The 72,089-nt window shown below is 37.1% G+C and overlaps 1 long non-coding RNA gene across 1 annotated transcript; it reads left to right on the top strand.

Moving 5' to 3' along the window:
- The first annotated feature begins 22,825 nt into the window (after nucleotides 1-22,825).
- On the top strand, nucleotides 22,826-41,489 carry LOC115946728 (uncharacterized). The gene is made up of 4 exons (XR_004080770.2): nucleotides 22,826-23,439; nucleotides 28,891-28,979; nucleotides 30,598-30,829; nucleotides 39,362-41,489. It is a non-coding gene; the product is annotated as an uncharacterized lncRNA (long non-coding RNA).
- Nucleotides 41,490-72,089: the final 30,600 nt, after the last annotated feature.

A 72,089-nucleotide genomic window follows, 5' to 3' on the forward strand; every position in this document is an offset into this window, starting at 1 on the left:
TCACAGCTATAGGAATGATTGCTTTTATATACTAGAAAATAACACTAATGTAAAACTTAACCTTGAAGAAATATATAGAAGATTCTCGTGATAGGACCAACATACAGAGCATGGGGGGACTGAACTCAGTAATGGAATTTTTGCATGGTCATTGACAAATTCTCATCCTTCAAGTACATTTGTGGCCACTTCAGGCTGGGATCCTGAATCCTTTGGAATACCACACCTCTAGGCAGTGCCATTCTCCCTTCAGCTGAAATGAAAGTGATGGTCCCTCTCTGTCACTTTTAATCTCCTTTTTGCCTATTTGCACTGTGAATCTTCAGGGAACAGTCTGGTTTAGATTTGGTGTTTGAAGAGCTCACAGCACCAGAGAGCCCTGTTCTTAGCTGTAAAATTCAGGTCTACTGGAATGCAGACAAACAGCTGGCTGCTTAAGTATGCAGATGAGTCAAATCCCTGTGGTCTCTACAGGTGTCCCTATGAGGCAGATGAATCCATCTAAAGATACAGTAACAGAAAAATCAGAAAGCTAGAGTAAATGCAAGAGATTTTTATTTGTTTTGCCAAGATTTACTTAAATTATAAGTTGCAGTGCTTTGAAAGCATGCTGAGATGGAGCAAGGTGATATTTTAAGTGCTGCAGGGCATTCTTCCATTCGTTTCAGGAGAAAGCACTACATTTTCTAAAGAGAAGTATCCATTCTTGTAATGCAGGTTCATTAGGCATCAGATTGATTTATTGTATTGTTTCCTTTATAAATTATTTTCATTATGTTTTATCACAGTACATGACTACTGCCCTAAGGGACTATGCAGGAATGAACTGAATGGCAAGCCTAATAGACTGCTTTAATTAAAATAGTGTAATGCATATTTCAGTGCTATTAACAAAAACAAAATTGATTTTGTTTTCTGGGTAACTGAATATATGAAAGCCCAGGTGATGTTCTTCTATTGTTTAACCCTCTGAGTTCTGCTTCATTTGATGCTTTGAGCAGGAAGTTAATTTGTTACCAAGAATTTCAGAAGGGAAATTTTCTTCTTTGCCAGTGACATTTCCTTCTTTCTTTCTTTCCCTTCATCAAGTCCCCAAGTGCATGTGTGAACTATTACTGAGGAAAGGCAAAGCATAAACATTAATTTCAATAGTGAAAACCCCTTGATTCTTTTCAGTGTCTTTGAGTGAGCTCCAGCAAAGAGGATACTGATCCATGCTAAAGAAAAGCCATTAGTCCTCTGCACTTTTTAACCTGGTGTTTTGTGGAGACAGCAGTAGTCTGCCACCATAATTCCATTAGTTAATGAACACTCAGGAATTTGTCCATCATAAGAAAGACTCTTGAAAATTACAGTAAATCAATGACACCTGCTCTTCTAAGTGGCTTCCTTTTCTCCTTTTTCTCTTGATTTATATTGGCTATGAGTCTTTTTTATTTCCTTTACCCTCCAGATACTGAAAGTTTACCTTTTATCAAGAAGGTGCATTATGCTAGTGACATAACAGACATGGGCAAAATCCGGTTAATGAATTCTGAGCAGAGCAGTCGAATAAAACCAACAAACATACATAGTGAACAGTGTCAGAGAGCTGAAATACATGACTCATCTTTCAGCGAACAAGAAATCATTTTGCATAGTGGCTGTTGTCTACCATACCCTTGACACCAGAGCCTCCTTCACATTCTTAAGTGGGGTTTTCACCAGAAACTACTACTTTGCAATAAATATTGTAAAGAGCAGCGTGTTTCTGGTATAGCTATCACAGTTCTCTGGCTTTTTATCGCTCATTACGATGACATGTTGTCCTGGGTTCAGCTGTGACAGTTAGTTTTTTTTTTTTCCTTTTCAGTCACTGCTGCAATGCTGTGTTTTGGCTTAAGTCTGGGAACAGTGCTGATAACACATCAATGTTTTAATTGTTGCTCAGTAATGCTTATCCTGATCAAAGACTTTTCAGTCTCTTGTGCTCTGCCACCGAGGAAGGGCACAAAAAGTCAGGAGGAAGCAGAGACAGGACACCAGACCCAAACTAGCCAAAGGGGTATTCCATACCACAGCACATCATGCCCAGTATATAAACTGGAGGGAGTCACCCAGAAGACCCAGGAGAAGGTGAGAAATTTTGTTGTGTTTATTATCACTTGTGTTTATTGGTTTTTTTTTCCCCTTTTTAGTTTTATATTCTCTGCTCTTGCTATTTTCCTTATCATTATTAGTAGTAGTAGTTTTGTATTATACTTTAGTTATTGAACTGTTCTTTTTTCAACCCATGGAGTTTACGTTCTTTTGATTCTGATCCCCATCCTGCCGGGAGCTGGTTAGAGGGGGGAGAGTGAGCAAGCAGCTGTGTGGTTCTGAGTTATTTGCTAGGCTTAAACCATGGCACATGTCATGCCTTGAATAAAATGGGTTCCTAAATATCTAGGCCCCGAGTCTCGCCCATTTTCACCATTGGTCTATATTTCAAGAAAAAGCACATCCATTCTCAGAGATCTTGCTGTTGCAGTTGCAGCTGGTAGAAGAAAAAAAGGAATATTAATAGAGACACATGTTTTATGTCTCCACAAAGCCAATTGGAGAAAGGTCACAGGAAGTGGACAATGTTAGCAGGACTGACATAGCATTACATTCCTAAGAGGATCCCTAAGGAATAGTTGCTGTTTGTTGGAGCGTATGGTATTGGGATTTAAAACTGAAAAGATACTCCTCTGCAGCTCACATCAGATCTGAGATATATATTACTTATAGCAGAGATGCCTTGGCTAAGGAAGATATTATTTCCCATTTATGGGATGAAAGATTGTGGTTTTCCAAGTAAATAGTAAAATTCCCACTGACAGCCACAGGAAGTAGTTCACCATTTTATAAAGCCTGCCCTATTTCTCAAGCATATGCAACTTGCTAAAGGTGAATGGTATTGTGAAACTAAGATATATTAACTGTAATTTTATTAATTTATTTTTATAAAAAAAAGAAAACAAACACAAAACCACTCCAACCCTACTGAAGCAGCATGAACTATAGTAATATCTATCTGGGATATATATAATTTAGGAATAAATCAAATGGCTGAACTGAAAAATAAATCAGAAATTCAAAAAAAAAAAAAAAAGGAACAGCCAGGCTGCACAAAAGCAGTTACTGCTGATCCATCCAGTTACTCTGGGGATACTCAGACAACACTAATCATTGTGGTATTCTGAAGACATTCTCTAGAAATCCTACACTCTTTAAAATAAAATATGGATATCTTCTTTTTCCTATCATAGATTTTCTGTTAAAACCCATTTACCCAACAAGAGTCTTTTACAAATGATTTTCCTGCTTTTATAACAGAAGAGTAGGCTATAATTAAACTAGTGAGTCATCAGTCCACCAGGTTTCATAGGAAATCCCTTATTACTTTAAGGCACCTGCTGTAGCTCTTTGACTCATTTCCCATAGAAGAGTTGCAGATACAGATTGATTCCAAATAGTTCCCATAAAAGAATAGACCAGTGAACTGGTTTTACATAAATTTCAGTCTTTATAGTTTCTAGTCTTATGCAATTAATGAGATTTGGCTGAATCCCCAGTTACTTCTGGGTTGTGAATTATAAAGCACAAGTCTAGATTCAGGCTTCTTAAAAATTATTTCCCAGATTTTAATGTTATTAGCTCATTTCTAACAGTGCATCTCCCCATGTTTCTTCTTGAAACTGGTCACCTTCAGTCAGTTACAAAATGAGTTTAATTATTAACAGGAATTTGCTGAACTGTACTTAAAAGTATTTAAAAATTACAACACAACAAAATGACTTGTGTCATCAGGAAAAAGAGAACTTTGAAATATGCTCAAGTATAACAAATATGTTAGCATTTTCAAAAACTGTTGTTAGATACTGCCCTAAATAAGATGTTGTGATCAAATAATCCTAAACAAACTGTGATAGTTTAAGTAGATTAAAAATATTTCAGAGTAATTAAAATGATATTTTCATAGGTAAGAATATTATAGAGCCAGGATGAAGATTGTTTAGCTTTGGCAGAAGAAACAGGTCTTCAGTCTTCATGATGAAACACAGTGTATCCTCATTCAGACTGTGATATTTGGGTTCAGTACATACAATTTGTAATAAACGTATAAGGCCCGAATTTCAAAGCAATTGCTTAGAAAATATGTGTTAGTACTCAAACAGCATGCAACTTGAAAAGACATCAAGAGAGCTGCATGGAAAGAGGTAATTTTAGAATTAATAAAAATCTAAGGAGTGAGCAACTACCAGGCGTAACACATTACATTTGAAAACCACAGGGTTAAAGACAGTAAGTTTTTGTTTAGAGTTTAATATTTCACTGCAGTTTGGAAGTAAAATACAAGCGCCTCTTTAAAGGCATAACATAAACTAGTTTCACTCAAAGATGTGGTCTGGGAGCTAAACTTTTGCATTTTTGTAAGAGACCCATGTCTGAGAAGCACAAAAGATAATTCAGTTTGTTCAGAAAAACACTCAAACCTTTCTGGGTCAAATCTTCACCTTTGTCAGGGAACATTCCCATTGAAGTCAACCTTTAATGCTTCCTCTTCTCAGCCATCCAGCTCCTGTGTATTCTGTAAGGAAAAACGTCTTCAGATGTCTGTCTGTGGTGTGTTCTGTGAATAACAAGGCATAAAAAAGAAAGCAAATATACTGAGCATCCCAGGTTGCTTTAGCAGGCTCATAGGTTCTATCACCACTGAAAACCAGTTAGAATTTGCTCACAAATAGCCAGCCTTTAATCCTATGCTTTACCAGAAACATCATATAATAAAACTGCCTATTTACCTCAGATTTTCTGATTGAAATGCTATGCTCTTGTCATTCACCTTTTGTTTGTGCTTTTTAGGTGTCGTCAGTCTTGGAAAAACTTGTCCTTTTGCAAAGTTCATGTAGGAGTAATCATGCTAGTGACACAGTCACTGAGGAATAATGTGAGCAGTGGCCAGTAGATGATATACACTATTAGGTATATGTTCAAATCTTTGCAGTCTCTTTAGACAGTAAAGTCTTCAAGATTCAGATATTTTTATATTTTTTAGTTTGTATTTTTTAAACTTGTACTTGCACAGGTTTCTCAGTGCCCAGTGTAATGTGCACTGATCCTTTTGCAACCATTTAACTGTTATAACAATACATTATGTTTTCATTGCAGAGACCTGTAGTCAAGGATTAATAATGTGACCATTAAGGTTTCTCTTACTAGATAAGACATATTTTCTACTATGCTGTGCCATTACCGAATCTTGGCCTTCTTTTCTTTCTGTCCTTAAAAGTCAGCCAGCCTTGCTTCTCTCAAGTCAAAATGAACTGGCAAACAGAAAGTGTCTGCAGCTCTCAGACAAGCCACTAATGTAACTTAATTTTCCATCAATAATGCCTGCATCATCCAAGTTCAGCTATTTCAAGCTGCTAATAAGTTCAGTTGTGCATACTGACTTGTTCATATATAGCTTTTTTGAGGTCAAATCCAGTCCAGTGAAATATGATTTTGAAAGTTGATCTTTATGAAGTAGTTTTGGCTCTAAGCCAGAGCTGGAACTGGACAGCTGGAACAAGAACTGATCTTGCAATATATTCAGATATAAATTCTGTGAAAGCCTGTAAGATTTTTCTATATCAAATGCACACAGAACTGAAAAATAATCATAATAAACCATCTTTCAGAGAACTGAATGAAAAATACTGATATTTTTATTAGCCTTCTCAGTCAGTCAAGGACAAAAGTTCTTCCCCTCCCTATCTTTTTAAGGAGAGTGAATTCCAGTCTTGTTTATACCATTATGGTATTAGAAATTATATGAAATATAATGAATATGTATATGAAATTAGAGCATTAAAACAAATTTACCTAATATTCTGGTAATCCAATAAACCTGTGGTCCTTACTGTAGTGGTACTTCTGAAGGAAAGTAGGCCACAGTTAGATCCTAAGTTCTCATGCTGCATTTTACTGTTAAAATCAATTTAATATCTTAAGTTATGAGTCTAGAAAAGACCTGCAGATTTTATTCAGTTCATCTCTAGGCTAAAGTCAGGATCCAACCTATGAATGCCTGACATTCTGAGTATTTATAACACATTTGCCTCACCTGCTCTTAAAGTGGCCGTGGTCCCACAACATTTTTAATGTACTTGAATGTCTTTTCAGATTTCAGATTAAATACCTTCCCACACTAGTCTGCATCTTCTATATTGAAGTGTTCTCTGTTATTTTTTATCCCATTCCCAGTGCAGAGAATAACAGAATAACATATCATCTCCACTGAAGCAAACTGCTATATATGTATGTGAACTGTTATGACTGGCCCTTCTTTTAGACAAGCCAAATTCTTTCACTCATGCATCTGTTCATATTTTTTACTTTGCTTTGAAATCTCCCTACTTGATTCACATTTCCTCTCACTACTTTGATGAAACATCTTGTGCTCCCTCTCAAGAAATCAAAAATCAGTCCAGCTCTTTTATCACAACACCTTTGCAACCACCCATTTAATATCTGTAAATATCTAAAAGCAAAAGATGCAAAGCTGAATGAAAGCAAAAGTAATAAGAAATAAAATTCTTTCTTTTTCTTCCTCAAACAATTCAAGGTTCATCATTTACTTATTAATTAGTGTGAAAAATAATTCTGATTATCTCTTAATCTCTTTTGCTCTGCTTTTATATTTATTTTCAGCACTACTATTTCAAGCTTTTTATCAAATAAAAAGGCCTGCAGCAGTATAGAGCATTCCTAAATGCCCTGATGAAACCAGTAAACAAAAAGTACTTTGGAGAAACAAAATTGCAGACAGCTATATGACACAGGTCTCCTTCTAGTCACATCAGGAAACCTGAGAGATTCAGCCTACCTTCTGAGTGATCTGAATGGTGGTGTGACAGATACTTCCCTGAAGGGCAAAGTAGTCAGGGAAGAAAGGCTTTGTAAATCTGTCCACTCTTATCTTGGCTATTAGTTGTCTCACTGCTTTTAAGAAATAGAGTCAAACATTTCAGCAAGGGTATTCTAATACATAGACAAAAAAAAAAAAAAAAAAAGAATTATTCAGCTTCAGGAATATGAACCATAAGGCTGATTCCCCATCCAGTCTAGCAATCCATATGGAAATACATCATTAATTTAACTAATATATTAGTTGATTAAATTGAATTCTTAGTACCATAAGGTGCAGAAAGAATGATTTATTTGCTCATACATTTAGAATAATTCTGTTTTATCTGATTCTGTTCTTACAAAATGCAATTTGCACTGTCCCTATTTAAAAAAGTAATGAAAATTAATTTCTAAAAGAAGTTTTTTCCTTCTTTTTTCTTTGGTTTTGTACACTGCATATGTTTTTTGTAGTGTGGTGAAAGAAGCAACCGTACCACAATAGCAGAAGGTATTTAAAAATTGAAAGGTATGTCTTAGTAATGTATTATCTAGAGGGACAGAAAATGGATTCAATTTAAATGAAATGACAGAAAGCAAATCTGTCAACGTATCTGCGCTCTACTGCTTCTCTGAGTCATGAAACTCCCAAGCCATAAAGAAAAGTTACAAATGAGACACAGAGAAAAGAAAAAAAAGACACAAATTCAAGTTTTACTTCTTTCTTTATAAAATATGATTCATTGCAAGCAAATTACTACCCATCATAATAAATCATTATTATCTATATTGTGGCCAATCATAGGGAAGTTACACAGGGAGAGAGTTGTGCTTCAGACTCACTCCTTCTGTATTTAATGTACAAATATACAAAAACAGTTACAAACTAGTAACTTACAGAATATTAAATTGAACCCAATGATACATAATCCAAGATAAAATACCAGACATGTGAAGGAATCTGATGAACTGGTAAGTACCTATATCTGCAGCTAATGCCCATTTATCTGTGAGCCTAACATGACGTGACATGATTCCTAAGAGCACTTGCTTTGTTATATCAGTTTTCTCAGTTTGACCTTCAGCAGATTACCATGGCATCACTCTAAAAAACCTGAAAGAATGTAGAGAGGTGTTGCATCTGTACATTAGAGAAAAATAATATATTGTACATGGATTAAAAGCAATAGATGGTCCTCAAGTATATATTACATGATATTTTATCAGTTTCCAGGGCTGGAACACACACTTCTTTTGCTTTGGACCATATCATTACAAACTATGCTTTTAATCTGAGATTAACCAGGTCTGTGCTAATTCATCTTCAGTTAGAAATCATTAGGAGTCCCACTGTTAGATCATCTCACCCACATTCAAAAACAGGTCCTCCTTAGCAGGGAGAAAAGCACAGTGGGAATAACTCTGTAAACTGTGACGTTCCTTCTTGTTCCAGGTGCAAGGAGTTTCGTACCCATACAAGTACAAATGCCCCAGAATGCAAGGGATGGATGAGCCTCACACTGGGAAAACCACCTACCTAATCATGGTGCCTCCATTACCAGTTAAATCTCTGGTTCTCACCTCACCCACATCTTTCTGTGACTTTAAACTGTAAATCTGTCTTATGGTTATGTACCAGATAAATCACGTAAAATATAGTCTTCATAGAAATGGCATAAACCAAAAGGAAAGGAGTCTCTTTCCAACTTTATTTCCATCCACTAATCCTGTATGCTCAAGACTGACATAGATTATTCCCTAGCATTCATTTTACCTCTTGTAAAGTAGTTTGAGTACATGCAGGTGCTTCACATGTATGGGACTGTAATGGGATTTAAAGAACCCAACAAACCAGCACTCTCTATTGGAGGCAGGACAGAAAACCTCAAACTCTCTGAAAACCCTGTGCCTTTAGGGAGAAATATTAACAGACCAAACATGGTGAGACAGACTGGTAAGGACAGATTTCTTACCCTATTTGCAAAATGTGTTGCTTTGATTAAGATCCATGTATAAACTTACCACCACAAATATGGATCTTGCTTAATACCCTATCAATATGTGTAATACACTGTTCTTTAATTAGAGAGGGATGGTTTTCTCTTGTATCTCAATGACTATCAGCTGTCTTTTTTTTGATAAACAGTCCAGAAATAACTCTTATGGAGGACTGCACCCAGGCAGTCCTTAACTGGCACAGAAAAACTGGGAAAAGCCTCAGCTTTTTCCACTGGGACAGGGATGCAATGTGTAAAGGAGAGAAGCATGGATGTAAGCACTAGTTTTCAGTACTGCTCTGAACCCCATTGGGTGATACTAAGTTTGTTGAAATTAGATGACAGTATAGCTTGGTCCTGAAGCTTAAGGCCAACTTTGTTTTGATTAGTTTGTGAAAGATAAGAATGTTAGGACTCAGGACTTGAAACACTCTAAGCTGAAAACAGAGGATAGTGGAATAACTAGAATTTCCTTCTATGGAACTCTTTGTATAAATTCTCTTCCATAAAATGTTTCTTTGATAAGAACTTGCATCCTTTAAGCCTGCTCTTACTGCTCTCTTGTAATGCTTTCTGTCAGATATTGGAGATGGGAGGGTGTTAGAATTAAAACAATGTATTCAAAGAAACCCTAATGAGAATCTTTTATTTAGCAATACCTTTGTCAGATAGGGCTTATTTCCCTAATCTTTCTGAAGCAGTTGCTTGCTAAATGAGTCACCATAACCCTGCATCCCTCAGATTACTGCACGTTGTTTAGACAGTATGTGTCTTTCTACAAATCTAATATAAATTACATAAATTGCATAAATGGAAAAAAATAAAAAATATTTTATAGTGAACTCATGCAGTTACAAGGAGATCCCAAAGTGAAAAATGTGACCTTGGATCTGAAGTTTTTCTTGGGGTCTTTCTTTAATTTTGTTCACAATACTTAACAAGCTAATTGCTCCATGGATCTCTTCAGTTATTAGAAATTTTCTTTGACCTTCAGGGGAGGCGTGAACAGTGAGATTAAAGTAAATGATTATCAACATGATGCACATGAAACATCTTGCCTAAAAAGACAGAGAAAAAGATCATCTGAGTTCAGAAATTCATGTCTGCACAAAATTAACAATGAATTTCCCACATAATTTGCTAGGGTGACATCCACAGCTTACCCTTTAAAATTAACACTTAAGTCCCTCTTTCCATCAAATGATTCATAATTAATTTTTGTCACATAACATTTATTCTCATAACTTTAAGAAGGTATAGTCAGAAGGGAGGAAAACTCTTAATAACTTTTAAGATGTGTCTTTTAATTGCAAAACTTTTGAGCACATTTGCAGCTTCTGTGAAAGTGTGATCGTGTGTTCACTTGTCAACAAACCCTGTCAGGAAGGGCTGCTGACAGGAACAAGCCTTTCTGGTTTCTTTATGATTTCAGAAGTCGCTCTTGAGAATGCTTGTTGGCATGGTTATCACCTGAGCAGTTTGTTCTATGCAGCATCATGAATCAATTAACCTTCTTGGTTTTCAACCAAGGAAAGATCCAGATGAAGTAATTTGTTGGTACATGTGGTCACAGCTGTAATTTTTGAGTGTCATCTGTCTTGTGTAGAATTTCTTCATGTATCAAACATTCTTAAGCAGCACAGGATAGATTATGATTGGGTGGATTTTTCCAAGTGGAATGTAACATTTTGGGGTTGAACAGAGAGGGTGTCATTCATCTAAATTATTGTTTGAATGACAAAACCAGTGAGAAATATTGAAACTGTCACTGGCAGCCAACACGTGTTTATAATAAACAAACAATTCTAGTGATGCCAGGATGGTAAAAGAGCCAAGATCCTGAAAAAATAAATGTGATTATTTCAACATTTATAACTAAAATTTGAATGCTCCCACATTTAGTTATTTCAGAATAGACTTGAGTATCAGCCTAGACTTGAACGAGATGTTTGATAAGCACATACTGTTTGGGAAGCCTAAGTCATTTACCTGTTTAAGAGAAGACACAGGAAATTTCAAAATACAGATGATGAGACACTAGGGAGGGAACAAGTGTTGGGACAATGCATGACATGATGGAAAATACAAGCGAGGGCAACACTGAAAGTGGGGAGTACCAAATGATAAATATTTTCTTAAGTGATGAGGATCAGACCTAGGCTTTCAAAATTTCCAAGATTTTCAAGATTTTTAAGGTGTAGGTGAAAGGTTCTTGGGAGGTCTTGCTGGGAGGCATCTTAAAGCTCAAGGTCAGCGCTGAAACCCTGGTATCAGAATTGGGGATGCCTGAGGATAAGGACTGCACAGTACTCAGAAAACCAGAATACAAAGCAAAATAGCATATGTTTTTTAACTGGATCCTATTAAAAAAAATAGAACTCAGAAGAGAAACTTCTTATTTCTTATTTGAAATACATGTGCTTTGTCATAACTGAGAAATTTTGAAAAATCAATGCAGAGAACCTACATCCTAAACCAGACAGCATTGCTATATAAAAGTGATCATGTATGTTCTGACCTTGAAAAGTTCTAAGTATCCACAACTGATTTCACTACAGTACAGCTATAATTCCTCTAAAGGCTTTTACTTAATGAATTAGAATACAGTTCTCACTTAATGGTGTTTCAATATCATCTTTATGCTTGATGTGCAATTCCAAATCCTGGATACTCTAGGCTAACTCTGAGTAACTTTGTTACAGAGAACAAATTTTTTCCAAAATGTATTGTGAATTTGCTTTCTTATGAAGACACAATGAATGCATATTGATTTTTTCCGTGTACGCTTACCATCTTTTCACCCTTTAAAAAAATCCCCTTTTTTTAAAGAATAAAGTTAATGAATAAAGATTATTTAATACAACAAGCAATTAAAAATACTGTGTGGGTTGGGGTTTTTTTTGTTTGTTTTGGGGGTGATTTTTTTTCCAAGATGCCCAGGATAATCTTTCTGAAAAACAGAAAAAATCACAAGCAAAAAAAATCACTGCCTAAATTCTGAATCTTTTTCAGGAGCACAGTTGGCCAAAGCTCTCTCTAAAGTCAGTGGAGAGAAAAAGTGATACCTCCAGAGAGCTGTTCATCTTGCTGCAGATGAGTATCTCATTCTACTTATTATGGAGACACACTGATAAACATACGTGCCTGATAAATGTTTTTCAATTGAGGGTTTAAGTTGCCTAACAGACATCTAAGCCATCTGAGTTGCTACAGGGCACCTCATCTGCCCCACTACTGCTGATACAGCTGCCTAGATCTCCTGTATTCTCTGTATTGTATCTGCCAGCCCATTGCAGATATCTTTGCTACCCACTGATATCTCAAATGGCATACTATATCTGTGTTTAGGGAAATGACTCAAAGGCTAGTTATCTAAAGATAGATGAGGTTAATTTTTGTTTTGGATATCATGTTTAGAAAATTTCATCCTTAATGTGTGGGGTTGATATAAAAAAGTTTGGTGTCATTTTCACACATCCTTAATTGTTACCTCTGCTTAGGCTAAATTGCTAAGTCTGCAGGAAAGACTGTGTGTATCTATGTTTTGGCCTCACCTACATGCGGTGGAGACTACATAACTACCTTCCTCTCTCTCTCGTTCTACATCGCTTGTTTTGATAGTAAACTTTTTGGAGCAAGGATGGTCTATAAGTTTCCACATGGTACTCAACTAGGTGAAGGTCCTACTCTGCTTAAAATAATGAGTTAATACTGAGTAAATACTGAGTAAATACTGAGTAAAATAATGAGTAAAATACTGTTAGAACTGTTAATATAAAACTGAAAAAAAAAACCCAAAACCTAAATATTTAAGTAACTTGAATAGAAAAATTTGTTTTTTTTTTTTGTTTTTTTTTTCTTTTTGTTTTTCCTAGGCTAACCAGACTTTGTTCCACATCTTCATTATGTTTACATCATGTTGATGAATACGAATATTTAATGTTCTTCCCAAATTATTAACATTCTTCCCCACATAGCTTTATAGAAGCAGTCAGTTGGTGGTTTTGACAAGCCTAGTTCTAATTATCCTGGTTTAATTACAGAAAAATATTTACAGGAAAATTGTGCTTAAATGCTATCTATCTTATTATTGTCTGGATGGGAAGAAAATCATGTTCTTTCTGTTGCTAAGTATGTAACATATCTTTAATAATAGCCTGCTCCACAATATTTCTTAAGAATGTGAACAGAAATAAAAGGACTGACAGGTACCTAACTACTTAAGTTTAGCGTTTTTAGGAGAAATGTAGGTATCTTCACATCAGCCTGAAATGGCTGATATCACACATATACACTTGTATCATTTCAGTTCAGTCTTAAGATATTTCATCTGTTTATTCTCACACAGCTTTCTTGGGTATGATGGAAAATATTTGTGGCAAAATTTATTTTGTGCTCACAAGGGGAAAAAAAAACAGAACCCAAATCAAAAACTACAGCATTCAAAAATAAAAAAAAAACAAACTTCTAAAAGGTAGGGTTTTTTTCAAACTTCCCACCCCTTTCATTTTGAAAAGAACCTCAACAGAGTAAGATAAGCAAACTAAGAAAATGAAAATCATGACCTGTACCTGTGCCCACTTGAGCAACAGCAGCTATCAGATATAATATCTAGCAACTGTATAGTCATTAAAAAATTATGCCACTGAAATATCTTTCCCAGAAAAGCTGCCTTATTCAGCTTTCCCTTGACTTTCAAACACTTCTTTGCCTTGTGCTTCTACCACACAAATACTCCGAAGCAAACTGTTATGGACTGATGAACAGAATGGAGCCTAATTCTGTTAGAGTACAAGATGAATCTTGCAAACTTGTGTTCATAATTATAACAGTACCTGTCTATGACAGCACAACCTTCACACTCCATGTATCCTGCACATGTGCATCCCATATCCAGAGGTGCACACGGATTCACAATTTTGAGTCCTGAGACGTCTATCTGAATATTTATGCATCTTTTACTTTGTTTCAAAAAATCTGGGCCTTTCTAGTCTAAGTGTTGTAGGGTGTCTTTAAGACTCAAATACCCAGGGAACACTGAAATAGTATCTATTCTCCTAAACCATGCAGGTGGGTCTGCAAATGTTCACTTCTTGCTTCTTTCACTGGGGTGAAGGTTAGGCCTGGTTAGGCAACTCAGATTGGTTCAGGTCCCACAGCATTCTGCCATCTCCCACTTCTTGCTGCCCAGATCCTTACTAATAATTTTACCTGGTGAGCTCAGCACCATTTTCTGATTTTTCTGTATAAGCCCCTGCATTTTGATCATGCTTGGTGTTTGATAACTAATTTGCTGCATAGCACAAGCCTCATTGACTATTGTAACACAAGCATGACATTTAAGTAAATTAATTGATAATTATTTCTAATGTGCAGCAAAGTGTTTACAGGAAATGTGAATTATTTTCTTTATTGTTGCTAAAATGTTATTCAAGAAAACTAGCAGGCACTAATTTTAATTAGGAGGATATTATTCAGGACTAATAAAATACATGAATAATAATATTTTTCTGTCATTAATAAAATGTACAAATTTTTGCTTTTGATCTTTGAACAGCTTTTCTCCTTCCGTGTGTGCTCTTAAGCTATGATTTGGTGCCACCTATTAATTTGATTAAGAACTCAGTATGTTCATTTTACTTAATTTCTCCATTTTGGCACAGAATAGTCAGCGCACTTATTCAGAAAAATGAGTTAATTTGAAAAAGCAAGAACTAATTTCAGACAAATGCTTCCACAAGATCATTTCATAGACTTGTGAATGCCTTATTTCCAATGACCTAACAACTGCATTAAATTTTTGCTGGCTCCATTGCATTGCTGGACAGGCTGATAGGGTGATATAGAGATGTTGTTCATCTAAACCATAGTCCAGCAAAGCAGTTGAGCATATGAATACCTTAAAAATATCTATACTTCACTAAAATCAATTCAGCTGCTCACAAGTTCACTTTTATGTATGCTTTGTTGGACTGAAGCCACAATTACCTATCTGCTAGAGTGGAGCTTAGTAAAATATATTGAAAGGTACCATCTCTGTGAATAAAACTAACAGTTTGGGAAATGTGATAACTATAAAATGACCAAAGTTTAATTTTCTCTATCATCACAGGGAAAGGTATTAAAAAGTCTTTCCACAATAGGCTGAGTAGTAATTCTTGGCTGACTTTTGAGGATACTTAACACATAACTCACCTCCATGGCCTTTCTAGTGATGGTTCTTCTCAGCCTTTTGCTCTTTCTTCATTTTAACATTACTCCCTCTGTCTGTCTTGACATCACTCTTTACAATGTAGTGTGACCTCTCTCTGAGACCTCTTAAAAAGTCTGTTGCTATTCAGTCTCTCAGAAATGAATTTAAAATCTTGATGCTTTCATTCACGAGAGTCATTTAAGAACACAGCTTTTTTTACTTGCTTACCTTGAGGAGGGACATGGCAAACCAGGATCTGCTAGTGCTTTATGGACCTTTTACCATAGCATATCTTCTTTGCCCTGCTTTTACAGACCTCCCTTTACTCTTGCTGATATCTCAGATATTAATGAGGATTCACAGAATTCTCCTGAACTTCCAATCTATCACGCACAGAACCAGTGCACTGAAACAAAGAGCTGGCTTAGTAGCAGCTATCCAATGTTACTACTTTATCATGAACTATTGTGAAGGTGGGAGCTCTATGAAGAAGACTGACATATAAACTTGATTGTAAATTACTTGTTTGAAATTATTATAATTTGGGTTAAATTCCAGTATTCTGGGTGAGATTCATTTTACATATTTTTAAGTGACCTGCTGATTCCTAGTGCTCTGTATGCCTTGAACATCTACTGTTTTTCTTCTCCTGTTTCTATTCCTCTCTGAGCTGACTTGTAATTTAAACAGGCCTCCTGAATTTCACACAAGTATGTAGTAATACAAAGTATGCAAGTCAAGCAGCTTTAAAATGTATGGGAAAATAAAAATTATTTTCACTACACAGGAGATGAACACTGTTGAGTCTCCTGTTGTGCTCCTTCACTGGACACAAAGGAGAACCCTGAAATCTGTACTGAATCATATATTAAATATTGTGTTTTCTCACAGAGAAGCACCCATCATATTACTGCTGCTCTCCAGCACAGAAACTGTAATGAGATTATTTGACTTTAGTAAGTCTTAGGTTTATATACAGCTTTTTAAGTAGGCAATTACATTCTCCAACCAATGGTATCTGTACTTGAGAAAGCATCATAATGACTCCAAGACTGATGGGGTCATTATATTACTCTCTATTACAATTCTCAATGAAACTACAGCTTAATTTTTGTTTGGTTTAGATGTTTAGGTAAGAATTAGAAATAATGAGAACTGGCATGCCTCAGAAATAAGTATGTAGTTTCTTTTGTAAGAAAGAGTTAGCTGGACCACCATGCCTCTGAAGGTCATCTGTTTTCTCTCATCTGTTGATGTTCATTCCTCATTGGGCAAACTCACTTGAGTTAGAATAGTATCATCAGTTTAGGTCACCTTTTGAGTTTGGGCAAGTGGAGGCAGTTATGCTCATGCTTCATGCTACAGTAGTTAGAGAGATGTTGACAAAGTTCAACATATAGATGTCACTGAAATGTGTGGCTCCTGTCTTCTGCATGCATGGTCAGACTGAAGCCTCTGGAGGTCTGACTGCAGAGGCAAACTGGAGTTTTGCTCCATAGAGCCCCAAAAGATGTAACACTGTCAAGAAGATGTTATTTACAGACAGGGTAAAACTGAAGAAATAGAAGTGCCTTTTATGAACAGAAATCAACTTCTCATTCACTACATGTATTTTATAATAAAGCTATCAGGTTTACAGATAAATCTTTTCTTCATAGAGAAGCCTGGAAAATTCTGTTAGCAGAAGAGTGACCTCCCTTAAAGTTTATGTGATTGAAAAGTTTTAAATAAACTGCACTTCACTTCACTATAGCTCATTAAATTTCCATTTTATTTAATTTAAATCAGTGTGGTCTATAATCAATTAAGTTCCTTTGCTGGAGAGAAGGAGCTTTAGCTTTAGAACAAATACACATCATTTTTTCATTTCCTTAATCTTGTGCTGTAGGTGGTCAGTTCCAACTGCTGCATTTGGCACTGGAGGTTTGTTTAGTTTAAAGCCAAGTAAAACAGACAGAATAACTAAATTGAAAATTTGAATTTAACATGCTAAGTATTATGCTGCAGTTTATATAATATCAAGTGTTCCCTAGAGTTATATATTATTGATGTAATGTTCTTTGACACAGATTGATAAGAACCTGAAGTGATTAAAGGGCAGGTAGAAACATCAGGTTTGGTTTTGGAAAAAAAGCCTGAAATATGGTATAAAATTAATCTGTCTGGCTGAGAGAGATGCTGCTGGAGAGCTATAGTGATGCAGTGACAGTGGCTACATATGGTTTGATAGTATCATGGCTGATATTCATAATTCACAATTTGGGACAATATCAGGATTACAGATATCTCCTAGCTTTTTGTTTACTACTGAGACAGATAGCACTTGACTTCCTTTACAGGAAAAAGAGAGTAGTAGTATTTTGATAAGGACAATAGTTTTTAATATCACTGCATTATCTCAGAAATTTGGGAGCGCACAGTGACAGTGGCATTTAGTTCAACACCCATCTCACCAATGCTGTCCCAGACAACAAAGAAGTGAGGGCAAACAGCAGTGCAATGGTTATCTCCTAGTACAGCACAGAATAGGAAAGAAAGTGCTGCCTTGTACTGCAGTAATGCACCTTATGACCTGAACATTGATCAACTTAGTGCTGTGTGGCAGTCTGTGGCTTTTCTTGCACATAAGTTCTGCAGAACATTGCACAGTTTGTCCTGTGCTGGGAGAACTTAAAAAAGGTTCTGGTAGACAAAACCTTGGGACACATTCCAATGCCTTTGTATGGCAAAGCCCTTGTATGTAAAAAACTACATTGATCTACTGACTCTCCAGGACCTGAGAACCTGAGCTTCCATCTTTTATGATCTTTTTTTTGACTGTCATACTGATTTTCAGTCTTTTAACAAAAAAGCTATTTGTTTACTGCACTCTGTCAGGTGAACTCTTACTCTTCTCAAAACCCATGGATTTTGGATTTATGTTTTTTGCTGCTGTTTATATATAGCACTGACCCTATGCTTGCATTTGTGTGCAATTAGGAAATTACCCTGCTTTTAAGAAAAAGAATCTAAACTGTCTTAACCCACTGAAAGGGTCACAGTTTCAAGGGAATTTTCTCTCCTTAAGCCTAGAAACTGAAAACCTAACATGGACTTAAATTGGGAAATGGAAAGTTGAACCTGGCTCTTTTTTCGAAGGAGAGGCTGGTGTGATTCATTCCTGGAGCTTGGATGTCTATCTCACAGATATGTAACCGTTCAGAAAGTTTATAAACTAGAGAAAACTTAAGATGAAAATAATGTATTTGTCCAAGTTTACTATTGTTAGGCGTTACCTCTAAATCTATGGTACCAGAACTGGAGTACATTATATTACCCTTTTCTCAAAGGTAATATAAACTTTTCTTTAAAATCAAGGATCTAAGTCCACTTACTTTGAATTTAAAGACAATAGTTTTCATTATGCTCATTGAGAAGACTTGGCCTAAATTTGTGATTTCTCCTGAATAATTAAACTGTTAAATGCTATAAAGCCTTTTTTTTTTCTTTTTTGATATCTAAACAGAATGAGTAGATGAGCAAATGATTTTTTCCATGTAGCCTAGCAAAATGCTAGTCCTTTTAATATCTAAAAATGACAACTTTGCAGTTCTATTCTCATTTTACCCATCATTTTTAATTGCATGGTAGAGTGCTACTTTTTCAACTGCTTGTAACTTCTGTGGTCATTTATTCCATTGCAAAAAGGGTGGGAAAGACACTACTCGATGCTGCTTAATTCTTAAATTGCCTATATTGAATTTTTGCCCTTTGGAAGCTGATATTTATTTTCCTGCCTCTGTGACTAATAGGTTTCCTAATAGTTATAGTTACAGAGAAGAGGAAAATGATTAAGCTAGTTAAGACATAAAGAAAACATGACAATTCACCATGCTTTTATTTTTTGGTGCTCCCTGTGCTGAACAAATAGAGTTTTATCTTTCAGTAAAATTCTAACAAAAACCTTGCACCGGAATCTGGGAAAATTATCATCCTGAAGAATAACTTATATCTCCAGAAATCAGCAGACTCTTAAAATACAGATAGAGACACCACCAGCTAGCACATGTAGAGCAGTATTTAAAAGTCTCCTCTCAGAATCAAATTACTTCAGAATTAAAGCTTGAAAAAAGAGGCTACAACAATTAAGAAACAAACCCACTACAGCATAGTTCAGACAAAGAAGTACTGAAAAATACAGAAAGATATTAATCATTCAGAAGAGCTTTACTGAATCAAATTCACATTAGCTGAGGATCTAGTCATATATGAATGTTTATTACACATATTCTGTTGATATGTAATTCATGGGTGGGGTTGGGAAGAAAGAGGTGATAAAATTTATGGTTGTGACTACAGATTTGCTCCCATTATTTTGGCTGTGTGCCTCTCAAAAAGGGCGGACCTTCTTATTGATGACAGGAATTATTGAATGAAGTCAGAGTTGTCCCAGTCTGGGATTTAGTTTTGAACAGGAGGAACTGTGGTTTAATAGGGCTATTGCAGAGGGTGTACTGACTTACTTCTGAGTCTGTCACCATCATAAGTAAGTCGTGGAGAATCTAGGACAAGAGAAGGAGGATACTGTGCTTAATGCACCTAGGATATGGACTCTTTTGGTCAGCAGGGCACACACTGACAACTCATATTGAGATCACCATCAGTCAAAACCCCCACATCCCTTTCTACAGGGCTGCACTCCAGCCTCTTGTCCCCCAGTCTATAAGCACATCCAGGATCACACCATCCCAGATGCAGAATCCAGCATAATTGCTCTCAGTAGAAATTGCTTTCAGTAAAGTTTTAACAGATCAGTTATATTCATTATTTTACACCAACCAAATTATGCTGTAAGACAACAGAGAATAACACTGTGAGCACTTTGTATCATGTCTCCTAGCAAGCTGAGCATACCTCTCAACTGCTGCCTTCAGGTATTTATTGATGAACTTGTGTTATCTCATTGTTTTCTTGCCATTTAGAATTCCTTTCCTCGGGATAAACCATATTTATCTTTGTTAAGTATCTCTAAAAAAATATAGCAAAGACAGTTTTCTAATTTAGTCAATGGATATATTATGATAATGTGTTTAAAATTCACTGTAAGTCATTCTGTTGATGTCAGTATTATGAGATACCCTATTAATGAAATTGTATTGTATTGTAAACCTGTCCAGCAGATCAATAGATATTATAAAGGACCTTCCTTTTAGATGAAAACCTAAGTGGTCTGAACCTGATTATTTATTTGAAATAATCTTTGAAGAGAGAATTTCTTTGGATTAAAAAAAATAGAAAAAGAGGAATCAAGAAAAAGCTGAAAGATTAATAATAAACTCTTTCTAATACCTTATAGATTTCCAATTTTACAGTAGCAGAAGGATATGAGGGAAGAAGGGAGATTGATAGTATGCATTTTGTATATTCTTTGTATCGGGTCCTAGCTCAACTTGTGTTAGTGTTGAGATACTTCTAACTTCTGCTGGAAATAAACCAGGCCAGAAGCTGAAAATGTAATGTAAAGATTGCATTATTGTTTTTGTTTCTAGTCTTGAGATGTGTGCATATGTGAGCATGTGCTCATCATGTCTTAATTACGGTGCAGATTGATGTAACCTAGCTCTTAGTCATTATTCTCATAACAGCATCTATATGCTATTCCAACTGATTGTTCAGCTATGTAAGAAAGAAACTAAGCTAATATTTGGTAAATTAGACAAGTAGCATAAAATATCTGAGCAATACAAAAAGGTGTTAGTTTTCTTTATACCTCCTTAAGTCTGAGAGAATTCACTGAGAAGACCAACCAACTTTTAACATCTTGTGCCAGAATTTGAAGTTCAATTAACTTCATGGCAGTGTGGTACTGGAGCTTTTGGATGAATGCATGTGAATTCCTTTGCTGGTTAAATGTAGAATCCATTTGTCATGTCACTTCAGGCATAGTTATAATTACATAGTAAAACAGCTACCTGCAATTTTTAAATATCACAGATATACCTTCCTGTGCTGTTAGCACAGTTAACTAGATTAACTAGACAAAATAATTTTAAACATATGAGCTCTATTGACTATATTAGTAACACAAAAATTTACTATATCAGTAACACAAAAAAGGCTGCTGCTAGATTAGATCTCAGATTGGCATGCTAATGCTACATCTTGCTGAAATGAAATAATTATGTTTGGAAGATAATTCTTTTTAAACAAACAGCTCAGTTTTCAGATCTTTGAGATTGCATGCTTGCTCCAGAAGTAATTTGAAATTACTAAACCATTTACAATTTCTTTGTACTTTGGCAGCAGTGTGATAAACATATGATTCTTGGTAAGTCATAGGATACTATGTTTATTCTGAGATGTCTTGCACTTTCCATTTCAGAAAATCAGGCCATTGTTTGTTGGCATTTGAACTGAACATAGACTACTAATTCATAGGAGTACTGGCAAAGTGAATTTTAAGAAAAGTTTTCACATTTTATCTTTTTCCTGGAGTTGCAAGTGTGTGGGAAAATTATTAGAATCTTCACAGTACTTCCTTAAGAGTGCAACAACAGCAAATTGGCTGCAGAAAGTCAAGTGTTCAGGTTACTGTATCCTGTTCTTCCAGCTTATTTTTATTTCTATGGTAATGAGCTGGAAATTATCTTTGTCTGTTCCTTCTATTACACATCCATTTTGTTTTTCCATGCCATGATTAATCTGTTATTTTTCTGTTAAGACATCTATGTTCACATCTGTCATATGCCATCATATCTTCATCGTTGCCTTTTTTCCATAGCTGTAAGACCTTCATCTGTTTTCCCTAAATTTCAAAGTCCTCTCTCCAAATCATTTATATAAACCTGTGTTTAAAATACATCCCTCAGCAATTTTGACTTTATCAGCTTGACCCCTCTGAACCATCAATTAGCCTTGTTACATACACCAGGTTCAGGTTTTCTGCCTTTCTCTTAATCATAGAATATCTCAAATTGGAAGGAACCCATAAGGATCACTGAGTTAAGGCAACTCACTTAATTTTTATTTTTATTTCTTTCTGCCGTATGTCTGTTTCTGTTTCTTACATTGGGAGATATTAAAAGCATTTAGGCATTTTAAGATGAAAGAAAGTTTCTGACTGAATATTCAAAAGCACTGCTACCTAATTCCCACCAAAAGTAGCAGTCATTCATTCTCATTAAAAAGATCTACCGTCTAGCCTTTCAGACTTTCTCCAGGCTTCCATCCTGGATTCTTTTTTCTCTTCCTCTGTCAGGAGCCTGGTTCCTTCCCCTTGGGCTTAAGGGCAACAAAATTCAGTACCACCCAGTCTGCAGAGAAAGTTTGCAACAATGTGGAACACTGCTCCACCAGTTTCTTCCTTCCATTTCCAACATAATTCTTTATGGTTTTCTAACTAACCATAGCACAACTGAGGTGTAAATTGTGAGATTATAAAGCCAGAGAGACTGTTACAGACTGATTATGGCAATTCCAACAAAGAGCCAGAGATAGATAGAGCTCCCTTTTTATACATTTTCTCTGGCTTTGGAACTCTTTTTATGTCACTCTGGAAGAAAAGCCAAGTGCGCAAAAGCTTTTGGCAAAAAAATGGGGCTTTGGCAAAATGCTTTGTTTGGCTCAAGAAACTCGGGTTTTCCATTTTTTACTCTCATCTTCCCGAAGTCTATTCTACTGTTTAGAAATAATCCTGTCAAAACTTCATCAAAGCCACTGTTTCTTTCCGAAATTTTCCAATTTTGGCATAATATTAGTTGGATCAGAAAATATTTAATTGAAAAATTTCTATGTCCTGACACACTTTTTTATTTAAAGCATTAGCGCAATTATCTATCAAATTAATTATTTTTTTTTTGCTGATAGTAATATTAGCTTATAAGTAACATGAGAACTTCAAAATAGTTTAATACAGGGCTTTAGGTGTCATCATTCCTAACCCTTTAATGTTATCATAATCAGGAAAATTTTCAATGAATATAATTATCCTGTATTCATGGTAATATATAAATGAAATGAAAATTAGACCTTTTTGAGGTTTTTTTGTACTTCATCTGATTTTTGTTCTTTCTCGACTTCTGAATCTTAGCCAGGACATGAAAAAATGAAGGATGTTTCCCAGACAGCTACCACTGTATTCACACATAATTTCTTCTGCAGTTTCTCTCTGGTTTGTGTGTGTATGCGTGTGCCTGTACATTTATTCCATCTGTAACATCCTGTTTCTCCATCTGTCCGAAGACCTACAGACTTTGGCTGATGTCTCTCTTCTGTGAACCAGGATGGTATTTGATGGTGCTATGGAAGAAGTATAGGAATATGATGGCCTGAAGAAATTGAAAGGAGCTGACAGGAACTTTTCACACCAAATTCAGTGTAAGTCTTTGCTTTCCATGATTTTGAAACTAGTATCCTGTGATGTGAAACTGTATTTTGAAGACTATATTGCAATACTGCTTTTTCTACGCACCATACGCTTCTTATGTAGTTGTTCTTTCAAACTTGCCAAGCATATTTCTTGTTTATTAGAGATCTTTTAAAATCTCAGTTTCTAAAACTACTCACTATGCTGAAAAATCTTATATCTAAGGGTAATAGATGCCATTTTCTAATGGACTTGCTCTCTCTAGGGCTATGCTGTCAGTATACTGGTGAAGCCAAAGGAGGGAACCTTTAGGTGACTAACGGGGACAATCACTGATGAACACTACTCTTTGTCTGTAGGCAGCTTTCCAAAGGCAGACAATCTTTCCAAACAGTCACCAGAAATATTGTTCAAAAAGTAAGCCAAAATCAGGGCGCTCAGGTATATGGTAAGAAGAATCATAACCTGGAGCATTTTGGATTCTTCCTTTTGTGCAAACTTTCATGGTATTTTTAGAACTTTTCAAACCATAACCTGAAGTTTGAGGTCAGAAAAGTCACTTTAGGACCTGGAAACCTGTATGTGATATGTGGGTAAAGGAAAGATATAAAAAAAGTGCTAGAGAGCTTGCACTTGCCATAATTTTCAACAGTACGTGTACACCTTTATAAATATTGGAAAAAAAAAAGTCATTTTTATATCATTGATAAATAGTGACTCAACTACAAAATCATAAGCACTAAAGGCTGACAGTTTCAGCATGGATGTTTATTTGAAATAGATGAATTACTCTCCTGGTTATACGCATAATAGGCTCAGGTTATACAAAATGGGTGCAAAGATCTCAGAACAATATTTTCTTTAGTTAGCATTTTGATGTTTGTACTTCCAGCTTATGAGAGAAAAAAAGAAAATGAAACAATTTAAAATAAATGTTTCTCATCACAAAATTTCTGTTTGGGTTTCAGTTTTGGTGAAACACCAGACTGACTAATTTTCATTGTTTAGGCATACACACACTGTATATATAAATATACCAAACCTCAGATGTAAACACAATGTATCTGCCAGTATATAGAACTTAACATACCTGTTGAGTCTTAAGCAATTTACATAAAACCTGAAGCACTTTGCCTAACTTTCCACTACTCCTGATGCCTTCAGCTTACACTGCTGGGAAGACACTGTCTTCCCTCCTGCTCCAAGACTCTTCATGTTGGACACAGCTCCTCACATGAGCTACGGAGAGTCGGCTTTTTGGCTGCAATCATGTTCCAAACTTGTGACACTAGGAATCTCATGTGGTCAGTTAAAAAGGTGCATAGAGATCTGTGTCACTGACACTATATCTTTTGTGCCCAAGACAATACACCAATAGCCCCCGAGAACTCTATATAATCTAACTTTGTGCACATTTGAAAAAAAAAAACAGCCAACCAGTTTTCTGAAGTATAATATATAAAATGCCCCTCTGATCCTCCATCAGTTCAAACAAATCATGTGCTATTGTGGTTTAAATCTAACTGGAAAAAGTGTTAACATTTTGCAGAACACAGTTGAAGTTTGACTTAAATAATGCCATGTTGAAAGTAGAGAAGAGGCCAACTAAAATCTTCAGAAATCTTTAATAGATAAAAGAGAGTGTCTGCATTTTTTAATCACTGTTGATTTGTCTTCTATACCAACAGCTTCTTTATATATTACAGGTATGATATTCTGTGTTGTGTGATTAGTCCTTAAACATGAATTTTGTTGAACAGTTATGTGGAAGCCTTAGTATCAGTGAAGCTCTATTAAGGGCCTGTCCAGTCCAGCTTTTGGTCTTTATTTTGGATCTGCTGGAGCATAAAGTGTAACTAATTAAATTTTTTTTTTTTCCCTTTTCCCTTCATTTTGCAGAAGCTTAAGTGTAACTAGGTGATTCAGGCCCTTTGTGTAATGTATAATTTACATGATTTCCGGTGAAGGATATTTTCATGTACACACATAGATCAGCTAAAAAATTATTAACATAATTCCTGTGGAAACATGGTAGAATTTCAATTACCTAGATGAAAACTACATATCGTTTTATCATTTCTTCAGTGTTTCTGGACTGCAAGAGGTTTTCCTATTACTGAAAGCACAGATTCATCTAAGTATATAATAAACAAGAAATAAGCTACCCCACCCATTTGAAAAGAACTAATCAAGTACTGCAAGGAGAATAAATGTAAATAAAATATTGATTAAGAACTAAAAGGATTTTAATTATATTACTTTCAGAAATAATTTCATTTAACCTAAACAGACAACTGGGAGCAGATACTTTGCCTTAGCATTTTTCAAATTGCTAATTAAAATTTCCAGGAGGAAATTCAAGTTTAGCGTCTGGATTTTAAAGATAAATAATATTTGTGTCTTTTCATTATGAGTTTATGAAGGTTTATGTATTGCCAAAATGTAATGATGTTGCATGTGTATTCTTTTAAAAATAATCAGATAGCTTGTATGCTCTATATAATACACTGTGGGTATAAAGCAGGTTTAAATTAAGAACTTGAACACTGAATTGTGATTCTGGTTATATCTGTCTCATGTTTTCATATAGATTTATATCTACATTGTTTATGGAATTGTTTAGAGATAACTATTTTTTTCTTTTTGTTGTAAGATAAAAGCAATTATAGTGATGGAGCACTCTTTGTGTGCCCATTGCCACTGAGTGGTAATTTTACTATTTATGGGAAAAGAGATTAATCCAGCTCTTTATTCTCTGCCATAAAGACTCGATCCAAAACCCAATGAACTACATGGAAATAACTTATCACTCTGATTCTGTACAGCACTTGGCTTTCACTGCTTTTCCTACTTTATATCACATTATTTATTAGACTTCCGATTGATTACACATACACCACCAAAGCAATGGGACTACAATAAGTAAGATACACATTTCAAAGTTTCCTCTGAAGAAACTTTCAGAACTATAAATTCTTTATAGATTCCTTATGCAATTTTGTACATTAATTAAACCCTCTGTGGGTGTAGAGGGAAAGAAAAATGCCAAATTAAAGATGAAAGGGTGCTACTGAGCTTCCTGTCTAAACAAACTGAAGACAAAATATGAGAAGAACAGAGACCTCTGCTGATATCCTTTAACATTAGATTTAGGAGCAGTGGTAGAGAATCCTCTTTATGCCAAAGACGAGATGAGAAAATGCAGAACCACCATGAAGAAAACTGTGATAGGGAGGGATTATATGTCCCTTAGCTAATGCTTCCATTAGGAGCAGGCAGGTCATAGAGCATGTGAAATACAATTTATATGTATTTCAAAACTCTTTTTCGTTTGTGCTGCAAGTTTGCCTGTCCAGTCCTCTTTCCAAATTTTGATGCAGTTTCAAGCGACATCTCAATGAACTTGACAAGTATGTTGGAGGAAATGAAAATATGAGATTCAGAAAAATAGGCAGAAACCCTATTAGAGCCCCTAATAATATGCAGCACAGTTTCCTGAGTTGCATGCTACACACAAAGCACAGCAATGATGTGACTGCTGCAGTCTACAGAAAGTTTTGGTTGGTGTGGGCTCACTTTCCTAGACACCAGAAACACACATCTGGGGAAACCAGGCTTCAATACTGTGTTGCTTATGCAACTTATACAATCCTCCACACATGGTACTTCTGCAAGAGTAAACTTTAAAAACAAAACCCTTTACTCTGTGTAGGCACAAAAGATGCAAATTTGGTGGGTCAAAATCTGAAGACTATCGGTATCCTCAACTGACCTTTCTACAACTTCATGCTTTCTTTGCACTTTGAAGTGGCTGTATTTAAGCTCCTCTGTGTACATACAGAATGATCTCTCAGGATGAAAGGTAATACGAAACTAAAGACTGCAGTGGTAAGCGTAATGACTGAAAGAACAAGGCAAGTAGGAGAGATGCACTAGTATTCACCATTAATCATTCCAGCTGGTTACACCTACTTGAAAATTGTGTGCTTCTGTATTTGCACAAATGCACAAGAGTGCAGAGGCTGTGGAGACGGGAAGCACAGACTGTTTTACATACACTGAATACTTGTACGGCTACAATGCATGTAAAATGGGAACAACCTTGAAACACAATGTATAAGCTAATGGGAGTGTTTGAACTGCTGGATGTTCAGTGATGTATGGAAAGTCAGAGCTGACATTTACAAATACAAGTTATACATGTAGTTTTCATTTATTGACCCTTGTCTGTAAAGCAGTGCTTTCACCATCTAGGAGAGAGAAAGAAGAGACAAAATCCTGATAGGTAAACTGCACTAGCCTTTCTTTGGTGCACCCCAGTCTTTAACACTTGCCTTCATCCTTCCCTCTGAGCTTTGCATGTACAAAACCTGGACATATAATAGTATATAAGATATTGCTCATACTTCATTATGTGGAGTTTTATTAAGAAAAGTTTTATTCCTGTCAGTCAATATTGCTGTAAACTGAACTTAGCCCAATTCAGTATCTTGCTTTCCATTAAAATCAAAGGCAGCTGGGCTCTTACATGTTTCTCTTGATCTGGACAACAGTGCAACAGTTTCTAGTCTAATATTAAGTTTTTTTGCTCATTTACAATATTTTTTTCTCAAATACTTTTTCAATGGTAAGAGCAGGAAAATAATGCTCTAAAAGGTACTGAAAGGGTGAATAAACCTGAAATTGTAATATGTTTAGATCCTACAGCTAATCAGGCTACATGAGTAGGTCAGATTGTGATTACCATAACTGAAGACCATAGTACTTCAAGGACCATTCAGTATTAAATGTTACACTGCAGTTCCCATTTTGTCTTTTGAACCTGAGCGACTATAGCTTGAAAAAGCTTTGGAGGAGGTCCAAACCTATACTTCTTACTCAAACAAATAAACTTCAAACATGAATATCATACCCCCAGGGACAATCTACAGCTAACACAGTCTAACTACAGTTGATTCTTGATCTGTCTGAATGGAAAATGAAAGTGGTCTAAATATTGGTCTATTTTACTCCAAAGCAAGTGTGCTTGGAATCAAAAATGTGCCTCTAAGGGATAGCAAAATTTAAAATCTGTGTTAGCAGTCAGTATGCAAAGTTCAGGGAACATCATAATTTTTAAAAAAACACTGTCATACTACTCCATTTCTTTTCTAATTTTCAATAAACTTAATTTATTTAGTTCCTGATTCTGTCCCGTCATTACCAGAGGTTTATGAATATGTATGTTTGCAATCTCCTTTGAAATCTGTACAGAAAGCAGGAGTGGATCCTAAATTCAAATAAATCACTGCAAAGGCTCAGTGGCTGACAAGTGTGCCTTGCCTGAACGTGCCTGGTTGCTTGCACATGTGTCCGTTCATGTGGTGGATGAGGTATCATCTTAACACAAAAAAGTCTTTAAGCTGTGACCCAGATGTGGACTTTCCACAGAGACATTTTAATTCCATGAACTTCTTTTTAAGGTGAAGAAAGCATGGCTGCCAAAAGAAAAAGGAGGAAAAAGGTGTGGATGACATCAGTGGGGGAATATATGTATCTCATACTCCCTGAGGTTTGTAGTATTTTAGTTCTTTGCTGGGAGTCGTATGAATTCTACAAAGAAAGTTTTAATCTGCATAGACTTTTGTGTTAAAACAGTTTTTCTCCACCATTTCTACTGTTTGGCTGTTTTCTCTGTAAAAGTAGCTTAATGATTGATTCAGTGACTGAGAGTATAATAAGCACTCAGTTGAAGCAGCTTTTTATCTTCTTTTTTTCCCCTTTTTCTGTGCAACATGTACTTTTCTCTTTTCTCTCTCAACAGCTTTGCTCTTTCAGCTTGGCTATACTGCTGAGGTGACTTCAGATTAGGAAGAGACACTATTATCACATCCAGTAGCGATTTAGCCACTTAGCCACAAGCTACCCAACCAAGCATTTTCATTCACCTTTCTGACCCAAGGAGTTTAGTTACACATCTATTAAAGCATCCAGTTTTAACTGGGAATGGGAGAAGTATAATAGCCAAGCATATGCCTGGAGATAGTGATAGCAGCATTTCCCAGTGTTGCTGTAGCCGAGCAGTTCTTGAGAAAATTCTGATGTTTCCTGTCTCACAGGTAAGGTGATAGGTAGGTGCCCAAGAACGAGGTATTTGCATACTTGTTACACTCAATAGAACTTATTTTTCCCTCAGAACAAAGAACCATGTAGGAATATGAATCTATATATCCATTAATTATGTCACAGAGTAAGTGAGCTGACTGGATTAAATTTAGAGAAAATATTAATCATGCTGTCCTTATTAGTGTGAGGTAACGTTTGCCTTTCTTCAGATAGCTTATAAGAACAAGAGGGTGGGAGGAGATGACTGTATGGTATCATGGGAACGATACTGGGTTCAGGGAGTGGTTGTGGGATAGTCACTGGGAATGTGTGATGGTAAATATTTAGGTTTGCACATTATTGCAATGTCTGCAAAATCCTGAGGATGGGATCTGTGTGGGGATGACCTTGAATTTAACTAAAATTACATTGGTTGAAAGAGACAAGGTAAGATGTCAGGAAACAGATGACACCAGGTGCTCTTGCTTGAAGCAATAATTGCCAAAGGCTTTGGAGAACAGAAAAATGCTGAAGATATTGGAGCTGAAGAGTACAGTGGATTCAAGGGCAATACCAAGGAGTAATAGTGTGGTATGGTAATAAGAACTGGCATCATACTGGTATTGATGGTGTTGGGAAGCCTACTGGGAAATGAAAGCTGGCAGTTCCTGAGAGATGGGATTACATGAGTGTGAAACCTGGTGTATCCCAGCATGGCTGCTGTTGTTCACTCTCTCACAGAATGGCAGCGATGATGAAATTATGTCTGGGTCAGACAAAAGAAGTGAAAGGAAAACAGCCCCTGCATTCGTGCTGGAATTGTGAGTGTTGTTCAGGGGAGACAGGAAGAAAACTGGAACAAGTCTGTTGCACTTCCCTGTAAAAAAGCTAGCGATCTGATTTTCCACAGATGGAGGTATAGGAGTGAAGGGGAAAGGAATTTCTCAAGCTATCTGGACTAGCAAAGTCAAACTCATGACTGCCAGTGGCCTTTCATTCTGTTACAACTGTGCTGTACTCCTGCAGGAACTACAAATCCTTCCAAATATTTCTGTGACTATTAATTTTTCCTGTGTCTTCCTCAGGTTAGAAGATTCACAGCCAAGCAGAAAACTCCCTGTAAGACATCATAATCTCATGATAAGTCACCAAGTACAAGTCTTATTCTTTATCCATAACAACAAAACATCAACTACAGTGATACCTTACGTACATTTGTATTTAGGATATTAATAATGCTGCTGCTCTTATATAAAAAAATATTAACGTTAAACTCTGAAATCCTGACTACAGAAGGAAAACAAGCCAGACACCAAGGTAAGAGTCTGATTCAAAGCTTTTGGAAGACCACAAAAAAGTTTTCAGGGATTTTCAGGTGGTTCAGTACTCAGTCTGAGAGTCCTGTCGGAGAAGAGTGGTGGATACTAACTGATGTTTGTGTGTGACACTAATATAAAAGGTTAGATGTAGAGAAAATAATTAAACTTTTCCTCCTTACTTTTTTTTTAACTTAAAAGCACATTAAACTTCCATGAATTCTTGTTCTCATTAAAATCCTGAAATTATCATAAGCATTCTAAAAAGTAAAATATGTCACATCCTTTTCTTGTTAGAGTCCAACATAAAAGGATTCAGTGACATGCTTTGCCCTAATGAAAATAAAAAACAAGTGAGAATTCAGTCCTAAACTGAATTCTGTTACTCTGAGGAATGTTTGTGAAAAAAACATTAATCAAAAAAAAAAAAGCACATCATAATGAGGAAAGAGTACAAATGACATCTTAATGACACTACTGTGGAAAGTATTTATTTTACTACTGGGGTTATTTTCAGTGATTTGTCTCAGCAGTTCAGAGATAAGCTTGTTCAGTCAGTCAGAGAACTGGATCCTTGCAATATAATAATGTATAGCAGCCAGTAATTCAGTATGTTTTCCCCTGGTGTTACTCTTCAATGAAATAAATAATATAAATTATTAATTATTAAAGCTGCAACATCAGTTTGTTGTTTGATTTGGAGCTCAGCTTTAGACTAGAAAAGTTGTTTGGCTGGGATGCAAAGCAGCAAATGAATTGTGGAAAGACCAGAGAAAGAATAGTGAAATGCAGTTTTCTTCTACTTGTTATTTGCACTGTACTTGTACCACTTGGATTTCTGCTGCATAATGATTTAAACTTTTAGAGAAAAAACGGGTTTTATAAGACATGTGCAGAAAAAAATAGCTAGATTACTCTATCACCCTAAATGACAAATTAAGTATATCCTTATACTATAGGCTAAATAAGATTTCAGAAAAATATTTCCCCTACCTTTGGACAGCCTACATGGAATATCATCTTTTATAGGGAAGGAATGCACTGAGACTAACTTAGAATCATAGAATAGTTAGGATTGGAAAGGACCTTAAGATCATCTAGTTCCAACCCCCCTGCCATGGGCAGGGACACCTCACACTAACTTATTTAGACCAGATTCATGGTATGGACAAGATCATATTTGTCCTTTTTGTTTTTTTCAGTATTTGTAGGAAACAGGCTTGATTACTATGAAAAGTATAAAAAAAAAACAAACAAAACCAAACACCAAAAAACCCCAAAAAACAAAATTACTTCTATGCTTGATGGAATATATATGACCTAATTAAGCAATGTTTCTTGGAACTCAAGGATACATACAAAGTAACTAGTGTGTCCATTCTTGCATGCAGTAAACCACCTCATTGTTCACAACCACCCTGACATTTAGCCTTACCACAGCTGTATCTGTTCTGTTCTGTGATCCTGCTTTTCTTAGAGTCAACACTTTTTTGCCAGCTTAAGATCATTGCTAGAATTACATTTTCTCTGTGTGTTATACCTATGCAAATCATACCAAGAAAGCCCATATATACAATTAATATTTTCTACATTATGCTAGTGGTTAATATGTTTTTAATTCATTGTAATCAGGTAATCTCCTTAATTTCTGTATGTTATTGTTGTGAAACATGAAACATAAACATCTACTTTCTGATGAAGAAAGTAACCTTGCACAAAGAATGTCTCTTCAGGGCTAGATGAATTCCTTGACAGAGGGAACTGATGCTAGCAGTGAGCACCAACTGCTGACATGAAGGTTCTAGAAATTTTTTCACATATTTCAGACCTACCTTCTATCTGAATAATTCATTCAAAGAGTCACCTTGTGGGGAAACAAAACAAAACAAACAAACAAAATATCTAACTTGCATCTCTGACATAAAACACACAAAAGGGCAAATTAGAATATTCAAAACATCATCGTAACTTAGTGTGATCTGCAGGAATAGGATTGTTGTGTGGTCTTGGGGGGCCCTGATTGCAGTATAATTTAAATTGGATTATTCTGCAATAGGACACTACATCTTATTTGATAGTATTTAATTAAATGAAAACCTCTGGTCCAAGGAGTAATTTGGTGTTCTTTCAATATGCCTGAGGAGCTCAATAAGCACCACTTCAACACAGTCTGGAAAGTCTAATTGTAATGGTGAAACAGATACTTTTGATACTTCAGTGAGCCCTGACATTCACTCTGAAGTCCAGACCAGCTTACACACAGATACAGAATTCATGACTTGTCCATCCTCCTTAGAATGCCAAATCACAGAACTCAGAAATCAAACCCTGAAAGCTGGCTTGTGTGAAGTATGTAGGCATTAATGTGGAGATTCTGCTCCCTGGAAACACTGGTGGAACCATCCTGAGTCTTAGAATATTCTGAAACTAGAGTGGCATCACAGAATTTGGTAGTGGCTCTAATTTTTACAAGGAGACTATGTTTGTGAAAACAGAGAATGGATATTAACAAGTTGCAATCATGAATCTCTCCATCATGGCAAAGTGCACACGGGCTCATGACAAGTATATAAAAAAAGGCCTGTTAATTGGAAACATTAAAGAAAGAAAACAGGCACTTGAAACATATGACCTGGGTGGAAACTCCAATTTGCAAAGAATGACTATGCCCCACTACAGTGATGCAGCCATAGTAGTAGTTATCAGAAAATTTTAATGACTATGATGTAATGACCTGGCAAACAGAAAGTATATGAGCTAGATCAGTTCAAGTCAACAGAGTGAGGTCTGATGGGAGATACAGTGGATAAGTGTACCCTGATGTTTCAGTTTGGAACAGGAGTGTTCTTTAAAGAGAAGCTTCCAATTATCTCCACATACTGCTGTGTGGTTTACTCTTTGGAAGAACACAAACTGGATTCCTTTCACAGAATCACAGAATCCCAAGTGTTGGAAGGGACCTCAAAAGATCATCTAGTCCAACCCCCCTGCAAGAGCAGGGTAACCTAGAGTACATCACACAGGAACTTGTCCAGGCGGGCCTTGAATATCTCCAACGTAGGAGACTCCACAACCTCCCTGGGCAACCTGTTCCAGTGCTCTGTCACTCTTACAGTAAAGAAGTTCTTCCTGATGTTCACATGGAACCTCCTATGCTCCAGTTTACACCCATTGCCCCTTGTCCTACCACTGGATATCACTGAAAAAAACCTAGCTCCATCATCCTAACACCCACCCTTTACATATTTGTAAACACTGATGAGGTCACCCCTCCGTCTCCTTTTCTCCAAGCTAAAGAGACCCAAACTAAACCAGATGTTCAGAAATCCAACAATGCAATCCAGTTATTAATGGGTATTCAGTCCAAAGAACTAAACTGTAATCAGTACAAAGACAAACCATCAAAATACCCAAGGGTTGGTATTGGGCCTTTAACACAATTATCATGTGCCTTTGAAACTGTTAGAGCCATGTGGAGTTGGCTGTCATCTTTCAAATATTCTTGCTGATTTTGGCCGAGACTGTTGGGCTAGGGACTCTTTCTGAATTTTAATATTCAAGTTGTCACTATAACTCTCACCTACAATATGCTAAAAAGCTGAAATATATTTGACTTTCAAGAGCAAAAAATATGTAAAGCCAGATCAGAAAAAAAGACACTATCTAATTTACTTAAATATGTGAGCTGGAACTAAGACCATTAGGGACAGTTTAGCTCCAGACAGTGGAGACTAAACATTCTAACAAGTCCAGGTTTGTGACTATGGGGCAGGGCTCTTTTTTTTTCCCTCTTTGTGTTGTCTTTTAGAGTAGCACGTTTCCAGATCTTTTCCCACACTTAGTTGACTTTTCAACAAGTTTGTTGTTCTTGTTTTCCATTTGGGTTTCACAACTACTTTTAATCCATCAGATTAATTAGAAAAATTAATGAACCTGAATTGTAATAACATTTAACCAAGCTCTATGAGTACAGTGCTCCCTAGACCTAAATGACTGCTTCATGCAAAGATCACATTCCACTGAATGTTATTTAATTATGGACTACAGACAGAGGAAGCTTGTTAGCTTTGCTAGCCAAGCACACTAAGCAGATATCAAAATCTCTTTTTAATAAACAAAAAAAAACCCCACCTGACTGTAGATGGTCAATGCCTATCACATAGGCTGAAGCATTAGGCTTTAAAATATACTTAGGGATGGGTGCAATTTAAATGTTCCATGCTATCCTGCAAGAGATATCCAATTACAGCTTCTTTCAAAATGTTAAATGAGGATCTGTTCAAGTTTTAGAAATATTGAGGTGCCTCTGATTTACAGAACTCTGAATTCAAAGTAAAATGCATGCATGTGGTATATACACAATAGTTCAAATTCATGTATGTATACCTGTACTTACAGCTGTGGGGAGTAACAACAAGGAAAACATAGATTTTGAAAGCACAAAACCAGATTATTTTGACAGATTAAGTACACCTCTCAATTAGGAAAAAGATACCTTGCAATCTTTCAAATTTCCAACACATTTAAATACGTTCAGAATAAACATTCTATTAAAAATTCTTAAGTCTATCCAGGATAGTTAGAAGCATTTTTAAATTATTTACAGGTCATAGATTCAGTTCGGGCATAGCCAAAATTATTGGACAAAGCTCACTCCTGAGCTCAGATTCCTGCATTCCTGTACAATAGCTTCATTTGAAGGCCACAGTTTCCATAACAATGGTACTGGGAGAAGCATAATTTACACATTGCCATTGTGACACATTGTGTTATTCCTTGGAACACCAGGGTGCATTGTTTGTGTGACATTACATTTGTGATACAATTAAAGTCACTGGCTGAGTTTGATACAGTTCTATATGACCGTCACACAGTAGATTGTGAACTGAATGATCTTAAAAAGTGATCAAAAAAAAAAAGGAAACAAATCCGAAAGCTGGACTGGGTCTGGAATAAGTGTTAAAAATTAACTTTGTAACTATTATATGCACATGTATACTGCATGTATGTCTCTATATATGAAATAAATATGCATGTTTATGCATATGATTTGTTACAAAGAAGTTTCTCAAGTCTTCACCATTTCCCGCTCATGCTTATCCTCACAGTACACATCCTTAGAGATACTTCAAGACAAATTAACAAACCTTCACAGCCAAGTGTAAACTGACAGAATAAAGAAAGTGAATTATTATTAAATATCAGGCAAAACCATGAATCCCATGGTAAAGTAACCTGTGGAAATACATCCCCAACCAAATTATGGGAGTCTGCTGTTCAAAGCATTTAAAGCCATACTGGCCACAGTAGGATGTTTTCACACTGTTGAACTTTAAGCCTCTAATTTATATTATTTAATTACAAAGAAAGCTCCATAAGCAGTTAACATCCTCCAAGGAATGAATTAAAGCACCTATGCAGAAGCCTATTTCTAAACAATTACATGGGGAAGCAAAGTTTCATATTTAGACATTTTTGTTAAATGCCTTAAAGAAAACAGTGTAAGCATCCTCAATACCGGAAAATGAACAAAGATCTCATTTAAAGTGACCTTTTAAGTCACATTCTGAGGTGCAAAAAATCTTTGCCAAACTTTTATATGGAAAAAATTTTTCTGAGGCACTAAGATGCCAAGTTCAAACAAAGTATGGGTTTAAAGAATAATACCTAATTAATAATAACTATTACCTAATTAATAATTATGGCAATGACAAGAGTAGCTTTGATCCAGCCAGACTGTATCTTTGACAAAAACCAGAAACTACCTCAGTGCTTTATCAAACATGTGATTTAGAACACTTATCTGGCATATCACAAACTTCTGAAATTTAATCGTAGCTCAACTAAAGCTGTACAGAATTTTCCATTGATGTCAACATGAGTGAAATTTTATTTCTAATGTATATATGATAAAGAAATCTTTGTTTTTCTCTGTGCATAAAGTAAACTAAAGTGCAGATATTGACATTTTTTATTGTGCAGATCTATTTCATGTCATTTGTATCATACTGTCATCAGTTGAAGGAATATTATCAAGGGACAAACAAAAAGGAACACAAGTTACTAAGAATTTATTTAGGCATTAGTTGGATTATTTAGAACATTTTTGTTGCTGCTTCTATAGGACAGGGATCAGTACATATGCCACTACTTCTGGATTTTAAAATAGCAGTAATAGTTAATTTTGAATAGTGAAAAATTTAAGCTTTAAGAATGCTGACTGATGAATATGCTTAATTGATAATGAGCACTTGATTAAAATCTTTTCAAGCAGACATGAAGCATTTAATTTAGGCATTTCAAATCTATGAAGAGTAAAATTTTTCAAGGTAAATATAATCAACGACTACTGATATAAGCTGAAGACTTAGACAGAAGTATAATTCTGATGGTGAACCAAGCTTGGAAGCATACTATAATTACATTTTTTCCCCATGAAAACAGCATATATCCATATATTTCTGCTGAAATTGATACTGCAGTCATGGTCCCTATATGTACTTTGTGAGAAATTACTTTTTATGTTTGATCAGTCCTAAAACACATACACTATAATAGAAGCTGGTTTGACTTAAAGTCAGCCAAAAGAAGTTGCTTAAGAATAGTGATGTCTGTGTATCCATGAGTTGCTTGTGTTCTGTATACCTCTACATTCTCCCAGCCACAACCACTGCCTGTTCCTCAAGAACCATTTTTGCTACCCCTAACTCTCAGTATGATGTAGAGATCCCTGAGTTAATGATAAACAAATCCAGCTTCATGCACACAGAGCAGACTCATAGAAATAGGCAAGTTAGAAGTAATAAATCTGCTCTCAAGAAAACGTACAGAGTGGAATTCAAATATGCGAAGCAATAGGTCTTGCACTGAAGCTGTGCTTGAGCTAGTTAATACCTATAGACAGAGCTTAGTAGACTGGAGACAGTGGACAGAGAAAGGAAATCTGCTTCAGGAAAAAATCTGTATGAATGAAGCATGTATGTATGAACATGTGGGTGCCTGTGCATTATATTCCCCAGCACTGCCCATTCTAGATAAGACTACATAAGGCCTGCCTGGATCTACACATCTGATATTCAGCCTTTAAAATCAATACTCAAATTTTGCTCCATAGGGAAATCATGGGTGATACAGGAATCTTATAAGAAACACTGAGTTCAGTGGAATTTAGCAACTGTAGCAGGTTTTTTGGTGCTTCTATTTTTAGATATAATGTTTGCCAAACCATTAAACTTGAGCTGTATATCAGATATGAAGCAATATGCAAAATAAGATAAATACTCAAGCCACAGCTTGGCAGTATTGTAGGATCACCTATTTGTCCTCTCCCCGGGTTTTTTTTTTTATATCAGCAAAATGTGTTGTCATATTAGAAATGATGAATCAGCTGATCATAGTTGATCAAATGTTAAGCAAAATTAATCATATTTTCTATTACAATAGTGTATTTTCAACACAAACCTTTGTTTATAAAAGTATCCCAATCAATGTTTTTCTTTCTGAATGAGTTTCAAACAGCAAATGCTCTTACTATTATTTTAAAGAATAAATATATTTTGTTTGCAGGAACCAGAATTAAAAGCCTAGTTTCCAAAATATAATAGAGCTTGTGCACTTTTGTGCGACACTTTTTGTATGACTTTTAACAACTTATGTTATTTTAATATGTATGCAAATCCATAAATTTACTGTCCTTGCTAGCCTTATGAAAAAAAAGACTTTACGGATTTTCATCCAGCTAGTACAGATACAGGTCAAATATGCAAACCTGCAAGACAGATGTAGGAAAGATCAGGATTACATGTACTGTAAGTTTTATCCAAGTTAATGACTTTGTCAGAGGGAGAGCAAGTTGAAGGCTTGGTTAGACATAAACCAGATCAAATCTATTAATCTAATGTAAAGGTTTTCAGAGGAAACAGAAAAACGCTGATGGATTTGTTAGTAGGATACCAAATCTAAATCCTTTCCAATCCACCCCTGTTATCTTACGTTCAGTCTTTAAAAATTATTCAGCTGACTTTGGGTGGCTTTGATTGCTTTGTCTTATCTTCAAAGTAGCTACATTTTTACAAAATTCCTAAAGTCTGCTTCCATAAATAGACAAACTGGTGATGTTCCCTAAAGGGATTATCCACTGACCTATTGTTCAAACTCTCCATGTTTTAATAAAACTATAGAAATCAGCATTTCTCCAACAGCTGACAAGGCATGAGCTTGATAAGAAAAAAAGGTAAACAACTTTGCAAAGCTGTATAGTGTAAAAGAGAAAAGCATTTTTTCTCTTCTTATTTTACAAAAATATCTTATACAAAGAATTTGTTTCCTGTTAGGTAAGAATAACAACAGTGCAGATACATTCTAAAAGTGAGATTCATAATAACATGGGTTTACTGAAGGGCAAATTGTGACAATGGTTGTTTTCTTTCTAAATGTGTGTTTCTATGTGGAAGTAGTATGCTCAAGATCAGCAGATATCAACGACGATTTGCTGCGGTTTCCTTCAGATTAATGCTTTTCTCCTTTGTTTCAGGGGTATATAGGTGACTAAGCAGCAGTCTAGACTAGCCTCACTTTCATGAGGACTGAAGCAATAATGCGTGTGAGATTTCAAGACACGACAGTGCACAAGGCTGGGAAATCCTGTCTAGTGCTTAAGATCATACTCAGAAGCCCCAAGTCAATAATAGTCTTGCTCTGCCCCTGCCATACTAAAGTCAATATTCAGGTCTGCCCTGAAATATCTTCTCCAGCCAAACCACTTAGCCCATAGAGATTTTGGCTTACCTCTTGCCAGCTTGTTCACATATTAACGACTCGTTAAACTATAAATTATATAAGCAATGTTTTCTGGTTCCTGACTTCAAGGAATAGTTTCCTAAAGCAAAATTAATATCTCCGTTTGCAAAGACTGAGGTCAACTGATACAGTATGAAAGACTGTGCTTTCAAGAGCACTTTAGTTCCATTAAGTGAGATACAGTAATAGACTAGGAAAACCTTATGAATGATTTTCCAGTTGCATTCTTCTCACTGTCACATTTTCTCTGTCAAACCTGTGATTCTCAGAAGAGGTCTTTACTGACAAGAATCAAGTCTCTGCATTTTCTCTATTTCATTAGAGTCTCCAGTGAGCCAGTGAAACTGGCCACTTTAGTTTGTCATCGTCTTGGAAACTAATTTAATACTACCCTATGAAATGACCCCTTACTAGAACGCACTGTATAACTAGCATCACACATGGATTTTCCATCCCAGATATGGCAGGGATCATATAATGATAGAGGAAATAGCTATAGAGTACTGTCGTCATTCAGGGAGCAGGTTATTTTAACTCACTCCAAAAATACTTTGTCTCAAGAGCATTTTCTTTCTCCTTGGAAATGAGAGTCATTTGTTTAAAAAGAAATCAGTGATACACACCCACTGTTCATCAGTTGTCACCTCATCATAGGGCAAAAATTAGTTTTACCTATTCACACAGACTGGGTGGAGGGCAGACTGCAAGGACTTCAAAAAGCCAAAGGAAAGTAGAACAGATATGGTATTATGAGAAGATATATAGGGCTACAATTATGCTCTGCTCTTTGGCTTGTGCAACATGGAAAAGACTGCTGCAGTTTGAGGGAAGCATGCTTGTAATGGTTGTAAACAGCAAATCAGGAAGGGAAACATGCTCAATTCATCCCTACATTTCTACAGACATCTGTTCTTCCTGATACTAGTTTGAAATACTTTAAAATTTCATTTTATTTTTCTGAGTACAGTGTTGAAATGCTAAGTTCATCTAGGAAGTTATGCAATTAAATTGCTGATACCACTATGATACCAGAAGATAGCAGAGGGATAGAACTGGAATGATGGAGACTGAATAAAATAACCACTGGCCTGAATATTTAAAAAGCTCTTTGAAATTTGGCATCCATGTGAAGATCGAGGGGTTTTTCGATGTCCTAGGTACAGATTATTTTAACATTTCATGATACTGATAGTGTCATCAATAACATACATATTATTCAATAAAATAATAGAATAAAATAAAATGTGCTCTTATAATTTAACTTTCTGGACAAGCATTCAATAGAATCTTGGAAACCTATGAAGTGAGCATATATATCTGCCTTGCTTTCCTTCTTTTTTATTTATGAAGGAGACAGAGAGGCAATATTCCATGCCATTATTCCTTCTCCTGATGGAGCTTTAAAGTCTCATATCATGGTCACTATGCTTTGCAAAACAGGCGACTGTGTGTATCTAAGGTCCTGTAATAATAACCCTGTACTGTTCCTAAATAAACCTGAAATAAAAATATGGATACATATTTTCAAGTTTTGTGAACTCGCTGTGGCATGCCATTATGGTTTGCATAAGATGATGGTATCAAATGTCAAATGATAACTTTCGGGACTGTAGTACTTCTTCAGCAACTGATTACAAAAGGAAGAGTAATGGATGCAAATTAAGGTTGTCCTTAATTTGACAAATTAAGACCAAAGCAACAAGTACTGTTTGTTTTCATACTTTATAAAGGACAACAAATCACATTATTCCAACAAAAAGCAGATCTGCTGCACCTTTCCATTCACTGCTACATTATGGATACTCCAAAAGATGTTACCTTACTGTAAAAACAAGTATTTTATTAAATAAACATTCCACACAGAATGTGTTGTACTTTCTGAAAGATCAAAATGGTGAAGATGCAGGTCACAATAAAATGTCAGTCTCACAGTCATTTATGCGAAACCTTTATACATTATGTGCATTATGTATTTATGTGAAACACATACATGTGTGAATGCTCCATCCCTGTCAATGTTCAAGGCCAGGTCGGATGAAGCCTTGGACGATATGATTTAATGTGAGGTATCCCTGCCCATGGCAGGGGGATTGGAACTAGATAATCTAAAGGTCCTTTCCAACCCTAAATATTCTATGATTCTATGATTGTATATTTACCATTAAAGGAGAGAAAGCTGATAATTTCAAAATAATCTCATTTTTAAGAAGCAGAAATGTAAAGTCTGTCCTAATCATATCATTTGTACTGCAAAAGAGACTAAGGTAAATAATAATAATTTCCTCTCCACCTGCAAAATGAGAAGGTATTAATGATGGTGAAATAAATATTAACTGCTGAAGCCAAGATTATAAGTATTTTGATAGATTAATAATAGATACTCAAAAGCACTTTAGAATTTCTCTTATTAATGCAGATAGCAGCAAGGCAATAAGAACTATTTAACATTTCTATAAGCATTTAAAAGAGTATTGAACAACTGTCCAATACTGTGATTTTACAGTACCTTGTCTGATACTAAATTTCATTACAGCAAATTTTAACACCACAGCACTGGAGGATTGAAAATTACTGATCCTTAACAGGGAAGAGAAGGAGGATGAAAGAAAGCCCAATATGCTTTGTATGAGCTTTGGGAAGTAGCAAATTCTCGCTGCAGACTTCAGAGCAATAATATAATCACAATTATTTTTTTTTAAGGTCTGAAAAATTATCAAAATTATCTGTTCCCTTCAAATAGAGTCAGTAGGCTAATGAAATCCAAACAAGTTTGATTCTCATTGGAAGCCAATAAATTTGCACTCCTAAATCACGTAAGTGCTTTTAAATGTTTTTGAATGCTTCCAGTCTTGTAATTCCCAATCTCCCAATAATCTGCATGAGGCTCCACAAGAGCTAACTTTTTGAGCATAGGGTGAGAGTCAAGCCAACAGGACTAACAAAAAGGTTAACTCAGTTTCCTTTAGACAAGGCTAAAATGCTTTGCTAGCTAGAGCTGAAGTTAGATATGCTGCCCACATCCACCGTTTATTATGTGCTGTTGTGTCCACTATGAGGTACCAAATCAGGAAATTGCTACTGAGGGAATAAGCAACAGCTACTGGCACAAACAGAACTGACATTTCAGGCTTTCTTGTGTTGCTTCCCACACTTATCTGGAATTTGGTAACACAGAGACATTTACTGACTGAACAAGATAATGGAAACAATTCACATTCACAGTAAGCAGGAATGAGAACCTGATAACTATTTAAATATTTGGCTTGACAATCCCACAGGAAAGAGACTTTTACATGGGAATAGAGGAGACTATGTTGGAAATAACCATTGAGAAGATCTGAAAAATGTTAGAAATATCTTCCTGACGACTTTCTGGACAGAGTTGCTTTACCACTGAAATGGGTTTCCTGATGACTCTCTTGCATTTTTAATCACAAGCAGATGTTGGGGAAGGCAGAATAAAAGAAGTTATGTATGAAAAGAGATGGAATAAGCTTTGCAAGAGTTTCACAAAGGTTGAGATTGTTCATATAAAAGCAATATGTTTTGACACACCCATAAAGTACTCAAAACCTGTATTTGTTAAGGTGATCATCTCCACTGTTTTTTCCAACAAACTGCTGTAATGATGCAGGAGCAACAGTTATTTATGTGAGCAAGGGGATCATTGACAATAAGAGGTTTAGAGGTTATTTTATTTAGTTTTTATAAAAGCACAAATGGGCTATGCAAAGTATTTCAGCTGTTGGGAAACATATCACAGGTGCTTCATCTATGTATAGTTTACACAGAATCTTACAAATAGTATGGGGAAACAGGCATTTCCTTCTTCTTGCTATTTTTGTCCTGTGAAATATCAATTTGGCTATTAAGGTCTAGAATAGCCCTACCTTCTTTTTGGGAAAGCCCCTCTGACAACTCATAGCTATTGCCTTCTAAGTCTGCAAGATTCAAAACATAATTATGTATGTTGTACTTTCAAAAACTTCTTAAAGCATACATATATGACCCTTAAAAAAAAAAGGTTATACTAAAGGTATAAATATCATAATGACTGCTAGACCATACTAAAATTTTTCATGGCATTTGTTGTACCTTGTATACTTTAGTTAACATTTTTGGCATAATTTAAGGAGCCTTTACTAAAAATTCTGTGTTAGAAACTTCTTTTTTTGATCCACAGAGATTATAAAAGTAAATGTTATGAGATTGCACGTGGACAGAGCATGTAAGAACATGTATAAGAGTGGGTTGTGACACTACATAGCCCTGGATATATTTTGGCTACTCTTTCAAGACCCTTGCTTCCTTTAATGCTGGGTTAGGGAGCAGAATTATATGCCTTACCTAGCATACAGAATTCACACAGTCTCCAGGGGATAGACAGAACCTTTTTATGGACACCCGGAAAGACCGGGTGATGTTCACTGTTTGGTTGCTATTTGCTTCTTAAGACCACTGGTAATTTGATAGGCTTTTTTTTTGTTTGTTTTTTAATTATTATAACAAAAGTCATTAATAAATTATCTACTTAGGTTTGGGAAGAGTAAGAATTTGGTGTACACCAGATGGTTTTGTGACATCTTGATCATGACTCACTTGCTAAGTTACATGGTTAGGCGGTGTGCAAGACTGCTAAGAATCTCAGCGTTGTTTTGAAACCATGAGGAGAGTTTCCTTGTGAAGCAGAACTGATGATCACATTTAGGAAGAAGGAGAGTATATCAGCTTTTGTTACAACACAGAATCAGCTGATACTCAAAGAGTAAGTTACTGTAACTTCAGTAATGAGGTAAAATGAGCACTTTATCTCCCATGAAGCTGTTAAAAGAATAGCATCAAGGCCTTAAATTCTTAATGTTCTTTGCTTCTCACAACAAAGTGTAGAAGGTTATTGGGGTTTGGGATACAGGCAGGCTTGGTAAGAGGTCAGAAGTATTGTAATTCTGAGGTATGGGTATGGGTCAGCTAGCTAGTTGCTAGTTGCTAGTCTTGCTACCAAGACTAGGACTTCATGAAGAATGGATGTGATCAACATAGAACCAGTATTGTGTAATACACGAAGTGCAGTCATCTTAACTGACACTACCTGAGCCATCCTGTAAGTTACCTGTTCTCTAAATATAAGATCTGGACCAAAGCTGATATAGAGCACTGTATTTTAAGAAGCAAGTCTTCTCTTTCTTTCCTACACACTGCTGTCATCTAGTATTCACAAACATCTACTTACCTGCTTAAGGGCCTGACTCAGCAGGCCTAGTATGTCTTAATATATTGAAATTCTAAATACAGAAAACACAGAAGTCAGCAGAGTTCCATTCTAAAATGCTAAGAGAGGAATTACTAATACCCTTCTATGATATAATTTGCCAACAAAGTGATAGTTATGTATATAAGCCTCAGAGTGCATAACCCAGGATTTCCATTTTTCAAGAGAGCGTCCTAACCACTAGCCTAAGGACAACGCAGGGATCTAATGATTAGTGGCCTTAATTTTAGTAGGAGAAAAAGTGTTTATTTCAGCTAGCAGACTTGAAAAACAATCTTTGCGAGGACCAGGCACTTAGCAGTCTTCACATGAAGGTGTAATTCAGACTTTGATAACATCTAGACTTTACTTCAACCTGCTAACACATGTGAAAATCATACATACAGGTTTATCTTGAATGACCTGACTCAGATTGCTCTCTGAGGCATGGTTTTGTGGTATTATAACTACAACATTGTCGAGGCCAGAGTTAGTATCACTGCAATGTTTTGATGCATCTGTTGAGGCCAGTGTATATTCACAGACTACTGCACTGTGCTCTAATTAGCTTCAATGAGAAGCTAATTTGGTGATAATTATCAAAGTGTTGTCTTTTCTACCCTAAAAGCAGGACACATTAATGCATAACTTACTTCCATACGAACTTCCAAATCTGATCATCTCCCAGCCGCACAGGGGGCTCACTTTGACAGCTTATCAGGAAATGCAATAAGCTAATTTTGGTAAATTGTATATTTGCCTGTTTAGTATACTCAGGCATGTCTTCAGGATAGTCCATGGCACTTCACTTGCCAAGATGTCAACTCTACCCCCTGTGAGTGCCTCCAGGTGAAGGTGTCATTCAAACTTTACTGTAAATGCACACTTGTCCTTGAGGTCTAATATGGATATTAAAATCTGTGGGCACAGAACCAGAATTAAAAAGAAACCGAACCAAAACCAAACAAGATGATTCTTAGATTACAAGCTTAATTTGCAGAGTTGCAGATTAGATACAGGCCCAAATAACCTGTAAATTTTGTAGGTAACACTGCTTTGAGCCAGATGTTGACAGAGATCTTCTGAGAGATCCTTTCCCACCAAAGCTACTCTTGATAGTTTAAGTAGGTTAACCATGGAATCCCCAAGAAATGGTAAATATTCACTTGCTTGTAACTGTTTCAGATTTACTTTCTGGATGAGAGCTGCACTTCAGGGAAGTGCTGTCCTTTCTACAAATGTAGTTTCCCTGTGTCCCCACCTCAACGGGAACGAGATAATTAGGCAATTGAAGTAATGTTCTTTTACTTTCAATAAAATTATAATGTCTTCAGTAGTCTTCTCTGGAAAACAACTCAGACACAAACTGAAATGAAAATATGTGGAAACACCATTCATTGGTGGCATGAGAGAACAGCATACTGAGCTTACTAACCCTCCCCATTCTTCTTCTTCAGAGAGCTGTTAAAAGATCAAGGCATAGAACCATTACAATATAAACAAGCACTACAGATTTTGCAGTAGGTGGGACCATCTGGATCCAGATAATGTCATCCTAAACAATCTGCCATCCAGGTACAGGGAAGGAGAAAAATCTTTTGTGACTCAGACCTAAAAGGCTGAGATGCCAATGTGGCTTACTAGCTCCCTGGTTCAATTACAGAAAATAATGATTATTTATTATTCCAGATAATGCCAGTGGACATGTGTCGTGGTTTAAACCAAGTCCGCACAGCTCGTTCACTCACTCCCCCCCCTTGCTCCCCCGACTCACGGAGAGTTAGGAAGGAGAATCCAAAGAATGTAGCCCCCATGGGTTGAGATAAGAATGGTTTAATAGCTAAGGCATAACATAAATCCCTACTGCTACTACTACTACAAATAATAATGATAAAGCCAATAACAAGTGAAGAGAATACAACATCTCACCAGCCACCGACCCATAACTCACCCCACCCTGCCCGACCGAGCACCGACCGATACTTCCTCCATCCCCCCAGAGCTCCAGCCCTTCCAGGTCTCTCCCGGTTACATCCTGGGTATGACGTGCTATGGTATGGAATACCTCTTTGGCTAGCCTGGGTCAGGTGTCCTGTCTCTCCTTCCTCCAGGCCTCCCCTCCTCCCTGGCAGAGCATGAGCTCAGAAAAGGCCTTGAACAAACCAAACACCCGAGCTGTAACTCAAAACATGCTTGCTGTCAGCAACCGTTCTCAGCCCGAAAGTCAAAACACAGCACTGCACCAGCTACCAAGAAGGAGAAAAATGACTGCTACTGCTCAAACCAGGACAACATGGCCAAGCACCATCCTCTCTGTTCACACTGTCTGAATTGTTCCACGTATCTGAAAAAAATTGCCAGCTGAACTAATAGATGTGTGCTGGTATCAAGATGGAATTCTCTGCTGTATTTCTGCAGACCATTCAAACTATAATCCAGCTTTTTCTTTGGTGTTCATACATATTACTACAGTTATCAGGATACAGTGTTCTGTGGCTTGTGATTTGCTCTAGTCCTAGAGCAAGTGTACACAGAGGGACTTGCTTGTGTCCTGTGAAAGGCTTTTTCTGTTTGTGGCAGAATTAAATGCATTACACTGAGTAAACATGAGATTGAGTTGTAGGGTACATACAGACAAGCAAAGCATAACAGTTCTCAGAAAACAGAAGTGTGATCCAGTCCTATACTGCTGGTAGTACACTCTTACTTCCCATTCCTAAAACACTCTTTTAAAGTGCTGATGTCAGGGGGGTTGCTTTTGAAGAACACAGAGACACTGATAAAAAATTTAAGCAGGAAGCCATAAGAATATTACCAGAAGTGAGGCTTGTTCACACCTTTGAATTTTAAGTGCAATTTTGGAAATGTTCTGAGCAATGAAAGGAGCTAACACTTAATTCCTGCACAAGAACTCTCTTGTTCGAGTCATCAAGTTATACCAAACACAAATTATTACCGATTAGGTCCTAAAGCTGCTTCAAACCCCAGAATCCTGACTGACTTGTGAGAAGGCAGGCAAATTCTTTAGGAGTAACAACAGAAACACCAAGGTATTTATGTGATACCCTGCTGTACTATTCTTCCAGTTCTGTGCTATATAATTGCAATTAGAAATCACCAAATGAAGAAGGACAGAGAATGGAGCCAAGTATTCATCTGCTGTCAATTGATGTCAATGCATTGTACCTCCTGCTAAGGGGTAGTGCTGTATGGTAGCAGTATTTCCAATAGACCCACAAAACTACAGAATCACAAAACTGTAGGGTTGGAAGGGTTCTCTGGAAATCATCTAGTACAATCCCCATCATTGTATTGTGTAAACCTATTCTACTTAAGGTTACAGGTTACTTGTTTTTCTGATTGTATGTAGGCATTTTGGACTGCAAATTAGAGATTTCATGACTTACTAGCATTAAATAGAATTATAGAATCAGAAAATAGTTAGGGTTGGAAAGGACCTTAAGATCATCTAGTTCCAACCCCCCTGTAGGGACACCTTACACTAAACCATGTCACCAAGGCATGGTCTTGAGCACTGACAGGGATGGAGCATTCACAACTTCCTTGGGCAACCCATTCCAGTTCCTCACCACCCTTACAGTAAAGAACTTCTTCCTTATATCCAATCTGAACTTCCCTGTTTAAGTTTGAACCCAATGCCCCTTATCACTACAGTTCCTAATGAAAAGTCCTTCCCCAGCAACCTTATAGGCCCCCTTCAGATACTGGAAGGCTGCTATGAGGTCTCCACGCAGCCTTCTCTTCTCCAGGCTGAACAGACCCAACTTTCTCAGCCTGTGGGAGGTGCTCCAGCCCTGATCGTCCTCATGACCTTTTCTGGACTTGTTCCAACAGTTCCATGTCCTTTTTATGTTGAGGACACCAGAACTGTACATAATACTCCAAGTGAGGTCTCAATATTCTGAAATTAATAAGGAAGCATGAATGCCTTTGCAACATCTTCCTGGTTATTGTTCAGATTATATTGTTTTGATTAAAAAAACCCCAACAAGACAATAACTGGGAAAGCAATTCCAATGGTATTATCGTAAAAAGTTGACATTTTTACCCTGACAGAAATGTTGATATTAGATGAAGACATGAGGTAAAAACAGCAGGTGTCAAATTTATTACAAATGAAAAAGACAAAACAATAAATGAATGAATTGAAATAAGGTCTTCATTATAATTCAGATTACATGGATGAAAATTTCCTTTTCTTGTACAATCTCAAGAAAAAGTCGGGTCTAATAATCTTCCTAGCTAATCAAAAAGCACGATTCACTCCCTTCTTCTACCTTCTCTTTTTACTTTTACAGTTTTCCAGTCCAACGGCTGTTAAAATGTATGCAATTATCTACTTGGTTATCGGATATAATACATTAGATACAGTCAATCAACTTTGACTGTATTTATGATTAAGAAAGCTACAAACGTCTTCATGCCTTAGCTGCTAGCATCCCATTTATATGCTGACATACAGAGGGTGCAAATAAGAAAAAACTAAGTGATACTTTGAAATCGAAGAGATATCACAGCATAGTCATGTGCATATCCTGTCTCCATATTTGCAACTCCCTCTTTGCATTCAGCAGTCTATATTCCCCTTGATACTTATTTTAATTGATAAATATATAATTGGACAAGCTTTTGTTTTGACTTCAACTTGTTATTTCTACATTGCTCCCCAAGTATAAATTCATTGCTATTTTTAATTTGAATACATGCTAATTTATTTTTAGCAAAAGAAAGGTAAAGAGCAAAATCACTGTTTCCTCTTAGATGAGTGAGAACTTGCATTATATATTTCTACAAGGATGTTCCCTTTGTTTCATTGAGTATATCTCAAGCACTAGAAGATGAAGTACCTCTATTTTCATTTCCCCATTTGTCACTGGGAAAGAAACTACTTCCAGGTTCCTTGAGCGGATGTGCTGTCTGAAGATCATCATACCAGGTGTCTCTTTTGCCCTCTAAATGCTAGTGACTTCAGCAGCAGGGAGACACAGACTGTTCAAGATCCTACAGGAGTTCAGTGGGAGTGCTGTCTGGTAAGTAGGAGATTAGGTTTGCATCCTTATCTTAAATCAAAGAGATAAGATTTTTTGCAAGTATTTAATAAGTTGATTATCAGGTTAGGACAATTGCTGTAACACTCGAATCTTCTTGCTGCATTCTTTATGAAGTAGGCAATCTGTAATGAAGGATGCTTAGAATTTAATGACTGGGTGTTTGAGCCTACTGGTGAAAATACATGTGCTTGGGAGTTTTGCTGCTGGTAACTTGGGTGGGAATCAATCTCAGTAGACTGAAACCCTAAGGCCTGAAAGTTTTAGGTACTCTCAGATGCCTAAGTACCTTGAAAGATCTATGTTTTAAGAACATTTTGTCATTAGCTTATTTGATAAAATACCTAAATATGGCTCAGCTTACTCTGAAGCTTCTTTTGGGTGTTGCCTGTAGTTCTTGCTGGTGAGGGCTAGTGCAGACCATACTGGTTATTCCTTCTTCCCATCACAAATGTTTTCAGTTATTATTTATCCTTATATTAACAGAAAACTGCCTGGAATTCCCACTAATTAAACCAATAAATTTTCTTTGCCTCTTTAATCTTAGTATTTCTGTTGGATTTTGGCCATGTAGGCTTGTAGTTTAATAATTTATTTGCTTTCTGCTCCTGTCAGTTCAACATTTTTTTTTGCATTCTCATGTATTTCTCAGAAGCATTAAAACATTTTGATTTGAAACTCTGAAGGCAGATTTTTTTTTTCACTGTGAATTTTAGATTGCATTTCTTATCTAAAACTTTATTGGTGGGGAAAATAACAAGGAAAAAAACCACAAACCTGCTTAGAAAAGATTAAATGCCCCCCACTCAAAACCAAACACCAGGCTGGAGAAAGCATATTTTCAGTGGAACACTAACTGGGCTGTTTTTTGTATTTTTTCCTTTCTGCTGTCAAACTGTACACTGCTGCATGACTGCATTCCATGCCACTTACTGAACTACTAGCACCAATGCCCATTGCATCAGGGACCACAAGGAAGGTCTCACATCTCACTACTAACCCAGTTCAGCTTGTGTGAACTGACAAGATCACAGCAGAAGGTAATAAATATGGTTTCAGACAGCCACCATATGCTGTCCTCTGGAACTCATTCCTATAGGATTTAGGTTAAACTAACACAAACTGCGTTATATTACTACATAGTTCTGGTTACTGGAATAGTCAAAGGTCCACTGTTTGTGCAGGATTCAAGATGCAAGACATGAAACATGACCTCCATAATATCTGAAAATGTGTGAACGAGACATTTAGATTTGCACATTTGGACTTGCCTGTTGGCTATTTTTCTGTTCTTTTCTCTCAGACACAACTCACCTCTAAGGAAAAATCTATAATGTTTCATTATAGTTAATATAAAAAATTAAAGTAAACAATTTCCCCCCCAAAAAAAAAGATATAAGTAAGAATACGAGAATATGGGTTGTTGTGCTGTTTTTTTGGTGTGGTGGTTTTCCTTTCATTTTAAAGTCAAGCACAAGAAAGCTAATACAACTGCTCCCAGCCCTTCAGGGGCTGGATTTAATCCGAATTTATGAAAGATGCAGAGCATCATCTTAGCCAAAACACTTCCTAAATTTGTCCTTTTGTTAAAATGAGGCCACCTAGAAGATTAAAAGCTTTCTTATTTTTTTTCTGCTTTAAAAAACATAATTACACTCTAATTTAAAACTCTAATTGAGTGCACTTGTATTGGTAAGATGTGTTTTTTTCCCTTTAGGGACAATATTTCTATTAGTCACACAAGTTGTCTAATCATTTCATGGTCCTTTTTCTTTCCCCACCCTACACCCCCATTATAAATGAGAAAATTAATGCTTTTTTTTTTTTTTTTTAAAAAGAGTATCTCAATTATATCCTCATAAATTCAGCAACTGAACATTTTTGTTGAAACAGTAAGTCGCATCTTTAGCCAGTGTAAATTACCATTACACTGCTGATTTCAATGATCAACAGATAACTTGCGTCAGCTGAGAATTTGACCCACAAAGTCACTAAAAAAGTATAGAAGTACACTATTTTTTCAAGCTTGAGATTTTGTATCTTGACTATAAAAACACATCAGCTGTGTTTTATCTTAAATTTTATCAAATTTTTTTTACATTATACAACAATTGATCATGTTGCACAAAATAATACCACTCAAAATACACTGACTATCTTTCTGGTTAAGGAGACCAAAAACTGTCTTAAACCAGTGAGTCTGATAGGCAGCCTTTGGTTGTGTGACATTATTTGAGCCTTTATTTTGCAGTCAGATAAAAGGTACAACTTTTTTGTTATCTCTTTGCCTGTAAGTCCATCTTTGCTATCTTTAAGCTTAAATTCTAAATCTTCCATATATCTTCCATTTATGCAGTTGCTGCTGTTTGGAAGACTCTATAGAAGTACCTCTTTACAAGCACATTTCATATTTTAATAAGTACTTTAAAGTGGTAATATTCACTTGCAATCACAGGAGCATTTTAATGCTAGATTATTAGGAGACTGCACTATTTTTCTTACACCAAATCACCTGGAATGATGATTAAGTCTTGGGAAAAGAAGTATGTGAACTAAAGAATTAGTTCTGGCTTCTTATAGCCATTGTATAGCCTTTGTAAAACAAAAGACATTTCAGCATTTAAGAATTATCTTTTATTATTTTCCATGCTATGCCTTCAGGCCTTAATTCATAAGCATTATCTTTGTTCTAGGTTTAAAGCTTTTAAGGAGAAATAAACTTAATTACATATAGCGTATGGAAAATTTGGGTTTTAACCACTAATCTGTGGTTTGTAATGAATTTGGATGGAAGGAATTCAAGACTGAAGTATCATGTTTCTCATACTTGTCTCCATTGACTGCAAGAGTTCTAGGATTTCTCAGTGAAAATCATCATTTGCTTAAACAAAAGACAAATAAGCCCCTCATGAATCTTTGAAGTTTTTAAATCCTTAATTTTTCCATGTTTTAATTTGTCAAATATTTATCTACAAATACTTTGAACAAAATACAAAGAAGGTGAATAGTTCTTGAAATAATAAAAGCTACTGATAAAAGATTTATTGAAGTTCATTGCTGACAGTCATTTATCAGCATTTTCTGCACTGGATGCAGGGAAAAAAATGCAGTTATTTATATTCTTCTAGTTTTCATTGCTTTTTAGATATGATGATGATAAACAGAAATAACTTTCAGAGAAGAAGACCAGATATGCTGGTGGTACATAACTCTGCTAATATCAGACTGCTTCTCAGTTTCCCCTAGCTGAAGGAAATGTTATTTTTCCAGAGCCATTAATTATTATCCCTCTTTCTGCTCTGTCAGATTTGGACATATTTGGTCTTATCTTAAACAAACACATCTGGTGGTGAATCTGAAAAGATGGCTTGTTTCAGACCCTGAACCTCCTCCTTCCTCACATGCATGACCCCTAAGGATGCTCAATACGATTAAGGAAAAATTCCGAGGCTGTAAGAAAGGCTCAAAGTGAATATCATTTTAGAACACTAGCCCAAGGCTGCAGCCTTTAATTGAATTCATTGAATTTCAGCTAAGTAGGCAACTATCTTTCCAACCTGAGGGAGGCCTGTGTGTATTAATAACATCAATGTCATTAACAAAGCAGCTAAAATCACACTGAAGACATGATAGGAAGCTTTATATTTGTAGATGAAAAAAAAAAAATACCTTTGGTTGATATGATTGCTGATCAGTGATTCACAACTTACTGTTGTGACCTCACTGACCCTTGCAGTGTAATTGTTATGTGCCAATTGTAATCACGCCCTATGTACACAGGCTATTTGTCATCTGACTGTGCTTGATTAACAGTATGAAATCCTAACTCTAGAGCCACTTTTAACTGGCTGAGTTCATGATGAATTATTTGCTATTTAGTTATTATGATATTGTGCAAATGACTAGCTGTCAGCTTAGAAGGAACTGGCTAGAGCACATGTTTGTGGTATGACCCATGAACAAACCCAGCAGAATGGTTAGGAATTAAAAAAGCTGAAAAGTCATCAATTAAATATCATCTGGGCATACAATGGCTCTATAAAAGCCATTTAGAGGAACAGTTTAATTTTCAAGTGTGAACATGCTCATTTTGGAATTCCCTTGAAATTCACAGGAAGTTCTTGTTAAATTAAGTTTCATAGAGGATGAAACACCAGCTGAGCTTGTTTCAGAAGGAGTAGGGGGTAGGGAATTTATAGAAAAAACTGACACATCCTAGTAATCTGGAATATAGGTGTTCTTTTCCAGTTCATAGGAAATACAAGTTCAGTTAACTGCTATAACCAGTATGAGTATGAAAGATAGGGAGTTTGCGTCTCATTTTAAAAATATCTTGAAAGTTTGCGGCTGCTCTATCCCACTCCTTCCTCCTGTTCCTAACAAACCACAGTGTAATTTGTCTGGCCTTGAAAATCTACTGTGAAAAAAACCCAACCAAACCCAAAATTCTGAATCAAGAAATAGTAAATGAAAGCAAGAAACACTAGGGAGAAAGTAGGCACTTGTCTACATTGGCTCAACCAGTGATGGATTCTCTGTCACATATTACCAACATCTGTCCTTGCAGGTTTTCTTAAGAGCCCCAAATGTGTAATTCTCCCAGGTAAAAATGAAAACTATTGTACTGATACGCACTGTGCAGACATCACAGACAGCGATGCACATCAGTGCTCATCAGCTACAGTCTGTTTCTAAACCTAAAGCCTATGATTCTTAATGATGTCTCTATCTCCTTCCCAGGCATATTTATTATCAAGAAAGGTGACACTTTCCAGTAATTTGCTTGAATAGAGTGAAAAATTTGGCTTCTACTCCATGTGTGGGAATGTGCAAGTGAGAATAGTTTGGCAATATTAGAAGTATCTGCAAAAGGGGTTTTGACAGTCTGTTCCTATGCTGTTGTGACATTAGCAGTTCTCTAGAACCACCACAAATGGACTTCTGGATGGCATCATCAGTGTAAGTCAAAGAGGCGGTAGTTCTGTCATTTCTTCAGGGGAAAGTGGAATGTTCAAGGCAAATGAAGTTCCTAAAAGCCTAGTAATGGCAGCGGTAGCTTATGGAAGGGGACATTTTTTACTGTATCAGTTTCAACAGGTACATGACAAATCACGTGGCATTATGGGTCTGTTTTTTTGACATGATATCTCTTCTCACCCAGGCAACTCTCGGATTCAATGCACCTGGCTAGCTTCTACTTACTCATTATGACAGTACAGTAACATACTTTATTCAGCTTAGCATTGGCATCCTTGTTCAACACTGTGAATGTTTTTTAAAGCCTTAAGATCTATCAAAGATATTAAGCTCTTATAGATCTGCCACAGAATACAGTAAAGTATATGCTGTGTGTACTTCTGCAAAGCAGACGACGATATCACAGAGCAGAACATACCATTTCACTTGTTTTAAACATAACAAGGTTTCATAGGCAGAGATCATACCACTGAAATTCTAAAACTTTATGCTGTGTCAAGCTGTATTCCTGCACATATGAAACATGAGAGAACCTTACAATTACATGGTATAAAATATCAGCATATAGTAACAGTAACAGAAAATGTAAAAACTACTGCACTGCCTTATTCATGTAACTTTTTGTGTGAAAACTGCACCAAACAGAGATTACTGTATCAAGCTACTTTTGTAACATGCTTGAAATCGTCAGATAAAAAGGCTTTTTTTTTTCCTGCTGATTATTACTGTTCACAGTTCATGAACAATCATTTTTCATCTGTACTTAGAGCAGTGTTTCCCATCTTTCCTGCTGGACAGAATATGTAGTTTTTGCCATGACAGCCAAAGATCACAAAGCAAATACAAATTTCTGCCCCTTTTGTATGACTCAGTGGAAGTACTGGTGCTCCTATGCCTGCTCAAATTAACTGCACTGTGAGTGCATTCAGCTGACGGCTAAAATGGGTGTCTCACCTAAAAGTTAAGAACAACTGGAAAAGAGGGTGATCAGTGATAGGCTGTCTTTTGTCACAAGCCACTCCTAGCTACTCACTTTTATTCTACAAAATGCAGCTGCCCTTCTGAACAGTATTGTTAATGCAAAATAGGAAAGACCTACTGTAATTCTTGTGTGCCATTTTTGATGGACCAGTCAAACAACTGAGATAATTATTAGTAGGGATATTTTCTAAAATTTTATGGTAACAATGTTCGGACTCTGATTTTATTATTTTGAATGTTCTTGATGATGATCAGCTAAATCACATGTCATGGCCTTACTTACTTTCTCATTGTGTGACTGGAGGAGGAAATGAATGCAACCCCAGCAGCAGATGACACATGCCCTACTCACAAGATGGATTTGAGTCAGAATGATAAATAAAAATCATAACAGCAAAGACAGTATTTGCGTATGCTGAAAATTCCTTTGTGAATTGTACATTACCTTATTTAGCCAGTCCTATCTACATGAAGTTTCTTTACCAGTATTACTTCTATAAAAATTAAAGACCCATCTTATTATTCAGCCACAAATATTTCATTATTTTAGTACCTTTACAGCTTTGTCTGATGCTTACATATTTGTGTATAGCATTCTTTTCCTCACCTGGATATAAATATTTCAGTCTAAAGTGATCTGGCTCATTAGATAATTGAAATTACTCATTCTCAGTATTTCTGATTCAGTTGATATCCTTTTTTTGTTTGTGTAATTGACACTTTCCTGCCTTTTGAAATAAAACCAGGCTAATGAAGTTATTAACTTTCTTGAGATAATTAGTAGCTGCTTGTTGTATTTTTCTTTAATCTGTTTGCAGGAGCAATATTTTTTACAAAGACGCAATTCAGCAGTTGTCTGATTTCTTCCCTTGATCTTAAGGTAGTTTATAACATTGCCAAAACAGCATGACTGGATTACTAATTTAAAATTTTCCTTTTCCACTATCAACCCAACCAGTCTACTTTCTATAAAACAGCCATATTTCTGAGCTGCTTGATACACTAAAGTAGTTTCATTTAGTCTATATTCATGCAAAACACTGAGCCACATGCCAGGCCACCCATTCAAAAATTCTATGAATTTAAATAAGGCCAAAGAATAATGTTTCTGAGAAGCAGGGTTTGATAACTGTTCTTTCTATGAACAAGTATTTTTTTGGCAAAGACCCATTCTGTTGTAAAAGCACTTGTGCATCTTTTAGGAACCTTGAACTACATTCTGAAGTTTGAACTAATTGCTAATTCCTCTTCATTTTAGAGAGGTTTTGCCAGAGGAAGCAGTGGTCAGAATTCTGATTTTTTTCAGCATGAAGAATAACTTGCTTGATATAGAAAAGATAATTTATCTATCTTTATTATCTTTCCTTTTTTTATGGTGACAGGTAATTATGGTTTTTCTTATTTTACTTATTTAAGTGAAAAAAAAATTGCAATAGTACAATCTCATGATCAGTTTTCTGATCTCTTAGTAAGAACTAATCCCATTATTATTAATAATTAAAAAAATATTCCATTTTGCAAATTAAGAAATAACAAAATAACTGCAAAGTTATAACCCCCCAGGTATAGTACTACTTCCCAGACAATATTCTAGCCTCCATTTCTGTATCAACATCTCAGGTATAAAGCATACAGTTTTACTGATCTTTTCTCCCACATACATAGACTTTGTTGGGTTGTGTTAAAGGAGTTCTGTGACAAACTGAAAGCAGGTAGTATACCCACCATTAAGCATTGACAGTCTTGACATATCTAAATATCTTTAGAGATTATCAATGAGTAACATGACTGAGGGTCAAAGCAGCACAGCATGGGAAAACTGCATAAAGTGGATTAAAGGAGATTGTTTAGACATCAACCAAACATAATGGATTTATCACATCTTAACTCTCTAGCAAGAAAAATATGCCATTTTCTGGTGTAAACCCAACTAGAGTATAAAAATGCCTTGATGGGTGTTACTGTTGTTTTTTTTTATTAAATCTTTGGCCTGTTATCATATAGTTCAAAATATAGAATGAAAAATGTTTGCACTGAGCAGCCACATTACTTACTCTTGATTTATTGAACTAACTCTTCTTTTTAATGTATATTTTTGCCATTTCTCAGAGTTTTCTTGAGACCTGGGCTAGTACCAGTCAAAATTAATAAGAACATAACTTAGGCCTGTATATTACATTACTAGGTTTGCATCTAATAAATAAATATTATAAAACAATATCTTGCTTAGGATGTACACACACATTCTTAGACAATTATTAAAAATGTTTCATATTGGAAGTATTCCCATGTTTGGTTTTTTTTTTTTCCTGTTCTTTTGAGTTTAGAAATCTGGGGCTAGATTTCTAGAACTAATTGGATACCTAAAGCTAATTGGCCACATAAAACTAACTAGATCATATTGAATGTAAAGATTGAACATTGTTGTTTTTTATTTGTTGTGCTACCTTTCTGTCTAGAAAGATGCTGCTAAGTTAATACATTTCAAATGATTGCACTTAACACCAGACAGACTGCTGGTTTTAAAAGTACGAAGTACCAGCACCAAGTAGGTTTCATGAAGTTCTGTAATCATTCACTTGTATTTTTGTCATATGCACGATTTCACAGTGCTCTGATTGAGCTATGCTTATATATTCCTGCAGTTTCCTTTGATAACTCAAGCATCACTTACAAGTATGGAAAAAAAAAATATATATATATATAATAATCCCAGATGTATTCACTAGCATGCTTTTGTGACTGACCTTATCTCCTAGCTCTGACAGATTCACTAAAACCCTATTGAAGTAAACACAGGTGCTTCAGTTAGCTACACTCAACTTTCAGTGAACTCTAAGGCAACTGGACTTCAGATGACCACCAAGACTATATTTTGTATCACATCACAATTATTTTTCCAGCTGACAAAGTTCCTCCCAATAAATATAGCAGACAAGTTGCTATTCAGCTGAAATCTCTGCTTCAGCTTTCAAACTGATGTAAATTGACATAATTTTATTAAAGATAATGAAAATTTAAACTTAGGATTTGGTTTTAGGACCATTACTTAGACTGAGAAAGTTGGGGCTGTTCAGCCTGGAGAAGAGAAGGCTGTGTGGAGACCTCATAGCAGCTTTCCAGCATCTGAAGGTGGGGGGATGGTGCTATAATGGTGCTGGGGAGGGACTATTCATTAGGAAGTGTAGTGATAGGACAAGGAATAAAAGGTTAAAACTTAGGAGAAATTTAGACTGCATATAAGGAAGAAGTTCTTTACTGTGAGGGTGGTGAGGTACTGGAATGGGTTGCCCAGGGAGGTAGTGAATGCTCCATCCCTGGCAGTGTTCAAGGCCAGGTTGGACAGAGACTTGGGTGACATAGAATCATAGAATCATAGAATAGTTAGGGTTGGAAAGGACCTTAAGATCATCTAGTTCCAATCCCCTGCCATGGGCAGGGACACCTCACACTAAACCATATCACCCAAGGCTTCATCCAACCTGGCCTTGAACACTGCCAGGGATGGAGCATTCACTACCTCCCTGGGCAACCCATTCCAGTACCTCACCACCCTAACAGTATATGTCCAGTCTAAACCTCTGCTGTTTAAGTTTCAACCTGTTACTCCTTGTCCTATCACTATAGTCCCTGATGAATAGTCCCCCTCCCTAGCATCCCTGTAGGCCCCCTTCAGATACTGGAAGGCTGCTAGGAGGTCTCCATGCAGCCTTCTCTTCTCCAGGCTGAACAGCCCCAACTCTCTCAGCCTGTCTTCATATGGGAGGTGCTCCAGTCCCCTGATCATCCTCGTGGCCCTCCTCTGGACTTGTTCTAACAGTACCATGTCCTTTCTATGTTGAGGACACCAGAACTGCACACAGTACTCCAAGTGAGATCTCACGAGAGCAGAGTAGAGGGGCAGGATCACCTCCTTCGACCTGCTGGTCACGCTCCTTTTGATGTAGCCCAGAATACGGTTGGCTTTCTGGGCCATGAGTGCACACTGCTGGCCCATGTTCATTTTCTCATTGACTAACACCCCCAAGTCATTCTCTGCAGGACTACCATGAATTTCCTTTTTGCCCAACATGTAGCTGTACCTGGGATTGCTCTGACCCAGGTGTAGGACCTTGCACTTGGCATGGTTATACTTCATGAGGTTGGCATCAGCCCACCTCACAAGTGTGTCAAGGTCCCTCTGAATGGCATTCCTTCCCTCCAGCGTATCAACAGAACTACACAGCTTGGTGTCATCGGCAAACTTGCTGAGGGCACACTCAATTCCATTGTCCATGTCAGCGACAAAGATGTTAAACAAGACCGGTCCCAACACCGATCCCTGAGGGACACCACTCGTTACTGGTCTCCAGCCAGACATTGAACCATTGACCACAACTTTTTGAGTGTGCTCATCCAGCCGGTTCTTTATCCACCGAGTAGTCCACCTATCAAACTGATGTCTCTCTAATTTAGAGACAAGGATGTCATGTGGGACAGTGTCGAACGCTTTGCACAAGTCCAGGTAGATGACGTCAACTGCTCCACCCCTGTCCATCACTTCTGTAGCCCCGTCATAGAAGGCCACCAAATTGGTCAGGCAGGATTTTCCCCTAGTAAAGCCATGCTGGCTATCACCAAGCACCTTGCTCTTTTTCATGTGCCCTAGCATGCCTTCCAAGAGAATCTGCTCTCAGATTTTGCCAGGCACAGAGGTGAGACTGACTGGTCTGTAATTCCCTGGGTCATCCATTTTCCCCTTCTTGAAAATGGGGGTTATATTTCCCTTTTTCCAGTCATCAGGAACTTCACCTGACTGCCATGATTTTTCAAATATGAGGGCCACTGGCTTTGCAACTTCATTCGCCAGCTCCTTCAAGACCCGCACATGGATTTCATCAGGGCCCATGGACTTTTGTACATTCAGGTTCTTAAGAAGATCTCAAACCAGATCCTCATGTACAGTGGGCCCAAGGTCTAGGTTTTCACAGTCCCTGCATCCGCCTTCCAAAGACTTGGGTGCTGCGGTCAGAGCCTTTTGTAGTGAAGACCGTGGCAAAGAAGCCATTCAGAACCTCAGCCTTCTCCAAGTCCTATGTAGCCAGTTCTCCCGAAAGTTTCCAGAGGGGGCCTGTTTTTTTAGCCGCTACATACCTACATGGTTTAGTGTGAGGTGTCCCTGCAAATGGCAGGGGGGTTGGAACTAGATGATCTTAAGGTACTTTCCAACCCTAACTATTCTATGATTCTATGAATACTGCTGAGGAAAAAACATATCACAATTGAAGTCCAAGATATTGTAATAAAAATATTATCGGTGTATTATATTTTTATAAGTAAGTCAAGTTTGAACTGTATTGCTTTATACCACAAAGACATTTACAAATATGTATTGGGTGGGGTGGTAGCGCTTGTTTTGTTTTTTACTTTTTAGTCACATTTGGTAATCACAAATACAAATAACAGCTGCTTGAGACATTTTTTAAAATATACCTGCATACATATTCCACAGCAAACACAGTACTGGTATTGTTTGTCCTAGATTTGAGTTTAAACTCAAGTAAAATAAAAAAGTCAATTCCTTACCTTAATTAGACATGAGTATGCAATAGATTAATTCTATATTATTAATTGTGATGTTTATAAATCATAAATGAAATTCAGCAGTATGAAACTGGGGAGTGAGACATCCTTTTAATTTATATTTGTTTTTCTTTATATTGTTATGTTTTTTTGAGAGTAGTGCTCTATACCACCTGGCTGTCACTACTGAAACCACAGTCTGTCTTGTCAAGACCAATGGATTACTGCCACACAACAGGGAGCACAAATCACCCATGTTCTACTTGCTTAGGGTTTCATCTTTTGTACCATAAAATAAACTCTGGAAACAGTAAGACCTGAATTCCTTTATTAGCATATTTATTTATAGAAGAGTTCGAAGAGTGACTCTGTCCTTGTCAGGCTCTTGAGGTTTCAGCTGGATATTTTCTTTAAGGAATAAGAGAAATTATTTATGAAACAGATACATTAGAATTCCACAGAGCTATTTCTTTAAGTCTGATTTGGTTTTCTGTTGATACGGGAGAGATATCACTCATAAACAAACTACTGGCAAAATATTTTTTCTAGATATAGCAGTAATGATGAAGGTGAGTGATTTGAGAAGGCAGAGAACAGTTGCTGAATTGTTTTGCTACATCTGCATTTGTGAACTCCTGCAAAATGTGAAACTCCTTAGGCACTTGAATCAGTGACTGCTAAAGCACTGGACAGGAGTAAAGGAAAAACCAAACAGAACCAAGAAATTCATGTCTAGATGCAGATGCAGTATTTGTGGCATAATGAATGTAGCCAATTAATGGAGATTTTATAGCAACAGAAAAGTTGTTTGCATGAGTGATAAGCTAATTATACCAGAAGACATGGAGGAATATTCTTCATTATGAAGTGCACATATCCTTTAGATTTAGATACCCGAATGGATTCTAAAACAGGTACTAGTCTCCTTCAGGGTTATATATATATTCTTTTATCAGTGTGCGTGCACACACGTATGTGTGTTTATGCATACTTGCACTTCTGAAAATAAATATAATATATTTATTATATAATTGTAATTTATATAATTACAATTTCTTTGCTTTTATTGGTTCATGCTGGCAGATAGTTTTGCTTAAAGGTCAAGCTGCTAGAAAATATAATGCTAGCAACAGTAGCAGAAACTGCTGAGGTAGCAGAATTTAGGAAAATATTTCTCTAAATGCTTGCATTTGTTACTCTGTCTAATACATAAAAGGCTCAAAAAAAAAAGTCTCAGAGAAGATAAGTATCTCAGTTTGTTACATGAAGGCAGCTATTTTGCTAAGATTTAAGTATGGGAGTTTATAGATCTCTGGATACAAGGGTGAAAGGGCCACAGAAACACCCAGCAGAACAAAGCTTACAGGTCTGATAGGGAGAATTTCTCTAGTCTTGCCTCACTTGTTCCCACTGCAAATTTTTTTTCCAGCCTCTCTTCCCAGTGGTAGGATGTGTTTTCTTTTGCCCAGCATAATACCTGTCTCTATCTAGTCCATACCTGAAGCTCTAAAGACATCTTAAGAATGCTTAACTTCATAATGATCTATCTTCTCAAAGAATACAGATTAATTAGAAGCACAGATGATACATTATCATCAATATTTTGATGTCACATGCCAGGATCCTCAAAATCTGTTTACTCTTCCATATTCCTTCGGTGAGCACTGTATTGATGCTTTGATGTGTTTTGCCATGAAGAATTAATCACAACCTCAGATCTGAATGCAGAAAAAAAGTTACAATTGCAAAAAAAACATGATGTATAGTGAAGTCAATCATGACAGACTGAGCACTCCAAATACTCAAAGTTGTTGCTAAAGTAGACGTATTACTAAAAGGCAGATCTCGTTTTTTAAACAGATATTTTCTGAATACAATATAAAAAATCCTGAAGGTCTATTTCTATTGTCAATAGTTCTGACTTTTCCTTGAGACTTTTTCTTCTGTCTTTCCCTCTAATATAACATTATTCAGAGCACTAACCTGAATAAAATGGCATTATTCAGAGCACAAGCAACATAGGCCAAGCCTTTGTAGAATTAGCATTAAAAGTCTTATTTCATAGCGACTGTTCATGAAAGCAATGCTTCAGAATTTTCAAAAATTGATGCAGGAATATGTATATGTCTACAGAAACAAAGTTTTTGTTTGTTTTTTTTTAATATATCTATTGTTCTTAGAAGACAAACAAATTTAATTAAGTAGATCTGATCCTTATAGAAATATTACACGGAAGAACAGAATATCCAGGACCGAATAATGTAATCTTCTTCAGACTTTTAATTTTTAAAATTTTATAGTATTTCCAGGTTTAGACTTAGGAAAGTGACTGTGTTATTATAAATAGAAGTCTGTTCATTTTTCTTCTGCAGTATGACAAATGCTGGTAGCACTACACATTTTTACTATCAGTAACTGCTCTGAAACCAATGTTCTCTATAATCCTCTTTCTGACCTTTAAATGAATGAAGGGTTTATGATACTGCCTAGAAAATCTGATTTAGGTATCAGATAAATAGGTAAAGATTATGATGCAGTAACTGGTCAGATAGTGATTTACAGAAAAAAGTGTTATGAAATAGTTAGACTTCCTGGAGTTCAACAAAGACTTTTCCATCTGCAGAAGCCACTCAAGTTTTCTTTTAAGGTTGTCCAGTTTCTACACCTTACTTTTGCTCATACCCACCTCTGGAAAGCATTTCCAGTTTTTCTAAAGTTCTGCGAAAAACTGTTCTCTTGGAGATCTTCTTAAGTGAATATAAAAGGGATCTTAAGAAAAAAATAATTTAACCAATAGCCATTTTAATATATAGCTGAAGGGATCAAATAAGGTACCTGATATGAACCTAAATGATTTAAGCATTGTTTCCTAGATAAGGAACCGCCCCTCTCTGTTTACTGATGATCTGGAATTGCAAATGGTATGTCCCATGAAATTCCCACATATATATCAGATGGATATAATATTAAAAAGAACACATCAGAAGTTAATGCATCTAAAGGCCTTTTAAAGTCACTTGAAGAGCAACATATTTAGTACTAATGAATTACGCTAGCACTGCTGATATCAATGCTACTAAATTGCCCAGTACAACCTACTGGCCTTTTAAAGCTTACCTGCATTTGAGGTGAATCTACTTGTAGGGCAGAATAGGTAGTTAAATCATTGTACTAATTCACTGTCTAACCTTGTGTCTTATGTTGTTGAAAGTATGATGACTTCACATGCAGTCAGTGCTTATAAAACATTTGAAAGTCACCAGTTCATTTTGTACAGGTGGCTATACTAACTGCCAGAGACTACTACAATGGATTTCCTAAAAGAGTGATGGGAAACTCAGCTAATTTTTTCCAGCTCTAAACCAGAATAGGATATCATTCAATCTGTAAGTCATGCAATTTTCCAAGTACCTTTGGTATACTTTTGTAAGGATGGGTGTATCTATTGAATTGGCCAAAAGTTTACAAGATACAACTAGAACTAAGAAAATTACAAAGTTACAGTTTTATTTTAAAGTCTCTGTCAAAATTGCAGAATGCAAATTAAATGGTTTTCTGATGCTGTAATACAATCTGTAGTTATGTATGCGTGAATATTTATAAATGACTCAGTAATGTTGCTGGACTAGGTAGCTGACTTATTTGAAGGAAGGAACAAATGTTTAATTAAAATGAATAAGTGGAAAAAAGTTATTAAATTCATAGCTAATATGGCACAACTTCATGTACTATAGGTTTAATTTAATACTGTCAGTTTCTTCTGTAGAATTTTACAGAATTTATTTTATCAAGCTCCACTTAACTGATCAGCATGTAAGTTAAGGAAATCTTTTACCATCTGAAGTGTAAAAAGAAAGGTAATGCCCCATGTAGTAGAGAGCTGTAAATCTGAAATAGAAATCACTTCCTGTCTGACATCAGTTCTTTCACAAACAAAACCTGGTCTGTTAAATAATGAAAGATATTGGTACAAACAAAGTGGAAATTAATGTTTTAAAATGGCATATATTTACTGAGATGAAACAAATTGTATTTAATGTATATTAAAAATTTATTCCATAAACAAAACATAATAAGTTTGCATTTTTAATTATTTTAAAAAGCATGAGTATAATCCTAATTTTGATTGCTGGAATTAGTCTTGAATTATTTACATTGCCCTTGAAACATCAGTATTATGGACTTAAAAGAGGAACACAAAAATCACTGTCCTTTCAAGATAATTTTACAGATTAGAAAAAATACTACTAAAAGCAAGTTAGTTATTCCCCAGTTATGTCATAGGGTTGATACACATTCTCTGCATATGTTCCTAAAAAAAAATAAAACCATTATGCGATGAAAGCTGTTATAAAAGGACTGCACTTTTAAGTTGTACTGTGAAACAATAGGTTCATTAGGGCAGGAATTAAATGTCTCAGAAATACTAGATGTCAGTTACTTTCACTGAACAACTTTTCTAAAAAGTATCAGTAAAATTAGATACAACAACCATCTCTTACTAGTAACTGAATGTTTTAGGAAACATCTTGTCCATACTCCTCTCACATTACTGGAGCAGATGTGCATATGAGTTATGTATCCATAAGCATCAAGATTAAAAGGCTTTGTCTGGTGTAAACAAAAGAACAGCTTTTTCTTTGTATGTCATGTGCCCAGTGACACCTCACCAGTATCATGCTGTGTATATGCACATATATATCCGGGTCAACTTGACACAGGAACACAGCTCTTTCAAAAGCAGAAGACAACACAAAACATGGAAGAAGAACCTGGGCAATCGATAACCTTAGAAGCCCATCTTGATGAGCACATGGACTCAACAGACACTGCAAAATATCCACTGAATCCTGTCAGCACAGTTAGCGCAGCTGAATTAATACTGTGCTTATAGTATTAATAGGAGATAGGATAGGAGTTTTCCCATGTGTCATGGGTTCAGCAGTAGCTCATGCTCTGCCAGGGAGGAGGGAGAGACAGGGCGCCTGGTCTGGGCTAGTCGGGGAGGTATTCCATACCACAGCATGTCCTGCTTGGGGAGGGGACTGGAAGCTGGCCAGGAGGGGAGGGGTTAGCTCTCTCTTCCGGGATGGGCTCGTGGCAGCGGGTGGTATCGTATTCTCTCTCCCTGTTTATTTCCTCTAGCATTGATTTGTTGGTGGTATAGTGGTGATTTGTGTTGTACCTTGATTGCTGGACTGATTTTGCCTCAATCCGTGGGAGTTGTGTTCCTCCGACTCCCCATCCCTCCAGGAGTGGGAAGGTGGGGGGGGAGGGAAACAAAGGAGTGTGTGGACTTTAAACCACGACAGTTTTTGGCACCCAACATGGGGCACAAACCCACGAAATAACAACATATCTGACAGGATTTATAGTCATTTGTCACAATGCTGTTTTATTGGCTCTCACAGTTTTTTCTCTTGATCTCACGGTTTCAGGATTTTACCAATTACTTGTCATATATATTAGCTGTGTTAGTGTTTATCAAGTATGGGGTTTGGGCTAAGGTTCTTGTCTCATTGTACTTTATGTTAATGACTTGTAATACAATAGAAGCATTGATCATGAAACTGATCTGGTTTATGCTCCCGGTATGGTCACCAACTTTATATTTTGGGAGGTATATAATAGAAGTGCTTAGGAATTTCACATCTTTTTTCTCCTTCTCGGGTGGTCAACCTGTGAAGGAGACATTTTCTATCCTCCCAGTGTTCTCTCCAGATGGTCTACAACATCATTCGAGGGTTTTGAAGTTTTTGAATGGCCTTTTAATACTGTTGAGACTTGTATGCTGATTGTGATGGGGATCACCATAGTAGCACGCATACAGAGCCCACAATTATTTCACCTGATTTCAAGTGTTAAGCGGAGTCAGGTCTGGTCCTGTATTGGGGTTAAACGACGAAACAGGAGGACCAGGAGATCTTCCCAGAGGCTGGACAGTCATGAGTGGCAGGGTGTGTGGGATAGTATGGGCAAGCATCTAGGTCAGTGGGCCCCTCCAGTACTTTGGAATTTTACTTCTGAACAAGTGAAGAATCCGGAAGAATTAGTAAAACACCTAAATGAGGTGTGTTGTAGTCCTGGCCATACCAGAGATGGACAAATTATGGCAACGTGCTGGGGCTTGGCCTATGCCTATAGGGCCTTGATCGACACTACCCAACCCCTTCAAAAAGAAAAAAATGTCCCTGGATCTGAGAGCAACAGAGAAGTCAGCGCAGCTGTCCCAAGTACAGCAGCTACACCATCCCCAGCGGCAAGTACAGTTGCTACCCAAATTTCAGCTGTTACAGACAGTGCAGCTACCCCAGTAACGAGTACAGCGGCTATTCAACCCTCGACTGCGACCACAGCTGTGCACCGGCGGCAATATCGCACCAATCGAGACTCCCTCATTCCCATCCATAATCTGATCCGTAGACTGGAGAGGCAGGGAGTGATCAGCAGGACCCGCTCACCTTTTAATAGCCCCATATGGCCAGTGTGAAAGTCTAATGGAGAGTGGAGACTAACAGTAGTCTATCGTGGCCTGAATGAAGTCACACCACCATTGAGTGCTGCCGTGCTGGACATGTTAGAGCTGCAGTATGAATTAGAGTCAAAGGCAGCCAAGTGGTATGCCACGATTGATATTGCCAATGCATTTTTCTCAATTCCTTTGTCAGCAGAGTGCAGGCCACTGTTCGCTCTTACTTGGAGGGGTATCCAGTTCACTTGGAACCGACTGCCCCAGGGGTGGAAACACAGCCCCACCATCTGCCACGGACTGATCCAGACTGCACTGGAACAGGGGCAAGCTCCAGAACACTTGCAATACATCAATGACATTATTGTGTGGGGTGATACAGCAGAAGAAGTTTTTGAGAAAGGGAGGGAAATAATCCAAATCCTGCTGAAAGCTGGTTTTGCCATAAAGCGGAATAAAGCCAAGGGACCTGCACGGGAAATTCAATTTTTGGGAATAAAATGGCAAGATGGACGTAGACATATCCCTACAGAAGTAATCAATAAGATAACAGCAATGTCTCCACCAACTAATAAGAAAGAAACACAAGCTTTCTTGGGTGCTGTGGGGTTCTGGAGAATGCACATTCCAAATTACAGTTCAATCGTAAGCCCTCTCTATCATGTGACCCGGAAAAAGAATGATTTCAAAGGGGGCCCTGAGCAACAACAAGCCTTCGAGCAAATTAAACACGAGATAGTTCAGGCAGTGGCCCTTGGACCAGTCCGGACCGGTCCAGATGTGAAAAATGTACTGTACACTGCAGGTGGGGAGAATGGTCCTACCTGGAGCCTCTGGCAGAAAACTCCAGGGGAGACTCGAGGTCGACCCCTTGGTTTTTGGAGTCGGGGATACAAAGGCTCGGAGGCCAGCTATACCCCAACGCAGAAAGAGATATTGGCAGCTTATGAAGGGGTTCGACCTGCTTCGGAGGTGATTGGCACTGAAGCACAGCTCCTTTTGGCACCCCGCTTGCCAGTGCTGGTCTGGATGTTCAAAGGCAGGGTCTCCTCTACACATCATGCAACTGATGCTACTTGGAGTAAATGGGCTGCACTAATTACACAACGAGCTTGGATAGGAAATCCCAGTTGTCCAGGCATTCTGGAAGTCATCATGGACTGGCCAGAGGGCAAAGATTTTGGAATGTCACCAGAGAAGGAGGTGATGCGTGCCAAAGAGGCACCACCATATAATAAATTGTCAGAAAGTGAAAAGCAGTATCCCTTGTTCACTGATGGGTCCTGCTGTATTGTGGGAAAGCATCGGAGATGGAAGGCAGCTGTATGGAGTCCTCAGCGACAAGTTGCTGAAACTGCTGAAGGAGAGGGTGAATCGAGTCAGTTTGCCGAGGTGAAAGCCATCCAGCTGGCCCTGGACATTGCTGAGCGAGAAAGGTGGCCAGTACTCTATCTTTATACTGACTCATGGATGGTGGCAAATGCCCTGTGGGGGTGGTTGCAGCAATGGAAGCAGAGCAACTGGCAACGCAGAGGTAAACCCACCTGGGCTGCTGCATTATGGCAAGATATCACTGCCCGGGTGCAGAAGCTGGTGGTGAGGGTACGCCATGTAGATGCCCACATACCTAAGAGTCGGGCCACTGAGGAACACCACAATAACCAACAAGTGGATAAAGCTGCTAAGATTGAAGTAGCTCAGATGGACTTAGATTGGCAACATAAAGGCGAATTATTTTTGGCCCGGTGGGCCCATGACACTTCAGGCCATCAGGGCAGAGACGCAACGTACAAATGGGCTCGTGATCGAGGGGTGGACTTAACAATGGACACTATCGCCCAGGTTATTCATGAGTGTGAGACATGTGCTGCAATTAAACAAGCTAAACGGTTAAAACCTCTTTGGTATGGAGGACGATGGCTGAAGTATAGATACGGGGAGGCCTGGCAAGTTGACTATATCACACTCCCCCCAACCCACCAAGGCAAGCGCTATGTGCTTACCATGGTGGAAACAACCACAGGATGGCTGGAAACATATGCTGTGCCCCACGCCTCTGCCCGGAACACTATCCTGGGCCTTGAGAAACAGATTTTGTGGCGACATGGCACCCCAGAGAGAACTGAGTCAGACAATGGGACTCATTTTCGGAACAAACTTATAGGCACTTGGGCCAAAGAACATGGCATTGAGTGGGTATATCACATCCCCTACCATGCACCAGCCTCTGGGAAAATTGAACGGTACAATGGGCTGTTAAAAACTACACTGAGAGCAATGGGAGGGGGAACTTTCAAGCATTGGGATACACATTTACCAAAAGCCACCTGGTTGGTCAACACCAGAGGATCTGCTAACAGGGCTGGCCCAGCCCAGTCAGAACTTTTTCATATTGTAGAGGGGGACAAGGTTCCTGTAGTGCACATGAGAAATTTGCTAGGGAAGACAGTCTGGGTTACTCCTGTTTCAGGCCAAGGCAAACCCACTCGTGGGATTGCTTTTGCTCAAGGACCCAGATATACTTGATGGGTAATGCAGGAAGATGGGGAAGTCCAATGTATACCTCAAGGGGATTTGATTTTAGGGGAAAACAGCCAATGAACTTAATTATAGGTTGTTGCTTGCTGTGTAATATTTTTATAGTCCATCAACTAGATGTCTTCATGTCACCAGCGACTGGCCCTGACTTCCCTCTAACCATCGTCCCAACAGAGAATGAACTTTGATAGAACCAGATGAGTTCTGCAGTAAAGGAATGTTCAACATCAGCAGGCAACAATCCAGCACTGCACACAGACTCTCCTGCTACAAAAGACTATTACAAACCTAACATCATGGACCAAATGGACTCAATAGCATTATAGGGATTGGTCCATGTATTAAGAAATTATTTCTTTCTATCTGTCTGGGTGTATGCAGATGTAAATATATATATATATGATGGTATATTGAAAATATGGGATCTGAGCATGACGTGAATGATATGGAATAAGGGGTGGATAATGTCATGGGTTCAGCAGTAACTCATGCTCTGCCAGGGAGGAGGGAGAGACAGGGCGCCTGGTCTGGGCTAGTCGGGGAGGTATTCCATACCACAGCATGTCCTGCTTGGGGAGGGGACTGGAAGCTGGCCAGGAGGGGAGGGGTTAGCTCTCTCTTCCGGGATGGGCTCGTGGCAGCGGGTGGTATCGTATTCTCTCTCCCTGTTTATTTCCTCTAGCATTGATTTGTTGGTGGTATAGTGGTGATTTGTGTTGTACCTTGATTGCTGGACTGATTTTGCCTCAATCCGTGGGAGTTGTGTTCCTCCGACTCTCCTTCCCATCCCTCCAGGAGTGGGAAGGTGGGGGGGGAGGGAAACAAAGGAGTGTGTGGACTTTAAACCACGACACCATGTAATATGCCTGTGTCTCCTGAGCACCCATTACTGTCTGGAATATTAAATTTTAGGAAAGCCACAACCTGTTATGAGTTTAAGTGCTTGTTGTGTAGTCACAGGGTCAGTATGTGTATGGACAGTCACATAAGCCCGAGCCATTACCTGACATACCAACCAAAACTACTGGGAAACTGGCAGTTATGCTGTTCTTTGCAACCTGCTTTGGTTCATTGCAACTCCTTTGCAACCCTGTCAGTAGTGTGACAGAAACTGGGACTGCTTTCCATTTTCCAGCTCAATGCATACAGCTCTGCAGAAGCTTCTGCTGAACTGAACCTGGGGGAATGACCTGAGCACACACTGCTCTCATCCCCACAGGGCATCACAGGTGCACAGCCCTCTCACAGGCTGATCAGGTGCTCATCTCTGTCACTGTCCTCTTTTCTTTCTTAATATCTAAATGCAGATACAGCCTGCAAATCCCTGATTTCCACCAACGAAACTCCCTAGTCTTGCAAGATTTTTATTAATTTCCTAGTCAGTAAGAAGTGGTGGGAGTCATAAATCAAAGTGCTCTACACTTTGATACATTTACCTCAAAATATCGTATTGTCCAGAGACAATATCTGTACAAATTATCTATGATACCTGGCACCATAACATGATTGCAGACAGTAAAGTGAGTAACTCTATCAAACTTCTGACATATTAACTTGCTAACAAATCCTTGTTAAGTATACAAAAGGAGTCACTGAAAGTTAGGAAACTTAATTCTGC

The sequence above is a fragment of the Melopsittacus undulatus genome, chromosome 6, assembly GCF_012275295.1.
Source record: "Melopsittacus undulatus isolate bMelUnd1 chromosome 6, bMelUnd1.mat.Z, whole genome shotgun sequence".
NCBI lineage: Eukaryota > Metazoa > Chordata > Aves > Psittaciformes > Psittaculidae > Melopsittacus > Melopsittacus undulatus.